General features: G+C 43.4%; 2 long non-coding RNA genes across 2 annotated transcripts; one reads left to right on the top strand and one right to left on the bottom strand.

The window, feature by feature from the left end:
• Positions 1-44,425: 44,425 nt before the first annotated feature.
• On the top strand, positions 44,426-47,101 carry LOC142658908 (uncharacterized). The gene is made up of 3 exons (XR_012850223.1): positions 44,426-44,525; positions 45,604-45,688; positions 46,911-47,101. It is a non-coding gene; the product is annotated as an uncharacterized LOC142658908 (long non-coding RNA).
• On the bottom strand, positions 46,818-70,969 carry LOC142658907 (uncharacterized). Its single transcript, XR_012850222.1, has 3 exons — positions 70,892-70,969; positions 70,013-70,150; positions 46,818-47,092 (listed from the first exon to the last, which is right to left on the bottom strand). It is a non-coding gene; the product is annotated as an uncharacterized LOC142658907 (long non-coding RNA).
• Positions 70,970-72,089: the final 1,120 nt, after the last annotated feature.

The raw sequence follows: 72,089 nt of genomic DNA, 5'->3' as shown, positions 1-72,089 counted from the left end.
GACAAGAGTTCCAGCGGAGCAGATCAGAGACAGGATAAACAGAGATACATTATTGGAAGCCGGTGGAAATTAAAGAAAATATTTTTTGGTGTAACATAATGAATAAATTGCATTTCATATGCATGTCCTTCTGTCTGTGCTAAATCCCAGTCCTATCCCCCAGTGATTTCCCCAGAGCTTTGCTGTTATTGCTCGGTTTGATTTAAATCATAAAAAGCCGGGTTTTTCCGAGCATCGTCCCACTCGCTTATTTGTTTGGATTTGTGCATACAGGCAATTAATTTGTTTGTATATGTAGTGTAATGACTAACTGGATGCAATTGCCAGTGATTCCCTGCGCGTTTTAATACTCCTTTTTGAAAAGTGATCCATATTTTATAAGAGGAGATGGCAGCTGAGAGGAAAAAAAAGAATTTTTATAGCAAAGCAAGTTTTCAGAAGTACATCTAATGATCCTAGTCAGTCAGCATAAAAGAAAATTTACTATTCAATAAAGATTTCTAATTCGTACTGTCAGCTACTTATGCTTTCAATATACGTTATTGAAATGTCATAAAAGGAATACGTTATTTTAAAAAGCGGCGCTATCTCTGCTCTCCTCCTGATTGTATTCATCACTGCCGGAGAATAACTCTTCCCAGGCTGTATATCTCTCCCTTCACTTTAGCGGACGAGCCGCCTGCGTGGCTGACGACTCGGTGACTTGGAAGGATAAAGTTTACTTGTAGTTTATTGGATACAGCCGTTCAGAGCCTTAAATGATGAAGCATGCCAGAAACTTCAAGGCGAAACACCTGGTGGGAACCTTTACGATAAGGCAGATCTGACAGATAAGCAGGGCCAGGCTAATAGGAGGGCAAAAGGGGCATTTACACCATTTAGGGGTCTCCATCATATATTTGAGGTTGGTCCGTTTCCTGCTTCTCATTCAGTCTTAAGGCAGTGGGGTCTAATAAACAGCTTAGGCTTCATTCAAATCTGCGTCGGGACTCCGGTCATGGGTTCCGTAGTCGTCTGCGCTATTGATTCCAAAAAAACAACTAAACTTTTACACAACGGTGACATATCATTTGTACCGGAACCGTCACCATTACAATCAATGGTGATGCAAACGGAAACCTATTCAGTTTGGATTCCGTTCATGGGTTCCCATGACGGAAAGGTCCGACGGCACCCATGAACGGAGTCCCGACGCAGGTGTGAACGAAGCCTTAGTCTGAACTACTTTCCTCTCTTGACCAGGAACTGCACATGTGGTTGGGGCTCCAGTGGCAAATGCAGAAGTAAATCCCGTTTTCCTTCACCGAGCCATAGTTACAGTATTAAAATTCTGGATGTCTGCCGTCACCACTAGGGGGAGCTCAGTACATAGAAAATGATACAGCTTCCATTCACCGCAATAATAAAACAGTATGCGGCATGCTTCTCCTAATGGCAGCAGAAAGATTTGTATTATTCAACTCTGCTCAATAATGGCTCATTGGTAGGGGGGTGTTAGGTACGAGTAAACCCCTGGGCTCCTGTTGCCAGTATCATGGAAGGGCTGTGGGTGCCACTGTTCCGCTTATATTTCATTATACAGTTATCTATATATGATACTGCATGCCTTAAATATAAGAGGGCCTGAGTGGGGGAGTAAAAGTAAGTGTGAGTGCGTTGGACGGGGGCAGTGAGTGAGCGTTTCTGAGCGATTAGATAAGTGGGGACGCCCAAGACTTGCACTAGAGAATTCAGATGATTGCTGCCCCGTTACATAATGTTCTTATCAGCAGCTGCCGACACACACTACACCCCTCAACATCAGACAGGGGCACGTGCGACTCTTTATCCCTTACATATGTGAACAGGGGCACACCAAACCTTGGTCAGTTGTATATGGGCATCACCTGTCCCAGGTATAGCAGTCACTAGGACATGATCCCTCTGAGTATTGGTCTCCTTTAGTTGCCTGTACAGAGATGAAGCAGCGTGTAGTAGAGGCGCTTGCTACATGGCCCATCAAACTTCTGATCGCAGTCGTATTGTTAGTAGTTGGCATGACTGTTTTAAAGTGTGGGTTAAAAGCGCATTTGCCCCAGGGCCTTCACCACCTGTGGACCTTCTTCACCTCCCGCAACTCAGCACCAAAAGGCATTACTTAGGATTTGGATGAAGGGGGCCCCCACATAATATTTTGCCCTGGACCCCCATAGATCTATCACCATATTGTACTTGCACGGGGTCCCTCTGCTGTCTGTATCTGCACACCTGTAAATGTTCTCACCTGTAAGTGTCCTCACCTGTAAGTGTCCTCACCTGTAAGTGTCCTCACCTGTAAGTGTCCTCATCTGTAAGTGTCCTCACCTGTAAGTGTTCTCACCTGTAAGTGTCCTCATCTGTAAGAGTCCTCATCTGTAAGTGTCCTCACCTGTAAGTGTCTTCACCTGTATGTGTTCTCACCTGTATGTGTTCTCACCTGTATGTGTCCTCACCTGTAAGTGTTCTCACCTGTATGTGTCCTCACCTGTATGTGTTCTCACCTGTATGTGTCCTCACCTGTATGTGTCCTCACCTGTAAGTGTCCTCACCTGTATGTGTCCTCACCTGTAAATGTGCTAACCTGTAAGTGTCCTAACCTGTAAGTGCCCTAACCTGTAAGTGTTCTCACCTGTAAGTGTCCTCACCTGTAAATGTGCTAACCTTTAAGTGTCCTAACCTGTAAGTGCCCTAACCTGTAAGTGTCCTCACCTGTATGTGTCCTCACCTGTAAGTGACCTCACCTGTATGGATCCGTTCCAGTCTAATTAAACAATGAACAAAAATCAGCAGATGTCAATAACCAAGGATCAATGTAAGCGTCTTCACCTGTAAGTGTCCTAATCTGTAAGTGTCCTCACCTGTAAGTGTCCTTACCTGTAAGTGTCCTCATCTGTAAGTGTCCTCACCTGTAAGTGTCCTAACCGGTAAGTTTCTTCACCTGTATGTGTCCTCACTTGTATGTGTCCTCACCTGTAAGTGTCCTCACCTGTAAGTATTCTCACCTGTAAGTGTCCTCACCTGTATGTGTCCTCACCTGTATGTGTCCTCACCTGTAAGTGTCCTCACCTGTATGTGTCCTAACCTGTAAGTGTCCTAACCTGTAAGTGTCCTAACCTGTATGTGTCCTCACCTGTATGTGTCCTCACCTGTAAATGTGCTAACCTGTAAGTGTCCTAACCTGTAAGTGCCCTAACCTGTAAGTGTTCTCACCTGTAAGTGTCCTCACCTGTAAATGTGCTACATGGCCCATCAAACTTCTGATCGCAGTCGTATTGTTAGTAGTTGGCATGACTGTTTTAAAGTGTGGGTTAAAAGCGCATTTGCCCCAGGGCCTTCACCACCTGTGGACCTTCTTCACCTCCCGCAACTCAGCACCAAAAGGCATTACTTAGGATTTGGATGAAGGGGGCCCCCACATAATATTTTGCCCTGGACCCCCATAGATCTATCACCATATTGTACTTGCACGGGGTCCCTCTGCTGTCTGTATCTGCACACCTGTAAATGTTCTCACCTGTAAGTGTCCTCACCTGTAAGTGTCCTCACCTGTAAGTGTCCTAACCTGTAAGTGTCCTCACCTGTAAGTGTCCTCATCTGTAAGTGTCCTCACCTGTAAGTGTTCTCACCTGTAAGTGTCCTCATCTGTAAGAGTCCTCATCTGTAAGTGTCCTCACCTGTAAGTGTCTTCACCTGTATGTGTTCTCACCTGTATGTGTTCTCACCTGTATGTGTCCTCACCTGTAAGTGTTCTCACCTGTATGTGTCCTCACCTGTATGTGTCCTCACCTGTATGTGTCCTCACCTGTAAGTGTCCTCACCTGTATGTGTTCTCACCTGTATGTGTCCTCACCTGTAAATGTGCTAACCTGTAAGTGTCCTAACCTGTAAGTGCCCTAACCTGTAAGTGTTCTCACCTGTAAGTGTCCTCACCTGTAAATGTGCTAACCTTTAAGTGTCCTAACCTGTAAGTGCCCTAACCTGTAAGTGTCCTCACCTGTATGTGTCCTCACCTGTAAGTGACCTCACCTGTATGGATCCGTTCCAGTCTAATTAAACAATGAACAAAAATCAGCAGATGTCAATAACCAAGGATCAATGTAAGCGTCTTCACCTGTAAGTGTCCTAATCTGTAAGTGTCCTCACCTGTAAGTGTCCTTACCTGTAAGTGTCCTCATCTGTAAGTGTCCTCACCTGTAAGTGTCCTAACCGGTAAGTTTCTTCACCTGTATGTGTCCTCACTTGTATGTGTCCTCACCTGTATGTGTCCTCACCTGTAAGTGTCCTCACCTGTAAGTATTCTCACCTGTAAGTGTCCTCACCTGTATGTGTCCTCACCTGTATGTGTCCTCACCTGTAAGTGTCCTCACCTGTAAGTGTCCTCACCTGTATGTGTCCTCACCTGTAAGTGTTCTCACCTGTAAGTGTCCTAACCTGTAAGTGTCCTAACCTGTAAGTGTCCTCACCTGTATGTGTCCTGACCTGTATGTGTTCTCACCTGTAAGTGTTCTAACCTGTAAGTGTCCTCACCTGTACGTGACCTCACCTGTACGTGACCTCACCTGTACGTATCCTCACCTGTACGTATCCTCTCCTGTATGTGACCTCACCTGTACATATCCTCTCCTGTATGTGACCTCACCTGTATGTGACCTCACCTGTATGGATCCTCTCCTGTATGTGACCTCACCTGTACATATCCTCTCCTGTATGAATCCTCTCCTGTATGTATCCTCTCCTGTATGTGACCTCACCTGTAAGTGACCTCACCTGTAAGTGACCTCACCTGTATGGATCAGTTCCAGTCTAATTAAACAATGAACAAAGATCAGCAGATGTCAATAACCAAGGATCAATGTGTGCCCCCCGCCCCTCCAAACATCATGTCAGGTGCAAACCACCCCCTGAATCTCCATCAGAACAAACAGTCCAGGACAAGACTGAGTCAGCATCAGGAGACTTGTCGTTCCGGCAGCAAAACAATGTAAGAAAAATGTTGTATTTTTTTGTTCCCCCCCCCCCCCCTTATCTAATGGAAACAATAACACATAGAGACTCAATTCTTGTAATGAAACCCCCACATTCATTTTATTTTTGATGTGTCATTGTAATTCAAGAGATGTTTTTAATCTCTGGATTGCTTAGGCACAATAAACCATTTAAAAAGAATTTGTCCGACGTCCCCGTGTCTCGCAGCAGCTTTTTTCATTTACAACTGTGGGTTTTGTTTTTTTTGAAGCTTTGCTGCTCACATTAAAATAAAGTATCTTACTTCAAAGAGAGAATTCAGAGAATATAATCAGGACAGAAGCAGAAAACACAATGCGGGCGGCAGATGAAAGGTAATAATACAGAAAACACAACATTTCTCCAGACCTTCTTACTGTTCATTAGGAGGGACATGAAGAGAGATGCTTCATTAAGTGGCCACTTTTATGTGCTTTTATTGGGTTATCCAATAGTTTTCATTCTTCTCGGGGTAATTTATTATTTACTATTTAATTAAGATTGTGATATCAGCCATTCACAACTGAAATTCAATTAAACAAAAAGAACATTTTATTTCCAGCAGCGACGGCCAGAAAATAATCATAACGCAGGTATTTACCTTCATTTCCCGCAGTGACTAATCTTTAGTATTAAAGGGAAACGGACGCCAATAAAACGATGAATATTTCCCTGTTCATGTTCATTCATTTTCATTTCAGTGACCTGGATACAGTGGGCGCCACCAGCCAACCACGGGCATCCAATCACAGGATGGGAAATGGCGACTATTCATGGTGGTGGCTGGAACGTCCAGCTATAGGACATCCCACAATTTGTATCTATAGGCACTGCTAAATGATCCCCCGATGTCAGCCATCGAGAGAAACCGGGATCCAACAAGCTGCATTTGTAACTGTCCATAGATTCTTTTTTTGTAGAGATAAGCGGCACCAGAGGAGCTGTATATAACATGCACACAAGTGCGTATATGACATAGATGCAGGCCATGTGGCTACTATAGGGCCCCAGGAGAAAGGGAGGTCCAGTCGCGGTTGGTCCCATCACCTTTGCTCCTGGGTGGCGAGATCTTCCGTAGGGCGCCATTCTAGATTAACTCCAGTAAGAGGTCGAAATGTCAGAAACAGAGTGCGGAGGGGAGGCAATCACCAGGCCCTTTTGTCCTGGGTAGAAAGATCCAGCACCATAATGGGGGACTGTTTTGATATTTGCAATCGGACCCCTTCCTCTTGTGTCTGCAACTGCATGCATGTCTATAAGAGCAAGAAGTGCATGCTCATGGGGGCACCAGGACGTTAGTGGTTGGCCCAATGATAGATATAGAACTTCTAGAGCCAAGTTTGCTCCTTATTGACCCAATAATCAACAACTTTTCTATGAGACTACTTCTGAGCATGCATATTGGGTGGAGTTAGGGCAAAGCCACACGTGGCGGAATTGCTCTTGAATTCCGCTGCGGACACTCCGCAGCGTTAATCCGCAGCGGAGCCGTTTCTCCATTGCCTTCCACTTCTATTTAGTAGGCTTCGTTTAGACGAGGCTGAAAATTCCGCTGCGGAGCATAGGCTGCGGTGCGGAATTTGGTGTCCGCAGCATGCTCTGTCTGTTGCGGACCAGTGGCGGACTGGTTGCGGACTCATTGCGGAATTTCTCCATTGACTTCAATGGAGATTCTAAATTCCGCAATGAAGTCCGCAGCTGTCATGCACATGTTATGTGTGCTGCGGATGCGTCTTGCTTTTTTGACATGACATTTCTTCATTCTGGCTGGACCTATGTATTTCTAGGTCTACAGCCAGACTGAGGAAGTCAATGGGGCTCCCGTAATTCCGGGAGCGTTGCTAGGAGACGTCAGTAAATAGTCACTGTCCAGGGTGCTGAAAGAGTTAAGCGATCGGCAGTAACTGTTTCTGCACCCTGGACAGTGACTACGATCTCAATATACAGCAACCTGTCAAAAAAATAGAAGTTCATACTTACCGAGAACTCCCTGCTTCTGTCTCCAGTCCGGCCTCCCAGGATGACGTTTCAGTCTAAGTGACGGCTGCAGCCAATCACAGGCTGCAGCGGTCACATGGACTGCCGCGTCATCCAGGGAGGTCGGGCTGGATGCCGAAAGAGGGACGCGTCACCAAGACAACGGCCGGTAAGTATGAAATTCTTTGACTTTCACTAGGGAAAGTGCTGTCCCTTCTCTCTATCCTGCACTGATAGAGAGAAGGGAAGTACTTTTCCCGCAGTCCGCAGCAGCTAGTCCGCATCAATTTACTGCACATTTTGGGCAGATCCGCCGCAGAATCTGCAACGCAGATTCTGTGCGGCATTGATGCGGACAGTTGCGGAGGAAATCCGCCACGTGTGGGCATGCCCTTATACCTTTCATTATGTACAGTATATTGTTAGAACTTTATTATACCTCTATTACCCTCCATGATGGGGCAGTGACAACCTCTCTGATATTTTCTGCTCCATTAAGATGAATTCACTGTCGCAGGAATTGCTGCTACTGAACATCAGTTCCGTTCATCTGAATGGGGTTGTTTTAGCAACTTCACATGGATTTCTGTAAGTTCCATTCAGATGAACAGGACAGTCGCAGAAATATCTGCAAAATGTGAATAGACATCACTGAGCTAAAGAAGCAGCTCTCAATGCCAGGCAGCAGCTGCAAAAGCAAATAGTATAAAACAAAAGACTGCTTGGAAAGGTAGATAATAAAACCATGTTATTGATATAAAGTATTGTCTTTGGATGAGTCACTTGTTAGGCAAGTGAGAGCTTCCGTTTTGGGCACTGCACTGGGTAAAAAAAGTGGGAGAGTTGGGGGACGGTTCAAAGGTGCAGAAAGACCTCCGACAAGCTATCATTAACCACATAATCATTACTGGTATTATTTTAGTTGTTGTTATAATTATTATTATCTTATAATAGATTTTTTTATTATAGTTGTAATTTTTTATTTTTGTTAAAAATTTAGTTTAGTAGCAATATTAGTATTCTATTATTTTTTAGTTGTAAGTATTTTATTTTTGTATCATTTTCCGTTGTTTTCATCATTAACATTATTTATAATTATTAGCATTTTATTATTATTTAGTTGTTAATATATTATTTTTATTCTTTTTTTAGTTGTTTTATTATTACTTGTTGTTTTTATGATTAATTTTGTGCTCTTGTTCTAGAAAGAGTTTCTAATAATTAATTGCGATAAGTGTAAATGAGTATTTGATGTGCGGCTCCTTAATTACTTACACATAAAGTAGGGCGGCGCGGCTCCTGAATACCTTTTGGAGGCAGATTAGAAAACAATAAAAAAAAAGCCAAATTCATTAATAGAAAGAATAATTGGAAATTCTGCCGCGTCCATCCAATACTTTCAATATGAACAGTTGCTTTTTAATACATTATTTTAATGGCTGCTTAATTACCTTCAGCGTCCTGTGGAGATACAGAAGACGTGCGCTCAGGTTGTGGGGTTTTTCTATTTTTACAGACTTGTTTGTGTATTAACGTGCGCTGAGCCCAACAAAGGACAATGATTGCGATGAATGCAGTAAAGTAGCACACGTGTGTTATCACACCGCACATGTCCACACACAGACAATGACCAGGGAGTATATATGGAGTCTTCAATCTTCTATGTAGCCATTTTCGAGTAACCTTGTTGGGTTAGGGTATGTTCACACGCAAACACAAAATACGTCTGAAAATAGGTTGTGTGAACATGCCCTTACAATCACTAATAGCCGCCATGACAGTTCCCATAGGGGTCTCCACCCAGCTTTACACAGACACTGAACTAATAGTAAGACCCATAGTAATTAGCCTTGTTACACAGAGCTACCTCCCCCTGTCCGCCTCATACTACTACTTTTCAGGTGTATCAGTCTTCACTGTAGTTCTGGCATTATATTCACAGACTATGAATCTCAGGTTCTCTACAGATGATCTGTCACGTCAGACAGCCTTTCCTATGTATATGCATCAGATTAGAACATTCCTGGTTTTCTCAGTGGGGATGTGAAGAATGGAATAGACTATCGAAACGATTTTCAGAATGGATCAGGTCTTTTCCGTAAACCTACATAAAGTACACTAGAGTCACTGTGTACATACATTACATTACTTATCCTGTACTGATCCTGAGTTACATCCTGTATTATACTCCAGAGCTGCACTCACTATTCTGCTGGTGGAGTCACTGTGTACATACATTACATTACTTATCCTGTACTGATCCTGAGTTACATCCTATATTATACTCCAGAGCTGCACTCACTATTCTGCTGGTGGAGTCACTGTGTACATACATTACATTGCTTACCCTGTACTGATCCTGAGTTACATCCTGCATTATACTCCAGAGCTGCACTCACTATTCTGCTGGTGGAGTCACTGTGTACATACATTACATTGCTTACCCTGTACTGATCCTGAGTTACATCCTGCATTATACTCCAGAGCTGCACTCACTATTCTGCTGGTGGAGTCACTGTGTACATACATTACATTACTTATCCTGCACTGATCCTGAGTTACATCCTGCATTATACTCCAGAGCTGCACTCACTATTCTGCTGGTGGAGTCACTGTGTACATACATTACATTACTTATCCTGTACTTATCCTGATGTACAGCCTGTATTATACTCCAGAGATGCACTCACTATTCTGCTGGTGGAGTCACTGTGTACATACATTACATTACTTATCCTGTACTGATCCTGAGTTACATCCTGCATTATACTCCAGAGCTGCACTCACTATTCTGCTGGTGGAGTCACTGTGTACATACATTACATTACTTACCCTGTACTGATCCTGAGTTACATCCTGCATTATACTCCAGAGCTGCACTCACTATTCTGCTGGTGGAGTCACTGTGTACATACATTACATTACTTATCCTGTACTTATCCTGATGTACAGCCTGTATTATACTCCAGAGCTGCACTCACTATTCTGCTGGTGGAGTCACTGTGTACATACATTACATTACCTATCCTGTACTGATCCTGAGTTATATCCTGTATTATACTCCAGAGCTGCACTCACTATTCTGCTGGTGGAGTCACTGTATACATACATTACATTACTTATCCTGTACTGATCCTGAGTTATATCCTGTATTATACTCCAGAGCTGCACTCACTATTCTGCTGGTGGAGTCACTGTGTACATACATTACATTACATATCCTGTACTCATCCTGAGTTACATCTTGTATTATACTCCAGAGCTGCACTCACTATTCTGCTCGTGGATTCACTGTGTACATACATTACATTACTTATCCTGTACTGATCCTGAGTTACATCCTGTATTATACTCCAGAGCTGCACTCACTATTCTGCTGGTGGAGTCACTGTGTACATACATTACATATCCTGTACTCATCCTGAGTTACATCTTGTATTATACTCCAGAGCTGCACTCACTATTCTGCTCGTGGATTCACTGTGTACATACATTACATTACTTATCCTGTACTGATCCTGAGTTACATCCTGTATTAGGGCATGACCACACGTGGCGGATTTCCTCCGCAACTGTCCGCATCAATGCCGCACCTAATCCGGGTTGCGGATTACGGCTGCGGATCTGCACAAAATGTGCAGAAAATTGATGCGGACTAGCTGCTGCGGACTGCGGGAAAAGTGCTTCCCTTCTCTCTATCAGTGCAGGATAGAGAGAAGGGACAGCACTTTCCCTAGTGAAAGTAAACGAATTTCATACTTACCGGCCGTTGTCTTGGTGACGCGTCCCTCTTTCGGCATCCAGCCCGACCTCCCTGGATGACGCGCCAGTCCATGTGACCGCTGCAGCCTGTGCTTGGCCTGTGATTGGCTGCAGCCGTCACTTAGACTGAAACGTCATCCTGGGAAGCTGGACTGGAGACAGAAGCAGGGAGTTCTCGGTAAGTATGAACTTATATTTTTTTACAGGTTGCTGTATATTGGGATCGGTAGTCACTGTCCCGGGTGCAGAAACAGTTACTGCCGATCGCTTAACTCTTTCAGCACCCTGGACAGTGACTATTTACAGACGTCTCCTAGCAACGCTCCCGTCATTACGGGAGCCCCATTGACTTCCTCAGTCTGGCTGTAGACCTAGAAATACATAGGTCCAGCCAGAATGAAGAAATGTCATGGCAAAAAAGCAAGACGCATCCGCAGCACACATAACATGTGCATGACAACTGCGGACTTCATTGCGGAACTTAGAATCTCCATTGAAGTCAATGGAGAAATTCCGCCATGAGTCCGCCACTGCTCCGCAACAGACAGAGCATGCTGCGGACACCAAATTCCGCTCCGCAGCCTATGCTCCGCAGCGGAATGTTACGCATCGTCTAAACGAACACTTCTAAATAGAAGTGGAAGTCAATGCAAAATTGGCTCCGCTGCGGATTAACGCTGCGGAGTGTCCGCAGCGGAATTTAAGTGAAATTCCGCCACGTGTGAACCCAGCCTTATACTCCAGAGCTGCACTCACTATTCTGCTGTTGGAGTCACTGTGTACATACATTACATTACTTATCCTGTACTGATCCTGAGTTACATCCTGTATTATACTCCAGAGCTGCACTCACTATTCTGCTGGTGGAGTCACTGTGTACATACATTACATTACTTATCCTGTACTGATCCTGAGTTATATCCTGTATTATACTCCAGAGCTGCACTCGCTATTCTGCTGGTGGAGTCACTGTGTACATACATTACATTATTTATCCTGTACTGATCCTGAGTTATATCCTGTATTATACTCCAGAGCTGCACTCACTATTCTGCTGGTGGAGTCACTGTGTACATACATTACATTACTTATCCTGTACTGATCCTGAGTTACATCCTGTATTATACTCCAGAGCTGCACTCACTATTCTGCTGGTGGAGTCACTGTGTACATACATTACATTACTTATCCTGTACTGGTCCTGAGTTACATCCTGTATTATACTCCAGAGCTGCACTCACTATTCTGCTGGTGAATTCATAGCGTAGATACATTATATTACTTATCCTGTACTGATCCTAAATTACAGTCTGTATAATACTTCAGAGCTGCACTCACTATTTGTATACGACAGTAGGTATTATAATTTTTCTTTTTGGCTCAGAACAAAACTAGTGAAGTGATTAATATTTTACTAGCTCTTTGGTTAGGAGTAAAACATGTCTCTTAAACCGTGATTAGCGGGCGGTCGCTTGGGCGCAGGTTACCTGGTCGCTTAATAAGACGCCTTGTGTGTTTGTTTCCGTTCGGTTTTATATGTCTGAATGCCATGTGTTAATGTTCTGTAATTATTTTCATAAAGGAACAAGTTCAATTGCAGAAAATGCTGAGCAGCTGGCGCGGTGTCTGTCCGCACATCCAGCTAATGTTCCCGTATAATCCCGGACAACGCGCAGCCACGGTTTACACTTAATTAAGTCACAGGAATAACAGTTTAGGGCCCTTTAAAGCTGATTTCATGTTACTTTGTCTGCGGAAAGTAAAATCTGGAGGTTCTTCTTTATAGAAACGGCGGCTACAAGACACAAATAACGATTGCGACCTAGAAATGGCGCAGCTTTATTAGGCAGACACTTAATGAGGTGATAATTGACTATTGCTACTGTATCCATTCCTGCCTGGAAATGAAACATTACAGAAAAAACCTCAACCTGTAAAAGAAGTAAATGGCCTGAGATGAAAGCGAACGACTTCATCTTAGAAGACGCCCCTCCCCCACAGCTTCTTATAATTATAGGATTTTCTGAGCAGATCTATGATATTAGTAAACGACAGATTTAAAGGGGTTGTCCGGGCATGGCGGGGGGAGGGTTCTCATCGTGGGGGTCCAACACCCGACCCTGCAGTGATCGGCTGTTACGACTGTTTTGCACTGGTCGGTGGCAGAAGCAGATGTCTCCAATCACTGTATAGCGGCCGTGCTGCGGTACTGAAGCTCCGCTCCTATTCCTGTGTATAGGTCATGAGTATAAAAAACCGCCCCATGTTCCGACAACCTCTTAAAGGATCTCCAAGGCCCCCCCCCCCCCCGATAGATCCCAGGAGGCTCTGTAGTTGATAATAATTGGTGCCGGAAAACTTTTAAGATGAACATCAGGGAGATTTTCCGGCTCTTATGCAAGCCTGTTCACGCGTTTCGGATCTCAAACATGTTTCTTTGCCCAAATTTTCATGAAATCCATCCCCCATTAACTTCAATGAAAAATCCACAGAGTTTTTGATGCGGAAAAAGCGCCGCAAAACTCGTCAAAAACGGCCCGAAAATGCCTCCCATTGATTTCAATCGGAGACGGAGGCGTCTTTTCCCGCGAGCGGTAAAACCGTCTCGTGGGAGAGAGAAGGGACATGCCCGATCTTCAAGCGTTTACGCCTCTGACCTCCCATTGACATCAATGGGAGGCAGAGAAAGCGTATTTTGTGGCGTTTTATGCCCGTGGTGCTCAATGGCCGCGGGCGAAAAACGCAGCGAAAATTGGCGTGCAGGGAGAGAAAAATCTGCCTCAAACTTCCAAACGGAATTTTGAGGCATCCTTAAGAAAGTGGATCCGCCACACATCAAACCTGAGATAAGCCGAGGATCCTGCACTAAATACGTGTAGCATTTGCTAGTGACTAACCCGTCCTGTGTGAACATGGCCTAAGCAGCAAACATCAATCATTTGTCCTGGAGGTTTGCTACAAGGTAAAGTAAAATGTATCAGTGCACACTGTTCAGCTCGCAGAGGATTGTCTGGACTGGATACATTTGTAGCGAACCCTCAGGACTAGGTCAGGATGAGGCTCAGTTCACATTAGCGTTAATATACGTTTACTCTCTTGCGTCAGAGGAAGAACAGATCGAAAGATTAAACGGAAAGCAACGGTTCCGTTAGAATTACCATTGATTTCTATGGTAATTTTTTTTTTTTCAACTGCTTTCAAATTGTCTTGCTTCCTCTTGGTTTCCGTTTTTCTTTGACAAAAGCAAAAGTGAAATTTTTGTTTCCGTGAAAAAGAACGAAAACCCAGCGAACGGAGAAAAACGGAAAGCAACTGAAACAAAAGAATAACCATAGAAATCGATGCCAATTCTAACGGAACCGTTGCTTTCCGTTTAATCTTTCGATCCGCTCTTCCTCTGACGCAAGAGAGTAAACGTATATTAACGCTAATGTGAACTGAGCCTCATCCTGACCTAGTCCTGAGGGTTCGCTACAAATGTATCCAGTCCAGACAATCCTCTGCGAGCTGAACAGTGTGGACTGATACATTTTACTTGCGCTGATACATTGTAGCAAACCTTCAGGACAAATGATTGATGTTTGCTGCTTAGGCTATGTTCACGCAGGACGGGTTAGTCACTAGCAAATGCTACACGTATTTAGTGCAAGATCTGCAGCTCTCTGGATTTAAACAAGAATATTCCTATTCACTGACAACAAACAGAGATCCTGAAAATGGTGAGGAATCAAAACACAAAGTCTATTAGAAAGTTGCAGAACTTTTCATGATATGATCATTAAGCTTTATATAGGACTGGACGACATCTTTAGATTTACCTGGAGAATGTCGTTACAGACGATCGTTACAACGCTGGGAGCGGATTTTATCGCGTTCATTACAGCGGGCTATAGTTTGGGGTTATTTACGTCCTTTTAACACATTTACCATTACATATTAATAAACTAAAGCGCTTTGTTTTCGGAACGTAGGAAACTTTTATTATCAAACAACCCAATGAATGTAACAACAATGAGGCTATAAACCGCGCCGCCGCCGCCGCTACAGACGCTAATATTTATTTGTGTTGCTTTTGATAAATTGGATGCTATGGTCTCATTAAAAGACAATAATAGGAAACGGCTTCCACTCCCACGTAGGAGAGAGAAATATATTGACACCTACATAAAGGAGACTGCAGAGTAACGTGACCCGCACGGCGCAGGAAGACCGCGTCCCTTCACGTCTAACAAACGGTAACATTTAGTGAAAGGAGCTTTTATTTGCGCGGAACATTGTGAGAGGCGCGGGATCTTTCTGCTACAATTAAACAAGTTAATTACGCTTCTATTATCTGCTCTGGATGTAAGCGGAGTCGCGGCATTTCTAAGGAGAGAGACGGAAACCTTGTGTTCAGGAATCTCGTGGAGGATTTTATTCTCCTCACAACTCTGAATAGAGACGAAACTTCTGCTGCGGAGACAAAGCCGACGGTGGGAAAATATTATTAACACATTGATGTATAATGTCACCGGAAGGAGAGACGCCGGTACATACGTCCTAGAGATAGGACGCGGAGTCGCACCTGCAGATATGGTTGACGGCCGCCTCCCGTGGCCAGGGGCGCAACCACAAAGTGGCAAAAAAAACCTATGAAACTACAACTCCCAGCATGACCTGAAAAACGATTCAAAGAATGCTGGGACAATGTTACCAAACACACATAAGGCCTTATTCACACGAACGTGTCCATTTCGCGCGCGTAAAAAACCGCAGCGTTTTTCCTGCGTTGCAGTTCCGTGTGACATCAGTGTACGGTGCGTGTCTGCGTTTTTTACGCGCGTCATGTAAACCTTATGTCACGCGTTATTTACGTCCGCAAAATAAACTGAAGGAGGTGCTTTTCTTTTCCTCATCATTTCTTTAGCAACTGTTGCGTGAATCACGGATGTGCGTCCGTCTGCTGTCCGTGATTTTCACGCACCCATTGACTTCAATGGGTGCGTGATGCGTAAAAAACGCACAAGTATAGGACATGCAGTAACTTTCACGCGGCGGACACACGGACACACGCGCTGCAGGAAAAACACGGAATGTCTGAATGGCCCATTGACGTGCGTTGTTTTCACGTGCATATCACAGACGTGAAATACGCTGTGTGAATAAGGCCTAAGGCTGAGTTCACACGTCGTGGATTTGGCGCAGATTTTGTTGCGGATTTGACGCAGATCTCACTCTTTTGCATTGCAAAAGGTAAAATCTGCAACAAATCCGCAAAGGCCATGTTCAGACGTGGCAGAGATTTCCCGCTGCAAATGTTGGTGCAGATTTGGGGCAATTACGCAATGAATCTGCAGCAACATTTGCATATTTGACAGGTAATTCAGACGTTGCGGATATCACAGCGGACGCCACAGATTTCAGTTTTTGCATTGCAAGGGCTGAAATACGCAGTGAAATTCCACTTCTTTCTCCGCAACAGACAGTGCATGCCGCGGAGGGAAAATTCTGCACTGCAGCCTGATTTCCGCACAGTTATTTTCTGCAACGTCTGAACGAACTTTCCTAAAAATGTATAGAAAGAAATGTAAAAAAACGGCTGCTGCAGAATTCCACTGCGGACTGTCCGCCACGTCTGAAATCACCCGAAGTGTGAACTCAGTCTAAGGCCTCGTTTACACGAGCGTGATATACATCCGTGCGACGTGCGTGCTTTTCACGCATGTCGTACGCACCTATATTAGTCTATGGGGCAGTGCAGACAGTCCGTGAGTTTTGCGCAGCGTGTGTCCGTGTGTCCGCTGAAAAAAACTCATGACATGTCCTATATTTGTGTGCTGTTCGCGCATCACGCACCCATTGAAGTTCCGTGCGTACAGCGTGATTCGCGCAACCGCTGTCAAACTCTGAATGTAAACAGAAAAGCACCACGTGCTTTTCTGTTTACAAACATCCAAACGGAGTGTCATAATGATGGCGGCTGCGCGAAAATCACGCAGCCGCGCATCATACGCTGAGGCCACACGGAGCTGTTATGTGCCTTTTGCGCGCGCAAAACGCTGCAGTTTTTGCGTGCGCAAAACGCACACGCTCGTGTAAATGAGGCCTAAGTCTCATAAGTAAGAAATGTAGGATGGGAGGCGTCAAACCCCAGACCCCTCGAAAAAATACAGACCACAGAGCGGATCCCAAATTCAAACAGATGTTTGACCCCTTTAAAGAGAACCTTTCATCTGCCCATACATCTGAGAGCAGCATATGAGGGGCCGGGCTGAACAAACCCTGGGGCACTGTAAATAAATCTCCTATCCTCCTCCGTTATTTTGATATCGGTGCCGTCATATTTGGCGCTGGATCTTTAAATAACCCTCTGAACTGTCAATGGGGCGTATAATTGGCAAGGGGCATGTAACATCGCTGTGACACTGTCCAATCAGCTACGGACAATGTCACAACAAGGGCTGGAGAGAGGAGAGCGTGTGCATCTTCGGCAGTGGCATCGGAGCTGTGCGGGCACGCGCGGGCGCTCTTACTCACTCTTTATCTCTCGGCAGGAAAGCTGAACACTGTGTGATCCCTCGCGGGAGATCACAGAGTCATGTCCTTGTCTGCCGAGAGCTAAAGAGCGACCAGTAAAATGACAGCTCGTCTGCACAGAACATCGTAAGACCCATTACAAGCAGTGGGCAGATGTTTGCCGACGTATTGGAGCCGTAAAAAGCCTGAATTACGTCTGAAAATAGGTCGTGTTCACATACCCTAACAGTTTTGCTGGACTGTTCCCTTAACAGAAGGACAGGGATCGCTTATGTTGCTTCACCTTGAACCCCTGAGATAATGCCCTATTACATGCCGGTATATATCACTACGCCATGCCAGTACTGTATACAGATATATGTAGATTAGAGGGACAATAATCATCAAAAGTCAAAGTCGTTTAAAGGGACTAAAAAAAGTACGGTCGTTTTTATAAAATACTCATAAAAATAATTAATAATAATAAAAAAAAATCCTACAACAGTAAATAAAATATTTAGGGACATATTTGATGTCCCCAAAACAATAAAAGCCCCTGCAATAAAGTTACACAAAGTCTTACATTATTTATGATGATTTGCAAATGTCTCGCGTGTCCACAGGATCTGTCAGCTGCCCCCACAGTATAATGTCCCCCATAGCTGCCCCCACAGTATAATGTCCCCCATAGCTGCCCCCACAGTATAATGGCCCCCACAGCTGTCCCCACAATATAATGCCCCCACAACTTCCCTCCACACAGTATAACACCCCCCATAGCTGCCCCCAGAGTATAATGCCCCCATAACTGCCCTCCACACAGTATAACACCCCCCACAGCTGTCCCCACAATATAATGCCCCCATAACTGCCCCCACAGTATAATGCCCCCCACAACTGCCCTCCACACAGTATAACACCCCCCATAGCTGCCCCCAGAGTATAATGCCCCCACAACTGCCCTCCACACAGTATAACACCCCCCATAGCTGCCCCCACAGTATAATGCCCCCATACAGTATAATGTCCCCCATAGCTGCCCCCACAGTATAATGTCCCCCATAGCTGCCCCCACAGTATAATGTCCCCCATAGCTGCCCCCACAGTATAATGTCCCCCATAGCTGACCCCACAGTATAATGGCCCCCATAGCTGACCCCACAGTATAATGGCCCCCACAGCTGTCCCCACAATATAATGCCCCCATAGCTGACCCCACAGTATAATGCCCCCATACAGTATAATGGCCCCCATAGCTGCCCCCACAGTATAATGCCCCCATACAGTATAATGCTCCTATAGCTGCCCCCCTCCAAAACCCAGTATAATGCCCCCATTTGTGCCTAATAGAAAAACAATAAAGTAATGACTTACCTTTCCCCGTTCCCACGACGGGTGGAGGATCCTTCTCCTCCTTTGGCCTGTGCTATGGGTGACTCGGCGCAGAGTGGCGCGATGATGTCACTACATTGCGCTTGCCTGTTCTGAGCCGCTTATGGCACAGGGAATGCTGGAGCAAGAAGTCCTGGGGACGCAGATACCGTTGGTACCGGGACCAATGCAGTCAGAGCTGTGTGTCAACGGGGGGGCCCCCAGGCTTAGGGGCCCGGTCCCAACTGCGACCTCTGTAGCTAAGCCACTGATCACATTCTAACCCATATTCAGCGTAAGAGCCGGGAAAACTCCATAACACCGATAAATGCTAATATGGTGTCATCAAGCAAACGCCAGGGAGGTAAATGTCGGCACAAAAGTTTTATTTGTTTTACTGTATGGAATAGCGTAGTAGAGTTCCATGCAGAGGCTTCCAATAACACAACAAACTGTGCAGAATTGGACAAGCAGGGTATATATCACTGCGATACTTTATGATATAAGTGGCATCAGATTGTCTGGCAGTGGCGTACCTACCATACAGGAAAGTGGGAGGGGGCCGACCATTGAGCTGCTTCTTCTGCTTGTTCTAACACGGTTATTGGATTTGCCTGCAGTCACCACTAGGTGGAGCTCACTACACACCGATATATACAGCTCCCATAGCATTACATGATAACATTCTGCTGCCTGCAGTCACCACTAGGGGGAGCTCACTACATACAGATATATACAGCTCCCATAGAGTTACATGATAACAATATGCTGCCTGCAGTCACCACTAGGGGGCGCTCACTACATACAGATATATACAGCTCTCATAGAGTTACATGATAACATTCTGCTGCCTGCAGTCACCACTAGGGGGAGCTCACTACATACAGATATATACAGCTCCCATAGCGTTACATGATAACATTCTGCTGCCTGCAGTCACCACTAGAGGGAGCTCACTACATACAGATATATACAGCTCCCATAGAGTTACATGATAACATTCTGCTGCCTGCAGTCACCATTAGGGGGAGCTCACTACATACAGATATATACAGCTCCCATAGAGTTACGTGATAAAATTCTGCTGCCTGCAGTTACCACTAGGTGGAGCTCACTACATACAGATATATACAGCTCCCAGAGAGTTACATAATAACATTCTGCTGCCTGCAGCCACCACTAGGGGGAGCTCACTACATACAGATATATACAGCTCCCATAGAGTTACATGCTAACACTCTGCTGCCTGCAGCCACCACTAGGGGGAGCTCACTACATACAGATATATACAGCTCCCATAGAGTTCCATGATAACATTCTGCTGACTGCAGTCACCACTAGGGGGCGCTCACTACATACAGATATATACAGCTTCCTTAGTTATATGATAACATTCTGCTGCCTGCAGCCACCACTAGGGGGCGATCACTACATACAGATAAATACATCTACCATTGAGTGTAAGCAGTTAGCTCCCCCTAGTGGTGGCTGCAGACAGACAGAATTATATCATTCATCACATCAGATCACATCAGAATAACAGAGTACCATTACACAGATGTTATAGAATTAGTCAGCACAGAATTAAACAAATAAAGAACATTAATTTTAATAGAGGTGTAGCAGAGCTGTCAGTGCGTACTATTCTGAGTGTGGGGCCCTATGATTTCAGTGTCTGGCAGCCTCTTATCCCCTCCTTCCATAAAAACAAACAGGTCCAGCTGCTAACGTGGGGATTCAGGGAAGATGTCTGCTGGATAAATCTTGTTCCTGTGGCCAGCTTTACACCGCCCTGGGCTACTACTGATGTCACTGCAGCGCTCACTGCGATACGCCCAACCAACAAAGGCCACGCAGATCACGGGCATCTTTAAGTCACCCGGAGGGTTTCGTTCTGTCCTCTGAATCATATTTGTCAGTAGGAATTGCCTTGAATCCTACACTAGGATCATTTAAATTATTTGGATGCAGATCAGATCACACACGATATTCATGATCCCTCCCAGGGTTCACAAACTTTTTACCCCTTTTAATGGTCATTTTCTTTGACCTAAAGCTACAGGTTGAAAGATCCCAGATCTGCGTCCGCTGATTAAATCCCGCTCAGGTTTCCTTTAGTTTTCTGGGTATTTGATCATCTCATGTTATTGTCCGACCAGAACGTCTTATAGATACAGATCTCATAAAAGTATCAAATCAAATCCCTGGAATGAGAATTATTGCCTGAGCTGTTCATTTCTGGCTTCAAATGACTCCCGTCCCCCCGAACCTCATGACTAGGTCCCTCAATCTGTCCTCGAGCAGATGTCATCCATTAGGATGTGCGCTGGGCTGGAGGACGCCGGACAAACAGCAGGTAAAAGAGAAAACGACAAAACAAAACCTTCCCTCCTCTTAACCCCTGGAGGTCAAGAAGAATTTTTTCTTTGGCGCAGCTGTACGAGGCTTTGTAGGGCGGGTTGTACTTTACGTAGGTGCCGTTGTTTGGTACATCTTAATTAGCATTTCATTTATATACATTTTTATTTGGGCAAAAATGCTGAAAAAAGAAATTGAGCGGCAGTATTTATAATTGTTCTTATGGCAGACACCGATCATTATGAATGATGGTATAAATATATTGTGCAGGTTGTAATGGTGGTGAGGAGAGGATAGCAAATATGTCAAAATTATTTTATATCTTGAGACATATTTTTTTTAAAAATATTTATTGTAAAAAAAAAAATGTGTTTGTTTCATTCTTGTACTGATTTTTTTTTACATTGCATTCTAACATGTACTTTACTATTTTTTTTTAACCCGCATGGTGATTTTTAATTTACATTTTTTAACTATAATGTACTGGTATATATCTATATACTGATAGTACACAGACAGTTGTTAGGGAGTACCTAAGCGTTCCCTAACAGCAGGAAATATGGTCAGACAGCCCTGGGGTCCTTCAATATATCCTGAGCTGTCTGTCCATATAAGGTATGGACCCAAGGCAATTCCCTGTGATGCGTTCAAAGGGGTTCCCCCCTCAGTTTTTTTATTTGTATGTCAAAATCAGTGTTGACCGTGGCATTTAAAGGGTTAAATGTCAGAGATCAGAGGTATTTTCCGATCTTTGCATTGAGAGCAGGGCTGCGGCTGTGCGTTTCAGTCCTTGCCCCGCTCCTGATCTCACGGGGCACAGTAACTTTCTGCGTGACCGGCATGAACAGACTGCTCTTCATGATGCGGTTGCTGCCTGTATACTCACCTGTATACTCATTAGGGGGCGGCAAGCGATTAAAAGAGCGCAAGGATTAATCTAGAAAACAAAGTGCAACATTTTATACATCAATGCTTCTCCAATGCCAAGAAAGTGCAACATTTTATCTACTGCCAATTTCTAACAAACAGCAGGTATAAGACTCGTTCAGACTGGAGTAATTAAAAATTCTAAAACAAACCAAACTCCTCTCCCCTCCTGAAATCCGTTCAATGTTTTATCCACTGACAATTCCTCACCGCTGCATAAGAGTAAACCGAGGAAGGAGCCGTGCAAGCAAAATGCCGCCCTTGATGTATTTTTTATTTAACAAATAAAGCGGCAAAGTGTCCTCGTATACGCGGAGCGTCCCACAGGAGACATTTCTAGATTTTAGATGTAACTTTTTATGAAGATGGGTGGAAGAGCAGGAACGACTCCGGCAATTAGCCTGACGGTTGAGCTGAGTTTGCCAAACCTTGGTTTATAGAGAGTGATGTACAACCAATGGCATCTATGATTAGAGATCTTGTTGGCGGAGGACATTTGTCTGTCGCGCTGACACCGCTCCGCGTTCATCTCACTTCTTGGTTCTTTTTTTTTTTACATTTGAGACAATGTAGATTGGGCAGAGTGATAAGGATGTAGAGTGATGTGGTCGCCTCCGCTCTTCCCGGACGCATCTCGGGGATCGGTAAATACATTTGATCATTTCGTATGGAGAGCGGCCGATCAGCGTCTGTCAATTTACATGACAAGTCAAATTGACACAGAAGTCGGTAAATGGAGGTAATGACTTCCGGGCTCGACTGATGCTACATCGTTGTTTTGATTTTGATCTAAGTCGTCGGACTTTGCTCTCGATACATTTATACACAGATACGTTGCAGTAGTTGGAAGGCTCCGGGGTGCGAAGGATTCACAGTAATTGATATTTGTTGTGGGACTTCATTCTGGGGAAGGGTTTAAGAAAGAGGAGGTTGATCATGAATAAATGGGGTCACTGAGATACAGACTTACTACCACATCCATAATAAAATCTACTTAAAGGGCACCTGTCATGTTATACGTGCTCCAATCTGCGGGCAGTATGTTATAGAGCAGGAGGAGCTGAGAAGATTGATATATAGGTTTACAGGAAAAGATTCAGTAGAACTCGTAATTTCTTGAAATCCCTGTGGAGGCATGAGTCCGGTGGGCGGTCCTAATCAGTGATTGACAGCTTTCTCTCTACTCCGCCCACTGGACTCCTAATCCCACAGTGAGCAGGGTTTACAACCAAGAAAATACAAGTGATCCTAAATCTTTTCCCACAAAACTATATATCAATCTGCTCGGCTCGTCCTGCTCTAGAACCTGCTGCCACCTGATCGGAGCATGAACAACATGACAGGTTCCCATTAAACCACGCATTTCGGGCCAATGTAGATACGATTTTTGGCGCGATAGTAATGCAGAAAATGAAGACTGTTTCCTCTTATCTGCACAAGACCGAACGCCGGCTGTAACATCTTAAATATAGGAAGTGGTGAGAACAGATCTGCGCCAGCAGGAGTGACAGCGGGTGAATCCTATTGGGAAAGTAGTCCGTCTACTCTTATCGTTTGTAGTCAACGCTGTGACGGGCGATTTGAATGTATTGACGGGTACGGGAGTCTACAAGCAGCAGGTCCAATGTGCGCTACATACTAATAAAATGACGGCTTATCGCTCGCATGCATAATGATGGCGACGTCTGAGGACGGAGCCGCAGTCAGGGGAATTGATTACTCAGCAATACGTCAAGTGCAGTGAACGGGCCTGATTCTGTCAAAGGTTAAAGATTAGAGCGGCTTCGTTACAGTGCTCACCGGGAAATTACAAGAAGTTTGTGGGTAAATAATGGTGAGCGGAGGGCGAACTAAAGTCATAGAACTTCCCCGACTGTCTATGAAGGTCATTGTTCTACGTACAGAAAGCGTCATTACCGCAGGAAAACATTTTCTGCAACTTTCTAATAGACTTTGTCCTTCAATTCCTCATCATTTTCAAGATCTCTGCTTGCTGTCAGTGAATGGAGTCATCCTTGTTTACTCTCAGAACCTAAAAACCCGTACTAAGCTAATATTTCTTACAGCTGAGGGTTTGTTACAGGTAAAGCCAGTGTAGACGATTTTCTGTGGGCTAAACAGGCCGGACTGCAGACGGATATATTTTACCTGCACTGATACATTGTAACAAACGATCAGAACAGGAGAGCGATGTGTGTCCAGCTGACAGAGGATTGTGTATTTTGGTTTCCTGCCATAGTATAGTAGGCAGTGGCATCTCATTAACTAATGGGAAGAACTCCTTGCCAGTCGAAGGGTTAAATAGTCTTGTTTTGGTGACAGACAGGGTCCTTTAAATCTCTGTAGAGTTCTGGCCGTGACTTTGGGGTCATTTTGAAGTTTTTTTGGCCCTGATGTATTAGGTTTTCCTAGCACTCCTAGTATGTTACTGGCAGTGAGAGGGTTAAAGGGCCCTTTACATCTGACGGAGAGCTCTGGTTTTGGGGTATTTTGAGGGTATGTTCACACGCACTAATTACGGACGTAATTCGGGCGTTTTTGCCCCAAATTACGTCTGAAAATAGCGCCTCAATAGCGCTGACAAACATCTGTCCATTGAAAGCAATGGGCAGACGTTTGTCTGTTCACACGAGGCGTAATTTACGCGCCGCTGTCAAATGACGGCGCGTAAATAGACGCCCGCGTCAAAGAAGTGACCTGTCACTTCTTTGGCCATAATTGGAGCCGTTACTCATTGACTCCAATGAATAGCAGCGCTAATTACGGCCGTAATTGACGCGGCGTTCAAGCGCCTGCACATGCTGGTACGGCTGAAATAACGGGGATGTTTTCAGGCTGAAACATCCCCGTAATTTCAGCCGTTACGGACGCCCTCGTGTGAACATACCCTTAGGTTTATTATGGCAGTGAGAGGGTTAATGGGGGGGGTCTCTCTTGCCTCTTTAAACCTGACTGAGAGCTCACAAGACGTGGACTCAGGAACTTGTAACTAGACGAAATATAAACGTTACTTTCTTGCATCGCGGACTTGACAAACCTAAACTTTATGGTCAAAGCCGCGGTGTAAGGGTTAATTGACATGCAGCGGATTCGTTGCGGAAATTCCTGTCGCCGTCCCATTCCTCTTGCAGAAATCCTGCACCCGCTGCAGAAACCGCCCCATTCACACGTACAATATGGAACAGGTTTTTAAATGGGCCAAAATTTTTGCCACAAATTTGCTTTGTGTTCGGACGCCCTAAAGGGTTAAACCTGCGAGCGCTTCTTTTTTTTTTTTTTCCTCTAATTTCCTTTTAAATGTTAAACAGGACAAAATGCAAATGGCTGTTTTTTTCCCTCCTACATCGGGCGCATTACGCATCTTCAGAGCACGGTTCAGACAAAATGGGTTATGAATTAATTATATTTTGCGGTGAAGTGGTTAATGAACAGAAATTGACCGAGAAAGCACTTACTGCGGAGAACTCCTCCGACAAACAGAATCAGATAAAAAGCAGGAAAACAAGGAGAAGTGCGGAGCTTTCATCTGCACAAAACCAATAAAGATAAAAAGAAGCCCAGGAGTTTATGTTTATTCACAAAAACAAAAACAGAAAAAAAAAAATTTGAAGTAAATTCTATTTTTTGTTTGGCATCTCGATAGGACGGAACGTAAGACCCATCGAGCCTAATGAGCATTATGATTAAATCACTTACTTACAGATCAAAGAAGATTTTAATTATGTAAACGAGTTGTTCCGAGACATAAAATGTTCCATTAAGCCGCGCAATTAATATATGAAATATTTATGAGCTTCGGAGGTTTGTTTTTTTTTTGTTTTTTTTTAGGTCTCGTTAAAAAATTGATTGTTCCCATTTCCACGAGTCTCTTATATGCCGAGGTCAGCGGGAAAAAATAGCGCAAAATCCGGTCGTAAAACGGAAGACTCCGCAATGCAGTTTATGACTTTATTACACCTTGTCACCAGATGTTCATTATAGACCCAGCGAAAAACGGAATCCACATCCCCCGTCACAGCGTGGAAAACGATCTTACCGGAGTCTTCAGACGCCGCCTCCTCCTGAAGTGACGCTTCACGACTGAGCAGCACTTCACACTTTACATCTACGTATAAAATAGGTTCCGAAAACGTAAAAATCCGCAGCTGGAATTCTTCTACCGGTGTGAACGCGGCGGCTGCTTTACTTTACTCTAAAGTCCAATCACTAAATACTAAAAAGTTCCGAAACTTTCTAATAGACTTTGGGATTCAATTTCTCACCATTTTCAAGATGTCTGCTTGCCATCAATGAATGGAACCATTCTCATTTACATTTATAGGGTGAAAACCTGTGCAGACCTTTATACAGGTGAGGATTTGTTACGATTGTACCCAGTTCAGCAATACTCTGTGAGCCTGAGGCTAGGTTCACACGAACGTGTCCGTTTTTCTTGCGTTGAAGTCCCGTGTGGCATCCGTACCAAAATAGGACGTACAGCGAGTTTAACGCAACGGACACACGCTGCATGAAAAACAGTGCATCTCTGAATAGTCCCATTGAATTTCATAGGTTCGTGTGGTGCCTGTGAAAAAAACCGGACAGCACACGGACCTGAAATACGCTCGTCTGAATCATGCCTAAGGCTACAGACGCTCGCGGCAGATTTTGGATATGTTCACATAGGGCGGATACGCTGCGTAAAAAGTACACACCGTATCTGCCCTGGGCACCGCAGCGAATTCTGACCGAAAAACCGCACCAGATTGTCGTGCAGAATGCGCTCTGCAGAAAACAGCACATAAAAAAAATACTTACGTAGCCATGGTGACGCGTTCCTCCGTCGACCTGCAGCCCGTCCTCCTGGGATAGCGTTTCATCCCATGTGACTGCTACAGCCTGTGATTGGCTGCAGCGATCACATGGGATGAAACGCCACCCCCGGAGGCCGCCCTGGACGAAAAAATGCACCGTAGGTCAATTTCTGATCGTTTTTTTCACGCTTATCATTTACGCAGCGGGGGGGGGGGGTGACATTTGTTCAAATCTCATCCACTTTGCTGCTACCGTGAAGCGCTGCGGATTTTCCACAACTAAATCCATTGCGGAACTTTCGCGGTATTTTCGCTACGTGTGAACTGACCCTTTGTAGCAGACATTTCCGCATCTGAATGTGGTAATTTCTGCAGCAGGTGCCGGGATTTCTGTAAGTTCCATTTAAATTAATGGAACTTATTGCCAGTCACAGACAATTTCTGCAGCAAAATCTGCCGCGTGTGACTGCAGCCTTAACAGCGTGGACTCCCAGACTGATACAATGTATTACTGCAGGTAAAATGTAACAAACTATCAGGACAGGAGAGAGATTTGTGCTGACCATGTGTTTAGCTCACAGAGGATTGTCTAGATTGGATGCAATGGTAACAAACGCTCAGCTGTGAGTAGTATTGGGCTCTGTTCACATCTGCATCGTTATTTCCATCATAAGAACAGAAGAAGGAAAATAACAGCAGTGCCGGATCCGTCTCATGATGGACACCAACGCCACCTGACGGAACTTATTAACTTTGATGGGTTCTGTGGGATCTCTGTCATTTTCCCAAACAAATTAGGGATGCACACTGCTGGAATTTGTCCAGTATTTTTGGCAGACTCAATGATGAAGGTTTCTGACGAAGCCCCCAACTCTGGTGTAAACACAGCCTTAGGTCTGTACAGGTTTTTAGCTATTGGATGTAAACACGATTACAATTCACTGACAGCAAGCAAAAGTGTTAGGGCATGACCACACATGGCGGAATTCCTCCGCAACTGTCCGCATCAATGCCGCACCTAATCCGGGTTGCGGATTACGGCTGCGGATCTGCACAAAATGTGCAGAAAATTGATGCGGACTGGCCGCTGCGGACTGCAGGAAAAGTGCTTCCCTTCTCCCTATTCAGTGCAGGATAGAGAGAAGGGACAGCACTTTCCCTAGTGAAAGTAAAAGAAATTCATACTTACCGCCCGTTGTCTTGATGACGCGTCCCTCCTTCGGCATCCAGCCCGACCTCCCTGGATGACGCGCCAGTCCATGTGACCGCTGCAGCCTGTGCTTGGCCTGTGATTGGCTGCAGCCGTCACTTCCACTGAAACGTCATCCTGGGAGGCCGGACTGGAGACAGAAACAGGGAGTTCTCGGTAAGTATGAACTTATATGTTTTTTTACAGATACATGTATATTGGGATCGGTAGTCACTGTCCCGGGTGCAGAAACAGTTACTGCCGATCGCTTAACTCTTTCAGCACCCTGGACAGTGACTATTTACTGACGTCTCCTAGCAACGCTCCCGTCATTACGGGAGCCCCATTGACTTCCTCAGTCTGGCTGTAGACCTAGAAATACATAGGTCCAGCCAGAATGAAGAAATGTCATGTTAAAAAACCAATACGCTCCGCACCACACATAACATGTGCATGACAGCTGCGGACTTCATTGCGGAACTTAGAATCTCCATTGAAGTCAATGGAGAAATTCCGCCATGAGTCCGCAACCAGTCCGCCACTGCTCCGCAACAGACAGAGCATGCTGCGGACACCACATTCCGCTCCGCAGCCTATGCTCCGCAGCGGAATTGTACGCATCGTGTAAACGAACACTGCGAAATTAAAGTGAAAGTCAATGGAGAAACGGCTCCGCTGCGGATTAACGCTGCGGAGTGTCCGCAGCGGAATTTAAGTGAAAATCCGCCATGTGTGAACCCGCCCTTAAAAATGATGAGGAAGTGAAACACAATACATATCAGAATGCAGCAGAACGTTTCATTGCACAATGACAATAACTTTATTCATACAAATCTTAAAATCTTTAATCATGTCTTTTACTCTATTCACATACAGAGCTGCAGTCACAATTCTTATCCGTATCTCTCACCTCACTACAGATTTAGCGTCAGCACAGAGCATGCTGTAATGTGCACATTGTCGAACAGGTAGTAAAAAACAGTCTGATTTTAAAAAAACACATCTCCCGCAATACCATGCAGCAGAGAGCAGTGCATTATGGGATCTCAGATAGTCAAACAGGAGGGCATCTGTGCGTGCAAACCTGATGGATTCTAAGTGGCAGTAAGCAGAATAACTTATCCTGTATAGATCTTGAAGTATATCAGCGTATATCCCCTTCTCCGTTCACACCTCAAGCTGCATTGAATATATTGTATGAACACTGCACCTCAATCCAACACAGCATGCTCTTATGCAGACACTGAACTGGCAGGGGGTGAGTCCCTGCAGCCTGTGAAGGGAAACTAGCATAATTGTGACTGCAGCTCTGGATGTGACTGGAGTATAAGAAATGAAGCAAATCAAGACGACTACAGAATAAGTAAAGAGAGTTACAAAGTTACATGTAGATGATATCAGAGAACTGTAAATGATGTGCACGCGACGCTTTGAGACAACCCGCGACCTTTCACGTCCTTCAAGCGCATTCCATTCCGGCTGCCAATCAATCAATTAAAGAAGGAGCCCAGATGACATAGGTGCGCATTACAGCCGACGTGCCGCTCTCCCGCTGCCAACCACCTAAGTGTAAAACATTATCCTCTAATCGGAGACATAAAACACGACGTGCGGCGGCTGCTCGCTAACGTTACAGCGAGAAATTATAATTCACCTCTAAAATATTTAGGACGGACGGAATGAAAGAGCGCGGCCGCGATTAACGACTAAAACCGTAAACCAACGATGAAATATGACATATGCAGAATAATACAGCGATGCCACTAAAGAGCATGTCCCCTTTAAATAATAATAATGAAAAAAAAAACATTCAGAACTGTAGGAAAGCTGGGTGATTATTTGTCATAATTGCTACTCCTTTAACTGTTAACACCCAACTTTCCTACACTCCCGAATGGCAAATCTGTCTAGTCATACATTGTTCGATCCCCTAATACTAAATATTGCATATCTGTGTGGGAAAGCTGGGTGATGGTCTATAGGTCGCTATTACCGTGCTGTTGTCAATCTACTTTCTGAGACTCCTGAATAGTAAATCTGCCCAGTCACGAGCTCTAGGGATGTATGGTGACAATTTTTGTGTGAGCTGCACCGGCAGACATCCAGCTTTACCGGAGACAGATCTAACTAAGAAACATTATATCGCTCTGTAATCACCTGTAATATTATATTATTATATCACTCTATCACCTGTACTATTATATTATTATATCACTCTATTACCTGTACTATTATATTATTATATCACTCTATTACCTGTACTATTATATTATTATATCACTCTATTACCTGTACTATTATATTATTATATCACTCTATTACCTGTACTATTATATTATTATATCACTCTATCACCTGTACTATTATATTATTATATCACTCTATCACCTGTATTATTATATTATTATATCACTCTATCACCTGTACTATTATATTATTATATCACTCTATCACCTGTACTATTATATTATTATATCACTCTATCACCTGTAATATTACATTATTATATCACTCTATTACCTGTACTATTATATTATTATATCACTCTATCACCTGTATTATTATATTATTATATCACTCTATCACCTGTACTATTATATTATTATATCACTCTATCACCTGTACTATTATATTATTATATCACTCTATTACCTGTACTATTATATTATTATATCGCTCTATCACCTGTACTATTATATTATTATATCGCTCTATCACCTGTACTATTACATTATTATATCACTCTATTACCTGTACTATTATATTATTATATCACTCTATCACCTGTACTATTATATTATTATATCACTCTATCACCTGTAATATTACATTATTATATCACTCTATTACCTGTACTATTATATTATTATATCACTCTGTCACCTGTATTATTATATTATTATATCACTCTATCACCTGTACTATTATATTATTATATCACTCTATTACCTGTACTATTATATTATTATATCACTCTATCACCTGTAATATTACATTATTATATCACTCTATCACCTGTACTATTACATTATTATATCACTCTGTCACCTGTACTATTACATTATTATATCACTCTATTACCTGTACTATTATATTATTATATCACTCTATCACCTGTAATATTACATTATTATATCACTCTATTACCTGTACTATTATATTATTATATCACTCTGTCACCTGTATTATTATATTATTATATCACTCTATCACCTGTACTATTATATTATTATATCGCTCTATTACCTGTACTATTATATTATTATATCACTCTATCACCTGTACTATTACATTATTATATCACTCTGTCACCTGTACTATTACATTATTATATCACTCTATTACCTGTACTATTATATTATTATATCACTCTATCACCTGTAATATTACATTATTATATCACTCTGTCACCTGTACTATTACATTATTATATCACTCTATCACCTGTACTATTATATTATTATATCACTCTATCACCTGTACTATTACATTATTATATCACTCTGTCACCTGTACTATTACATTATTATATCACTCTATCACCTGTACTATTATATTATTATATCACTCTATTACCTGTACTATTATATTATTATATCACTCTATTACCTGTACTATTATATTATTATATCACTCTATCACCTGTACTATTATATTATTATATCACTCTATCACCTGTATTATTATATTATTATATCACTATTACCTGTACTATTATATCGGTCTATCACCTGTACTATTACATTATTATATCACTCTATCACCTGTACTATTATATTATTATATCACTCTATCACCTGTAATATTACATTATTATATCACTCTATTACCTGTACTATTATATTATTATATCACTCTATCACCTGTATTATTATATTATTATATCACTATTACCTGTACTATTATATCGGTCTATCACCTGTACTATTACATTATTATATCACTCTATCACCTGTACTATTATATTATTATATCACTCTATCACCTGTAATATTACATTATTATATCACTCTATCACCTGTACTATTATATTATTATATCACTCTATCACCTGTACTATTATATTATTATATCACTCTATCACCTGTACTATTATATTATTATATCACTCTATCACCTGTAATATTACATTATTATATCACTCTATCACCTGTACTATTACATTATTATATCACTCTATCACCTGTACTATTATATTATTATATCGCTCTATCACCTGTAATATTATATTATTATATCACTCTATCACCTGTACTATTATATTATTATATCACTCTATTACCTATACTATTATATTATTATATCACTCTATCACCTGTAATATTACATTATTATATCACTCTATTACCTGTAATATTACATTATTATATCACTCTATTACCTGTAATATTATATTATTATATCACTCTTATCACCTGTATTATTATATTATTATATCGCTCTATCACCTGTACTATTATATTATTATATCACTCTATCACCTGTACTATTATATTATTATATCACTCTATCACCTGTAATATTACATTATTATATCACTCTATCACCTGTACTATTATATTATTATATCACTCTATCACCTGTACTATTATATTATTATATCACTCTATCACCTGTACTATTATATTATTATATCACTCTTATCACCTGTACTATTATATTATTATATCACTCTATCACCTGTACTATTATATTATTATATCACTCTATTACCTGTACTATTATATCGCTCTATCACCTGTACTATTATATTATTATATCACTCTATTACCTGTACTATTATATTATTATATCACTCTATCACCTGTACTATTATATTATTATATCACTCTTATCACCTGTACTATTATATTATTATATCACTCTATCACCTGTATTATTATATTATTATATCACTCTATCACCTGTACTATTATATTATTATATCACTCTATCACCTGTACTATTATATTATTATATCACTCTATCACCTGTAATATTATATTATTATATCACTCTATCTCCTGTGCTATTATATTATTATATCACTCTATCTATCACCTGTACTATTACATTATTATATCACTCTATTACCTGTAATGTTATATTATTATATCACTCTATTACCTGTACTATTATATTATTATATCACTATCACCTGTACTATTACATTATTATATCACTCTATCACCTGTAATATTATATTATTATATCACTCTATCACCTGTACTATTATATTATTATATCACTCTATCACCTGTACTATTATATTATTATATCACTCTATCACCTGTAATATTATATTATTATATCACTCTATCTCCTGTGCTATTATATTATTATATCACTCTATCTATCACCTGTACTATTATATTATTATATCACTCTATCACCTGCACTATTATATTATTATATCACTCTTATCACCTGTATTATTATATTATTATATCACTCTATCACCTGTACTATTATATTATTATATCACTCTATCACCTGTAATATTACATTATTATATCACTCTATCACCTGTACTATTATATTATTATATCGCTCTATCACCTGTACTATTATATTATTATATCACTCTATCACCTGTACTATTACATTATTATATCACTCTATTACCTGTACTATTATATTATTATATCACTCTATTACCTGTACTATTATATTATTATATCGCTCCATCACCTGTACTATTATATTATTATATCACTCTATTACCTGTACTATTATATTATTATATCACTCTATTACCTGTACTATTATATTATTATATCACTCTATCACCTGTAATATTATATTATTATATCACTCTATCACCTGTAATATTATATTATTATATCACTCTATCTCCTGTGCTATTATATTATTATATCACTCTATCTATCACCTGTACTATTATATTATTATATCACTCTATCACCTGCACTATTATATTATTATATCACTCTTATCACCTGTATTATTATATTATTATATCACTCTATCACCTGTACTATTATATTATTATATCACTCTATCACCTGTACTATTATATTATTATATCACTCTATCACCTGTAATATTACATTATTATATCACTCTATCACCTGTACTATTATATTATTATATCGCTCTATCACCTGTACTATTATATTATTATATCACTCTATCACCTGTACTATTACATTATTATATCACTCTATCACCTGTACTATTATATTATTATATCACTCTATTACCTGTACTATTATATTATTATATCGCTCCATCACCTGTACTATTATATTATTATATCACTCTATTACCTGTACTATTATATTATTATATCACTCTATTACCTGTACTATTATATTATTATATCACTCTATCACCTGTAATATTATATTATTATATCACTCTATCACCTGTACTATTATATTATTATATCACTCTATTACCTGTACTATTATATTATTATATCACTATTACCTGTACTATTATATTATTATATCACTCTATCACCTGTACTATTATATTATTATATCACTCTATCACCTGTACTATTATATTATTATATCACTGTATTACCTGTACTATTATATCACTATTACCTGTACTATTATATTATTATATCACTCTATCACCTGTACTATTATATTATTATATCACTCTATCACCTGTACTATTATATTATTATATCACTCTATTACCTGTACTATTATATTATTATATTGCTCTATCACCTGTAATATTATGTTATTATATCACTCTATCACCTGTATTATTATATTATTATATCACTATTACCTGTACTATTATATTATTATATCGCTCTATCACCTGTACTATTATATTATTATATCGCTCTTATCACCTGTACTATTATATTATTATATCACTCTATTATCTGTACTATTATATTATTATATTGCTCTATCACCTGTAATATTACGTTATTATATCACTCTATCACCTGTAATATTACATTATTATATCACTCTATCATCTGTAATATTATATTATTATATCGCTCTATCACCTGTATTATTATATTATTATATCACTATTACCTGTACTATTATATCGCTCTATCACCTGTACTATTATATTATTATATCACTCTATCACCTGTACTATTATATTATTATATCACTCTATCACCTGTAATATTATATTATTATATCGCTCTATCACCTGTACTATTATATTATTATATCACTCTATTGTACTATTATATTATTATATCACTCTATCACCTGTAATATTATATTATTATATCACTCTATCACCTGTACTATTATATTATTATATCACTCTATCACCTGTACTATTATATTATTATATCGCTCTGTAATCACCTGTACTATTACATTATTATATCGCTCTATCACCTGTATTATTATATTATTATATTGCTCTATCACCTGTATTATTACATTATTATATCGGTCTATCACCTGTAATATTACATTATTATATCACTCTATCACCTGTACTATTATATTATTATATCGCTCTGTAATCACCTGTACTATTACATTATTATATCGCTCTATCACCTGTATTATTACATTATTATATCGCTCTATCACCTGTACTATTACATTATTATATCATTTGGTCCGTTTTGATACATTTTGACTCTTTTTCCTCGCTGATATAATCAGGTGATGACGACCTTTCCTTCAATTTATTGAGCCGCGATGTAACAAATCTACAAATTCCATCTGCACCGCCGCGTGACATTTCCTGCTCATTTCCGTCCTGATACAAAGTTTAATCAGGGGAGCAGTTTCTTCATTAGAAAGGACTAATAAAACATTTCTCCCCTAATGGAGGACGATTTCTTATCGAGGAGAATGAAAAGTTACAAGGGCGACACAAAAGTTTAAAAACGTAAAAAACATTTAGGCCTGAATGTGGCGACAAATTCATCCATCCAATCACAGGGCAGACGAGTTACCTGACTGTTGTGGTCACATGACATTTAAAATCTACTTCTATTGTTATTCATTTCTTACCATCCCCCTTCAGAATCTGCACCGCAGGTCACTTTCCGCACGTGTTTCCTGCGGCTTTTCTCCGCAGCGTGTGGAGTAGATTTCTGACATCTCATCCACTGTAAGGGCGGGTTCACACATAGCGGAATTTCACTTAAATTCCGCTGCGGACACTCCGCAGCGTTAATCCGCAGCGGAGCCGTTTCTCCATTGACTTTCACTTTAATTTAGCAGTGTTCGTTTACACGATGCGTACAATTCCGCTGCGGAGCATAGGCTGCGGAGCGGAATTTGGTGTCCGCAGCATGCTCTGTCTGTTGCGGAGCAGTGGCGGACTCATGGCGGAATTTCTCCATTGACTTCAATGGAGAGTCAAAATTCCGCAATGAAGTCCGCAGATCTTATGTGTGCTGCGGAGCGTATTGTTTTTACTACCATGACATTTCTTCATTCTGGCTGGACCTATGTATTTCTAGGTCTACAGCCAGACTGAGGAAGTCAATGGCTCCCGTAATGACGGGAGCGTTGCTAGGAGACGTCTGTAAATAGTCACTGTCCAGGGTGCTGAAAGAGTTAAGCGATCGGCAGTAACTGTTTCTGCACCCGGGACAGTGACTACCGATCTCAATATACATGTATCTGTAAAAAAACATATAAGTTCATACTTACCGAGAACTCCCTGCGTCTGTCTCCAGTCCGGCCTCCCAGGATGACGTTTCAATCTAAGTGACGGCTGCAGCCAATCACAGGCCAAGCACAGGCTGCAGCGGTCACATGGACTGGAGCGTCATCCAGGGAGGTCGGGCCGGATGCCGAAAGAGGGACGCGTCACCAAGACAACGGGCGGTAAGTATGAATTTCTTTGACTTTCACTAGGGAAAGTGCTGTCCCTTCTCTCTATCCTGCACTGAATAGGGAGAAGAGAAGCACTTTTCCTGCAGTCCGCAGCGGCCAGTCCGCATCAATTTTCTGCACATTTTGTGCAGATCCGCTGCAGAATCTGCAACGCAGATTCTGTGCGGCATTGATGCGGACAGTTGCGGAGGAATTCCGCCATGTGTGGTCATGCCCTAATACCGTAGAATCTCAGCATGGAAAATCCCGACGGTATCTCTGCAGTGATCACGCTGTGTGTGAACGGACCCTAAATCTGTCTATTTGTGCTGCAGTTTCGTAGCAGGGGATCAATCAGTACATGCAGTGCCAATCTTAGTGGTGTGTGACCTATAAAGCCGCAGAGGGGGCACCAATCGCCTCTGCTGGAGAAGACACCGGAGGGCCTTGTAACCTATTAATAAATGACACATGGAGCTGCTGTTTGAGCAATGTATGGTGATATTGAGCACTGTATGGTGGTAGTTGAGCACTGTTTGGTGGTATTTGAGCACAGTATGGAGATATTTGAGTAATGTATGGTGGTATTGAGCACTGTATGGTGATATTTGAGCACTGTATGGTGGTATTGAGCACTGTATGGTATAGTTGAGCACTGTATGGTGGTATTGAGCACTGTATGGTGCTATTTGAGCACTGTATGGCGGTAGTTGAGCAGTGTACGGTGGTATTTGAGCACTGTATGGTGGTAATGTGCAGTGTATGGTGATATTGAGCACTGTATGGTGATATTGAGCACTGTATGGTGGTATTGAGCACTGTATGGTGGTATTCGAGCACTGTATGGCGGTAGTTGAGCACTGTATGATGGTATTTGAGCACTGTATGGTGATATTGAGCACTGTATGGTGGTATTTGGGCACTGTATGGTGGTATTTGAGCACTGTATGGTGGTATTTGAGCACTGTATGGTGGTATTTGAGCGCTGTATGGTGGTATTGAGAACTGTATGGTGGTATTTGAGCACTGTATGGTGGCATTGAGCACTGTATGGTGGTATTTGAGCATTGTATGGTGGTATTGAGCACTGTATGGTGGTATTTAAGAACTGTATGGTGGTATTTGAGAACTGTATGGTGGTATTTGAGCACTGTATGGTGGTATTGAGCACTGTATGGTGGCATTGACCACTGTATGGTGGTATTTGAGCATTGTATGGTGGTATTGAGCACTGTATGGTGGTATTTGAGAACTGTATGGTGGTATTTGAGCACTGTATGGTATAGTTGAGCACTGTATGGTGGTATTTGAGCACTGTATGGTGATATTTGAGCACTGTATGGTGGTATTTGAGCATTGTATGGTGGTATTTGAGCACTGTATGGCGGTATTTGAGCACTGTATGGTGGTATTTGAGCATTGTATGGTGGTATTGAGCACTGTATGGCGGTATTTGAGCACTGTATGGTGGTATTTGAGCATTGTATGGTGCTATTGAGCACTGTATGGTGGTATTTGAGCATTGTATGGTGGTATTTGAGCGCTGTATGGTGGTATTTGAGCACTGTATGGTGGTATTTTAGCGCTGTATGATGGTATTTGAGCACTGTATGGTGGTATTATTTGAGCACTGTATGGTGGTATTTGAGCACTGTATATTATTATTTGAGCATTGTATGGTGGTAGTTGAGCACTGTATGGTGGTAGTTGAGCACTGTATCGCGGTATTATTTGAGCACTGTATGGTGGTATTTTAGCGCTGTATGATGCTATTTGAGCACTGTATGGTGGTATTATTTGAGCACTGTATGGTGGTATTTGAGCACTGTATATTATTATTTGAGCATTGTATGGTGGTAGTTGAGCACTGTATGGTGGTAGTTGAGCACTGTATGGTGGTATTTGAGCACTGTATGCTGGTATTTGAGCAGTGTATGGTGGTATTTGAGCAGTGTATGGTGGTATTTGAGCACTGTATGGTGGTAGTTGAGCACTGTATGGTGGTATTTGAGCACTGTATGCTGGTATTTGAGCACTGTATGGTGGTATTTGAGCTGTGTTTGGTGGTATTTGAGCGCTGTATGGTGATATTTGAGCACTGTATGATGGTATTTGAGCATTGTATGCTGGTATTTGAGCACTGTATGGTGGTATTAGACATTATGTGCCACTGCTACTTAGACGCTGTGCAGTATATTATATTTGCATTGTATGGTGGTTATACTGTATAGCATTGTTATTTAGGCAACTGTGTGGAATTGTTATTTGGTCAACATATGACATTGTATAATAGTTTGCTATTGTTTTCTATGGTTATTTCTACACTGTGACAAAATGTGGCAAGAGGCACCAACAGAAGGTACCGCACAGGGCGTCATCCGACATAAGGTCAGCCGTGACTACATAACTAGCCTGATTCAACGTTCTGGAGTCTGGGAAGGCTGGGTGACCAGTCCCTGTGGGAGCTGTAATGATGGCCGCACAGTAAAGTCTGGTCCTGTATGTAGAGTCTCCCAGGTTATAGGATGTGTTATAATCAGATCAGTTCACCTGCTATTTATAAAATGGAATATTTATCAGTAATTTTTGGGTTATTGTTACTTCATATCATTTAAAGGGGTTGTTAAAGTTTGTCCATGTCCCCAGATCATAGATCAGGGGGGAAGGGGCACTCCATAAAGAAATCATGAACCTGAATGAATAAACTTTTCCTCCATCAACACATTGATAATTCCTACAGATTGTGCACCAGGGCCCAGGAGCTACAATTACACCTGTCACCCAACCCACAGACGCAGTCGGACAGAGAGGGTCCTTGCCCCCACTAGAGGACATATTTGTGCCCCCTCCATCTATACAGAACCTGTGCACGTCCCCTATAATTACATTGTAAACTTTGTCGATGTTGCGCACCCGAAGAAATTCCGGATCTACCAACCTGAAAGAGATTTTTCCGAGGCTTTTACTGCCCTCTAGTGGCTCGCTCGCGAGTTGTCTACATTCAGATACTGGAAACCTGTGCAGACCATGTTCTCACGGCATAATCTCAGGGTATGTTCACACGACAGCGTCCGTAACGGCTGAAATTACGGGGATGTTTTCAGGAGAAAACATCCCCATAATTTCAGCCGTAACGGCATGTGCAGGCGCTTGAACGCCGCGTACATTACGGACGTAGTTGGCGCTGCTTTTCATTGGAGTCAATGAATAATGGTTACAATTACGCCCCAAGAAGTGACAGGTCACTTCTTTGACGCGGGCGTCTATTTATGCGCCGTCATTTGACAGCGGCGCGTAAATATACGCCTCGTGTGAACAGACAAACTTCAGCCCATTACTTTCAATGGCCAGATGTTTGTCAACGCTATTGAGGCGAATTTTTCGGACGTAATTCGGGGAAAAAACGCCCGAATTACGTCCGTAATTAGTGTGTGTGAACATACCCTCAGGCGTATTGCGAGCGTAAAGTGCTAATACGTGCCAAAATATTAATTTGAAACACACCTGTAAACAGTGAGGGTATGTTCACACGCCCTATTTACGGACGTAATTCAGGCGTTTTACGCCTCGAATTACACCCGAAAAAACGGCTCCAAACCTTTTTTTACGCGCCGCTGTCAAAAGACGGCGCGTAAAAAGACGCCCGCCTCAAAGAAGTGCATGTCACTTCTTGGGATGTAATTGGAGCCGTTTTTCATTGACTCCAATAAAAACCAGCTCCAATTACGTCCGTAAAAGACGCCGCCAAAAACGCCTGCACTTGTCAAAACGTCTGAAATTCAACAGTGCTAAAAATTAGGCAGATATTGCGACTGACATGAGAACAAAGATCAGACAAGCCCAAACTATAGAGACGCTTCACATGGTCCTAGACTGGAGCCCCTCAATTCCCAACGGCAGCAGTTCAGTAGATGGAGGTCCAGGTTGTTAGGCCCTGTTCACACGGAGTATTTTGACAAGTTTTTTTTGCGCGGAAACCGCTCCGCAAAACTCGTCAAAAACCGTCCGAAAATGCCTCCCATTGATTTCAATGGGAGGGGGAGGCGGTTTTCTCCCGCGCGGTAAAACTGCCTCGCAGGAGAGAGAAGGGACATGCCCCATCATTGCGCGGTTACGCCTCTGACCTCCCATTGACATCAATGGGAGGCAGAGAAAGCATATTTCGGGGAGTTTTTTGCCCGTAGCACTCAATGGGCGTTAGCAAAAAACGCAGCGAGAATTGCGGCAAACGGCGTACAGGAAGGTCAAAATCTGCATCAAAATCCCAAATGTAATTTTGAGGCAGAATTTTCCTGCCGGATCTGTGACGGAGCCTCCGATGCAGTTGTGAACAGTCCCTTATTAAGGACTTGTAGTATTGAGCATTTAACACTTTCTTTACTGAACTGTTTAGGAGGAGCCCTGCCTGGGGCTCAAGGTCAGATCATGGATCTACCACCACTCCAACTTTTCCTATTTGCCCATTTTGGCTAGTACTAGAGCGCTAGTAATGTCCCAGCAGGGGATGTAGCATGAAATGACCCAAGAAAGACACCAAGATGAGTGCAACTAAAATGCTTCAGGAAATTCGCAGCCACGGGGGCGGGGGAGGGGCGGTTGGTTTGGGGGGGGGGGGCAGGGTCGCAGCCGCTTTACGACTTTCACAACTGCAAACCATGAAATTCAAAAAACCTTCACCTTGTCATCGCCAGCCTTGTGCTGGAAGAACCTTGTCCATGGGTGACGTGACGTCAGAGGAACATCCCCACGACAGCAGTAGGGGAAGATGACATTTTTTTTGGACACAAGGGCGCTCAGACTTGTTGGTTAGCCACGGGGGGCACATACTTTCCAGCTATGAGCGTGCTCTGAGGCAGGTCACTTGGCGAGTGGATGGGGATATTCTACAACCTAAGGGGTTAATTTATTTAGAGACAATAAAGATGAGCACCTCAGCGCCCTGCATTTATATTCCAGCATTATAGTGAAGAATGTAAAAATAACCGTTCAATTACCCGTCATTATAGACACAATAATTGCCCCCTAATTACAATTATCAGATCGTCGTCTGCTCTTCGTATATTAGTCAATTAGCCGTTTATTTCTCACCTTAAAAATCCCTGTTTCTTTTTCCTGTTGTAAAACAAAAAGCCGATAGGACGCGGCGCTGCTTTGTGTCTTTGAGACTCGCGGCATTAATATTTAAATCAGCAGCGCCCGCGGGTTCACAGCACATTATTATAATTAATGGCAAAACCTTTTAATGTTTTCAAATGGTTAAGCAGCAAAAAACCACAAAACGGTTTCATTGCTCAGAATGTAAATGACATAAAAAGGAAACAGAACGCGATTCACGACTCATGTAACAATATAATGTAAACAAATTACAGCCGTGTTATGTGGCGCTCCACGGCAGGAAACGGCGCGAGTCTCTGCCAAAGTCTGCTCCGCATCAACACAAGTCTCAGGGAAGTTACAACTCGAGATGCTAAAGTGGAAATAATGAAAACGATAAAAACATCAGGTCAAAGCATAATTGTTACAAAGTATCCAAACCTCTCATTATTTGTTACAATTGTTACAGCGCCCCATAAATTGTTGCAATATGAACATTTTCGTATTGTAATTTACAAAAATAGTTCCGTCAGTGAGATAATAGTGAGTACAACTCTGGAGTATAATACAGGATATAACTCAGGATCAGTACAGGATAAGTAATGTAATGTATGTACACAGTGACTCCACCAGCAGAATAGTGAGTGCAGCTCTGGAGTATAATACAGGATGTAACTCAGGATCAGTACAGGATAAGTAATGTATGTACACAGTGACTCCACCAGCAGAATAGTGAGTACAACTCTGGAGTATAATACAGGATATAACTCAGGATCAGTACAGGATAAGTAATGTAATGTATGTACACAGTGACTCCACCAGCAGAATAGTGAGTGCAGCTCTGGAGTATAATACAGGATATAACTCAGGATCAGTACAGGATAAGTAATGTAATGTATGTACACAGAGACTCCACCAGCAGAATAGTGAGTGCAGCTCTGGAGTATAATACAGGATGTAACTCAGGATCAGTACAGGATAAGTAATGGAATGTATGTACACAGTGACTCCACCAGCAGAATAGTGAGTGCAGCTCTGGAGTATAATACAGGATGCAACTCAGGATCAGTACAGGATAAGTAATGTAATGTATGTACACAGTGACTCCACCAGCAGAATAGTGAGTGCAGCTCTGGAGTATAATACAGGATATAACTCAGGATCAGTACAGGATAAGTAATGTAATGTATGTACACAGTGACTCCACCAGCAGAATAGTGAGTGCAGCTCTGGAGTATAATACAGGATGTAACTCAGGATCAGTACAGGATAAGTAATGTATGTACACAGTGACTCCACCAGCAGAATAGTGAGTGCAGCTCTGTAGTATAATACAGGATGTAACTCAGGATCAGTACAGGATAAGTAATGTAATGTATGTACACAGTGACTCCACTAGCAGAATAGAGAGTGCAGCTCTGGAGTATAATACAGGATGTAACTCAGGATCAGTACAGGATAAGTAATGTAATGTATGTAAACAGTGACTCCACCAGCAGAATAGTGAGTACAACTCTGGAGTATAATACAGGATATAACTCAGGATCAGTACAGGATAAGTAATGTAATGTATGTACACAGTGACTCCACCAGCAGAATAGAGAGTGCAGCTCTGGAGTATAATACAGGATGTAACTCAGGATCAGTACAGGATAAGTAATGTATGTACACAGTGACTCCACCAGCAGAATAGTGAGTGCAGCTCTGGAGTATAATACAGGATGTAACTCAGGATCAGTACAGGATAAGTAATGTATGTACACAGTGACTCCACCAGCAGAATAGTGAGTGCAGCCCTGGAGTATAATACAGGATGTAACTCAGGATCAGTACAGGATAAGTAATGTAATGTATGTACACAGTGACTCCACCAGCAGAATAGTGAGTGCAGCTCTGGAGTATAATACAGGATGTAACTCAGGATCAGTACAGGATAAGTAATGTAATGTATGTACACAGTGACTCCACCAGCAGAATAGTGAGTGCAGCTCCGGAGTATAATACAGGATGTAACTCAGGATCAGTGGAGGATAAGTAATGTAATGTATGTACACAGTGACTCCACCAGCAGAATAGTGAGTGCAGCTCTGGAGTATAATACAGGATGTAACTCAGGATCAGTACAGGATAAGTAATGTAATGTATGTACACAGTGACTCCACCAGCAGAATAGTGAGTGCAGCTCCGGAGTATAATACAGGATGTAACTCAGGATCAGTGGAGGATAAGTAATGTAATGTATGTACACAGTGACTCCACCAGCAGAATAGTGAGTGCAGCTCTGGAGTATAATACAGGATGTAACTCAGGGTCAGTACAGGATATGTATGTACACAGTGACTCTGTAGTGTAATATATTTTGTAGCTCCGCAGTAGTATAAGTAATGTAGTTACATATTCCATTTGCTTTTCAATAAGGGAACCAATGATGATATATGAAGGCGACAGACACTAAACACTGCAGGGGGTCAGATGTTGGACATGGAGATTGCTTGAATTAGGTAGAAGTATTTTCAGTGTACACTCCCATATTTCAAGACTGGCATCCCAAATCTTAACAGATTAAACTTCGTTCCATTTTAAGGAAAACTTCCTCAAAATGACAAATAATGCCTCTTTTTATGCAATTTTTCATAACCGTAGCCCCTTTTTGCAGGTCTGCTGACACAAGGAGAGTGAGACTGGCCATGGACTGACCGGCCATGGACTGACCGTGGATGACAAGTGTCACCTCTATCGGCCACCACAAATAACAACAAGGTAACACGGCGGATGGGGTTTGGGTCACACTGGCAAACAACAGCAAACTAAGGGCCTGTTCACATCAGCATCAGGGTCCGTTGTTGTGTTCCGTCAGACCTTTAAATCAGAGGAACCCGTAAACGGAAAGTCAAACGGAAACCATGTCTTCCGTTTCCATTACCGCTGATTTTTAATGCCTCCGTTGTTAATGGTTCCCATTTGTCTCCGTTCCGTAAGGTTTCAGTTCTTTTTATAGACTCAGTTCTTTTTGTTTCCGGTGAAAAAAACGAAAACCTTACGGAAAGGAGACAAACGGAAACCATTAACAACGGAAACATTACAAATCAGCGCTAATGGAAACGGAAGACATGGTTTCCGTTTGACTTTCCGTTTACGGGTTCCTCTGATTTAAAGGTCTGACAGGACCCAACAACGGAGCCTTAGGGTCTGTTCACACGTACACGTCCGATACGCCGGAAATTACGGAGCTGTTTTCAGGAGAAAACAGCTCCTGTTTTTCAGACGTAATGGCATGTGCAGGCGTTTTTCGCAGCGTCCATTACGACCGTAATTGGAGCTGTTTTTCTATGGAGTCAATGGAAAATGGCTCCAATTACGTCCCAAGAAGTGACAGGCACTTCTTTGACGCGGGTGTCTTTTTTACGCGCCGTCTTTTGAAAAAAAATTGACCAGCGGCACAGAATATCGTAAAACCCATTCAAATGAATGGGCAGATGTTTGCCGACGCATTGGAGCCGTATTTTCGGACATAATTCGAGGTTAAAACGCCCGAATTACGTCCGTAAATAGGGTGTGTGAACCCAGCCGAATGCTGATGTGAACAGGCCCTAAGAATGACAGTAGATGAAAGATATTATTTTGGGGGTGTATATTAAACATCATTGCTGTCCCTGGATTACAAGAACAGAACCAAAGAACAAGCGGCTTCAGAAAGCGCCATTCATGTCAGTGTGTACGGGGTAATAACACGGGATTCCTCCTCTCCACATGGCCAGTTTTCTGTGTGATTCGGATGCATGTGGCAGCGGCTTCTGGGCTTCGTCTGACAGGATATTAATCACTTGTTAAATTATAGAACAGAAGCTCGGAGGATGGCGGCCGCCGCACCTGCACCGTTCCAGGCGATTTGTGAAGCGACCGACCCACCTGCACTTCTCAATGTAACCGTGTCTTTAATACATATATATTACACTAGTTACTTATATTATCCCTATAGAAGCGCTACATGGAAGGGATAAGTGTAACATTCTCACTATATCTCTGACATGTCGGTATCAACAGAACATACGGAAATAACCAATCCTGGAGATCAGCGTCAGCGTCCAGAGCGCAAATCCCTGGTCTTACCTTTGATTTCCTGCAGTCATGTCCCCGGCTGCAGTTACATTGATAAAGATGAAACAAAGTAGGAGGAGAAGTTAGCTACTTCCTCCCTCACTGTCACAATTGAACTAAACTTCCCAGCGTTCCTTGTTTCTTAACTTCTTTAGAGAACAATATTTGGTAACTTTTTAGGCTATAAAGGAGGGGGAAGTCGTTGGTCTCTGACACGTCCCTGATGGACGCATAAATATTTGGTCACTGACACCAGATCATGTCTTGGACTCACACAGGCAGTGATTCAGCTCAGGATTTCTCTGCACAGTGAGATGTGGGGGTGGCTTCTTTCACTGTGAATGACTGACAGGAATAACTGAGAGAGGGAGGGGAGGAGCCCCTGGGTGACTCCTTGCGAGCTAATATGGCTGACAATGTTAAGTATCAGGCAGCTACTTCCTGTTTCACAAACTAAAGGCAGGAAAATCACAAGGTGGAGCACAAAGCCCAGTTTATAAGAGAAAGAGACTGCAAACACTGAGGGGGGGGGGGGGATTTATTAAACTGGTGCAAAGTGGACGAGTTACCCATGGCAACAAATCAGGTCGCACGCTTCATTTTTGGGAACAGGTAAAAAAAACTACTATTTGACAAGCGGCCCAGGAAATTCCTCCACCATAATAAGAAAAAGGGAATCAACAAACCTAAGAACGGCCGGACAGCAGAAATGTCAACTATTTATGGAGCGGCGGGTGTTTGGATTTTCTGTTCATTTATAGTAACGGGAGCGCCAGGTGAGAGGCTGTAGCTTTAAATATAAGAGATTATAGAAAAATCGGATTAATATTCGGAGATTGGGGCTGATTGCTGCCAGGAAGCCTCCCCTTCTCTGCTGGCGGCACGGTCTGACAATCATGTCTGGTTGCTATGGATACATTGTAACAACTAGAGTCAATGCGGTTGTCAGGCAGCGAGTCCCTAGTAACCGGTCTGTGTCAGCGGGACCAAGACTTCAACTTTCTGTTTTTGCAGTTTTAATCAGATTTTTGTAAAACTTACATTTAGGTGGAGAAAAATATAAACATCTACAAGAGAGAAAACGCAAACCTGACGCCGACCAGTAATTCATATCCCGGCGCCCTCATGTTCTATCCGGCGTATTAGACGATACTCGTGGTTTCTCCTCCTGGTTTCGAGGATTTAATGAAGAAAATCACTTGCTGAACCGTTTCCCCACAACTTGTAACCTGTGAAAATAAATATAGATATGAAATACTTCCCTCCAAATGATTATTATCTGTCAGAAAAGTATAATAACCATCAATCATTATCACACGTTACTATAAATCGGTGGTGACGAGCTTCCCATATAGTGTACAAGGACCACGCAAGCAACAAACCAGGTGAGTCATGCCACAAGTGTAGGGGTTGTGATGAACTAGTGTAAACAACAATATTTCTATACACTGACAGCAAGCAGAGATCTTGAACATGGGAAGGAACTGAGTCACCAAAGCCTATTCAAAAGCTGGAGAACATTACTTTTATGCATACCGCCCAACTTTCAAGTATCGCAAAGAGGGACAACCGCTGCGGCGGGGCACATTTTTTCCCTTTTAAGCCACGCCTCTAATCTCGCCCAATCCCCGCCCATACACACCCGCTTTAGTCCACACAGTATCATGCTCCCATAGTGCCTCCCACACAGTATAAAGCCCCCATAGCTGCCCCTACACAGTATAATACCCCCATACAGTATAATACCCCAATAGCTTCCCCCATACAGTATAATGCCCCAATAGCTGCCCCATACAGTATAATGCCCCCATAGCTGCCCCCATTCATTATAATGCCCCTGAAGCTGCCACCATAGAGTATAATGCCCCCTTAGCTGCCCCTAGTGCCAGGGCCCACATAGTGCCACAGTGCCCATGTAGATAGCACCACTGTGTCCCCTTGTAGATAGTGTCACACCACTTTAAAGTTAGTGCTTTCCCCCTCTGTAGATAGTGATACCCCCCCTTCCCCTGTAGACATTGGGACTCCCTCTAGGGGCAGAATCCCCAGCCAGAGCGTTGGCCAGGGAGTCACTGTCTATATATGGACAGTGACATCAAGGGCTTTCCCGGTCTCAGCGCTTAAAGTAGCGCTGCGCCCGGGGAGTCCTCTGTACTAATGCTGATGTAGGGAGCTGACTGTTCCCTGCTTCAGCCTTGGGTTCAACTGTATCTGCGTCCTGAGGTCGCAGATAAAGTTGACACCAGGTGTCCGGGACATACCACCGGCCGCCCAGGACAGCGGGACACCACCCGAATTCCGTGACTGTCCCGCTGAATCCAGAACGGTTGGGAGGTATGTATATGATGTATTTACAGTTCAGGCCACAGTGATCCATGACTTCCATGGAGTTTACTCCAGGTTTTGGCGTAGACTGAAACAAAAAAATTGCAAATCGCAACATATGCCAATTTTTCTCATAACTCGCCAAATTTGGAAAGTGACAAGAAGCGTGGGTGCGGTTCCCAAGGAGAAGTCATTTTAATCAGACTTATTATGCAAAACGCATTAAAATGGCGCAAATTTTAGGGCAATTCTAAACCTCTCTATAGCAGGACTACGTTTATTTTTATACTTCTCAGACATTGCAGGACACGTGAATTTATTAGGAGGCGCGCAACTTTTAATAAATTTGGCACAAATCACGCCAACTATCTCCTTTACTAAGAGTGGCGTAATATACGCCAATGTTAGTGAACGTGGGCCAATGGGTTTACAGGTATGAGCTCCCCTCCCCCTCTTCCTGTTCATACACCACGTTGAAGCACAGACATATCTTGCTGCGGAGAATTGCTGGCGATCTATTGGCCGTTGGGAGAATATTGTCACCTCCAATATATAACGTCACACAATGGCGCCGAGCACATAGGAGTTTCCGTTATTTATTTAGTGCGTTCACAGTGCAGAAGTGCGATGTAGAGCAGAGTGACGGGTGAATCCATCATCCTCCACCCGGGGCAGTTACATGAACCGGCTCCGATCAACAAGTTTTCTCCGTAGAATAACGGAGCTGTCAGCCGCCCTTGACCGGCAGAACCTTCGTTTTAATCTCCCGCAGACAAAGCGTCGGCCGCGAAAGAAGAAGAATGGAAGCAACGAGAGGATTTTATCTGCAGGACTCGTCCAATAAAACAGTCGGAGACTTTGTGGTTCATCAGATTAGTGAGGCGGATGGCGAAAAAAAGACAATAAACGGAATGAAATATGGAGGCGAAGTTTATGCCCTAATTGAAAGCTGGCACGGAAAAATCCGGAGCACGATCCAATCTACGGAGAGAATAATGGCCCCTGAGTAATTACCTGCAGCAGATTTATCAATCAGCGCGGCCCCTTCATCTAAGTGGCTATTAACGACCACAGAGAATTATACCTGCACCCCGCTATTTTACAGGGAGCGCCTGCGATTATCGTCTGTACTCCATGATGACTGTGCCGACATTTCTAGGTTAATATTGTAAAAAAAAACAAAAATATTCTTTTGAACCCCAGATTTATGTAACAATGTAACTGTGACCCCCAAAACGATCAGTACGCTGAAATACTCTGTGCTGCGGGAGGAGATCCTGCTCCTTATGCTTTGTAAGGGCTCATGCACACGGCCGTGTTACGACTCTGTTTTCAAACAGAAAAAAGAATTGTGGCTGCTCCATCAGACTTCGTGTACACAGGGGTGAGGCGGGATCGCTCCTAGGGGAGAACGCCGCCTGCGTGAGCCCTGACTCTATGGATGGCCAAACATTTCAGATACCCGAATGCTATACCTCCCGACCCCTCCGTACAAAGGTACGCTCAGCTCGGCTGAACGTGCATGCATTCGCAATAGGCGTAAAGCCGCTTATCTCCGACCCTTCTCTCCCCTGACATCTGCTGTCCAGGAGGGTCCGGACACCACTATACACATTAAATGGTTGGCCGGTTCCGCTGAAATTGTCAGATTCGGCTGACATACATCTAATGTGTACGGCCACCTTTAGGGTATGTTCACACGTAGTCAACAAAAACGTCTGAAAATCCAGAGCTGTTTTCAAGGGAAAACAGACCCTGCTTTTCAGACGTTTTTTTTACCAACTCGCATTTTTCGCTGCGTTTTCACGCCGTTTTCGCGGCGTTTTTTACGTCCGTTTTTGGAGCTGTTTTCATTGGAGTCTATGAGAAAACAGCTCCAAAAACGTCCAAAGAAGTGTCCTGCATATAATGTATATAAGTGTCCTGCATATAATGTATATAAGTGCCCTGCACTTCTTTTGACGAGGCTGTATTTTTATGCGTCGTCGTTTGACAGCTGTCAAACGACGACGCGTAAATAACAGGTCGTCTGCACAATACGTCGGCAAACCCATTCAAATGAATGGGCAGATGTTTGCCGACGTATTGTAGCCCTATTTTCAGACGTAAAACGAGGCAAAATACGCCTCGTATACGTCTGAAATTTGGCCGTGTGAACATACCCTTAGTCTCCGACCTCCCACAAGGTTAACAAACTCTGAAATACTCTGCGCTAGACCATGTTCACACCTTAAGAATCTGCAAGAATTCTATACCCCATTCACACACTCAGGAAAATATCCGCACAGAATAATGAACGCGCTCTGGATTTTACGATCTGCATCATGTTCATTATAAGGGCTTGTTCACATTGAGTATTTTGGTGCTGTTTTTGATGCGGAAACAGAGTTGGAAACGGTGCAAATACACGCCCGAAATCACCTCCCATTGATTTCAATTGGAGGCGGAAGCGACATGCCCTATCTTCGGGCGTTTCCGTCTCTGACCTCCCGTTGACATCAATGGGAGGCAGAGAAAGTTTTTTTTGCCAGCAGCGCTTAAAAAAATGTGGCAAACTGCGTGCAGGCACGTCAAAATATGCCTCAAAGTTCTTGAAGGAATTTTGGGGCACATTTTTCCTCCTGCAAAAAAACTCAGTGTGAACAGGGCCTTATTGCGGATTCCGCACTGAAAAGCCACAGAACAGATTCTTTATATTACATTGGGGCTAATCCGCTGGCGGCCAATGCGGGGCAGATATCTGAGTTTCCGCGACGGACTGGCCGGTTGCAGTAATATTGCGATTCTGGCCGCGATTTTCGCAGAATCACCTAAGGGTTCGTTTATATGAGACTTTCTGGCCGTGCGGTAAAATCTGCATCAAAAATCGCTGCAAAGGACGCGAATTTTTTACAGGCAAAACACATTTTAACGTTTCATCTATAAAACCTGCACGGATGAGAACCACATGGCAGAACCGTGGCAAAATGGGGCAAAACTGTGGTCGATGCGGTTGCACCATAAGGGGGAACAGTTCCAGGTAGCGGCATCCGCATGCGGCCAAACCCTGCATTCGCCACCGCATACTCCTACTGGGAGGACACGAATACCCACATAATCATTGTATTCCCTCGCTTGCACCCACCTCCATGTTGACAAGTTGATCTGTTCAACTCTCGCGTCTTGGCGGCGTATTTTTGCAAACCGCGCACCTTTGAAAAGCAGTTTTGCAATAAGATTTTTGTCACGCGTTTTTTACAGGTGAAACTTTTAAAACGCGTGTTATGCCTGTAAAACATGAGCGCCCCAAAACTTCATGGTAAAACGTAGACACTATAAAACGTGTTCACTGGCGGCCGTTGTATATCCACGTTCACCTCTTATGAGGGGGATTTCAAAGTGGGCGCACGTCCCTAAATCTGACTGATTCTTCCTTCCATGACAGACTGTTAAAAATTCATCTATCCCTTAGAATTTGCCGGCACATTTATTACGGCAGCCTCAGATCTGAGCCGTCAGCGCGCATTAGTCAGTTCTGCCGCTGATACAAACTGATGTTACTGGTGATAACGCAACGTCAGCGGGAAGATGTAACGAAAAGACGTTTTGTTTCTAGATTTCTATAGACTTTAAATTCATTAGATACAAAATTCAATTTGTTTAGGAAAGTTCCTTTAATGGCTGGTAACGCGATGGCGGGGGACGTGCGCGCAGCGTTCACATCCGAGCGCAGGTCAATCGCCTTTTACTTATTCAAATCTATATTGACTCGGCCTGAGAAGAGAAGTTGACAAAATGATGAATTAATCTGCTGCCATTTGCTTTCTCCCCAGTCTAATAGAATTAGCAGAGCTGAAGTTCAACGTTAAACACCATTATGATCTTCATATTAAAAGTGTCAAATTAGATTTTTCAATGGCAGCCAAATCCGAGATGACGACTTCAAATTTATGATAAAGGAAAAAACCGGGACGGACGATTTGGTGAATCATATTCTCAGCGCTTAAAGTGTCTGAGATTAATTAGAAGAGAAAAGAAATGGAGGCGGCCAAAGAGTTATTGTAAGTGCAGGTCATTAAAGGAAAATTCCAGACAGCATTTAAAGAACCGCGGTGGGCGCTGGCGGCCATCTTGGGAGATAAACGACTGTATAAAACAACTATTTTATCTACAGTAAAGCACAAAGATATCAACAGGATCTACTAAGTAAAGATCTTCTTCTTCTTAAAAGTCTCACTTAGCTGTTGGCACCACCCATGTAGCGGGCATTTGATCCTTTTAAATGAGATCACAAACTGTATGACTGTGTAGTCTGGACCTCCCCCTATAATAGCAGTCCGGCTCTGTATTCTGCAGCGCCCCCTTTACACCAGTCTGGCTCTGTATTCTGCAGCGCCCCCTATATCAGCAGTCTGGCTGCGTAGCCTGGACTTCCCGCTATATATCAGCAACCTGACTGTGTGATCTAGACCTCCCCCCATATATCACCAGTCTGGATGTGCAGTCTGGACCTCCCCCCATATATCAGCAGTCTGGCTGCATGATCTGGATCTCCCCCTATAACAGCAGTAGGGTTGTATAGTCTGGAGTCCCCTACAACAGCAGTCTGGACCTCCCTCTATATATCAGAAGTCTGGGCCTCCCTCTAGATGTGTAGTCTGGACCTCCCCTAAATCAGCAGTCTAGGTGTGTAGTCTGGACCTCCCCTAAATCAGCATTCTTGATTTGTAGTCTGGACCTCCCCCTATATAAGCAGTCTTGATGTGTAGTCTGGACCCCTCCCCTATATCAGCAGTCTAGGTGTGTAGTCTGGACCTCCCCTATATCAGCAGTCTTGATTTGTAGTCTGGACCTCCCCCTATGACAGCAGTCAGGTTGTGTAGTCTGGACCCCTCCCCTATATCAGCAGTCAGGTTGTGTAGTCTGGACCCCTCCCCTATATCAGCAGTCAGGTTGTGTAGTCTGGACCCCTCCCCTATATCAGCAGTCAGGTTATGTAGTCTGGACCCCTCCCCTATATCAGCAGTCAGGTTGTGTAGTCTGGACCCCTCCCCTATATCAGCAGTCAGGTTGTGTAGTCTGGACCCCTCCCCTATATCAGCAGTCAGGTTGTGTAGTCTGGACCCCTCCCCTATATCAGCAGTCAGGTTGTGTAGTCTGGAGTCCCCTTTAACAGGAGTCTGGATCTCAGCAGTCTGGCTGTCGATAGATAGAAAGACAGTAATGACCTCGGCTATATAAGATCAATATACATAGAGTATTTCTTTGGGCAGGTTGAGGGGCCGATGACTACAACTTCTAACCCCTCCCGATACCCCCCAGGACTAAAGTACAGAGATGAGGACATGATTGATCACCACTGTGCTCCGTGTCAGCAGATTTTCCACTTTGTATCAGTTTTGGCCCTTTGTTTTACAAAGTATTCATCGTTATCAAATTCTCGTTAAATTCCATAATTTTATGGGCTCATCCTAAAAATTCAATCTCCGCTCCCATAAAAGGCAGATAATTTGCGCGCTCTATTACCGTCATGTGACGCCAGGTGTCAAAGTTTAAAGACAAAACACTTTTTTGATTTCACGGAAGTGAAGGGTAACTTACGGGTCAGGATCATTGAAGACAACGAGCAATTTAAATTATCCATGATTCCGTGCAGGACACAGATAATTCATCAGCAGCGAGCAGAACGTACAGTGACATTTACAGCAGAACTTAAATATTTAGCAGCGCGGCCTGAATGATGACGGCAGCTCGTCCTCCGGTAATTGAACAATACACAATGAATTAGGAATTGCAGATATATTGGACATTCGTTCAGAATCAGATAATGGTAAATGTATTATAAATGTCAACGATTTGCCCGGTCTCATTGGTCATAGATTGGTGGTCCTTAAAATAAGTGTCCAATATTTAACACCAGGTCATTTCTGGGTCCAAAACTTTGTGCAGATTAATTTGGTAATATATCCTCATTGGAGTCACAGCTCTTTTTTTCCTGTTTTTCTGATACCGAACTCCAAATCCCCTGCATAGACATAGAGTTACTTGATAATATTCTGCTGCCTGCAGCCACCACTAGGGGGCAATCACTACATACAGATATATACAGCTCCCATAGAGTTACATGATAACATTCAGCTATCTGCAGCCACCACTAGGGGAGCTCACTACATACAGATATATACAGCTCCCATAGAGTTACATGATAACATTCTGCTGCCTGCAGCCACCACTAGGGGGCAATCACTACATACAGATATATACAGCTCCCATAGAGTTACATGATAACATTCAGCTATCTGCAGCCACCACTAGGGGAGCTCACTACATACAGATATATACAGCCCCCATAGAGTTACATTATAACATTCTCTATACCATAAGCCACCACTAGGGAGTGCTCACTGCATATAGATGTATACAGCTCCCATAGAGTTACATGATAACATTCTCTATACCTGCAGCCACCACTAGGGAGCGCTTACAGCATACAGATATATACAGCCCCCATAGAGTTACATGATAACATTCTCTATACCATAAGCCACCACTAGGGAGCGCTCACTGCATATAGATGTATACAGCTCCCATAGAGTTACATGATAACATTCTCTATACCTGCAGCCACCACTAGGGAGGGATCACTACATACAGATATATACAGCTCCCATAGAGGTACATGATAGCTTTCTGCTGCCCGCAGCCACGACTCGGGGGAGCTCACTACATACAGATATATACAGCTCCCATAGAGTTACATAATAACATTCTGCTGTCTACAGCCACCACTAGGGGGAGCTCACTACATACAGATATATACAGCTCCCATAGAGTTACATGATAACATTCCAGTTACCTACAGCCACCGCTAGGGGGCGCTCACTGCATACTGTGTTATTATTTTGTTTAATGTATAAACCTGTAGGCAGAGCTTTGGCTCCTCATAAAGATATATCAGAAAATTAAACAGGGAGCTATTAAGGGGCGATTCCATTAACGACTGTACTCGCTGCCATAATTTTACTCAAATCATGACAATCATAAATGCTATTTCAATGAAAGTGTTTTTCATGATTTTTTCTGTCCTTTATAATTCTATGCAGTGTAACGCTCCTCTATTTGGGTAGGACCTATAGCACTGTTTAACCCAGGTTTTCTTCTTAAGGAATATAATGCCGGCACTGTAGTAAAGACTGACACTGACAGAGCAATAGAAGAAAGGGAACAAAGCAGATGTAATTGACATAACAGGCATATTCAGTGCTATTCAGGGTCTGTGGAAACTGGTTGACCACGGCGATGGCTGCCATTACTGGCTAAAAAGAATCTGAAAAGACTTGAGAAAAGGTGAATTCAGAAATTGATATTCTTCGGTTGTATTCACCGGACCTATAGTCAGCATCTCTCTAACCTGAAATGGCTGATAACTGAGGACAATAGATTGTATTCACCTGTTTTACAGTCTGTCACTCCCCATCTAAAAAAGGATAATAACAAGGAGGGACAGATTGTTTTCTTCTGCTCAGCACAGAGAATACAGACGGTACTGTCACTTTAATAAACTCGGATAATCACAGGGAAGCCGAAATTGTATTCACCTGTTTTACAGTCAGTCTCTCCAGTGGCCGATAACAGGGAGCAACAGATTATATTCAGATGCACAGATAACGGAGAGAAGATGGACTGCCGAGGTACTGTACTGTCCCTTTAAAACAAGATCACATGACTTCCTTCAGAGCTGCTGCTGATAGGGGAGGGGCTGTGACTACCTGTGAGAGTCGTCAGTACACGGAGAAGTATAACTGGCGCTGGATCTTGTGAACGATTAATCCAAATGTAAAACGGCTGCACATGTAAAACAAGCCGATCGTAATCGTGTATCAGGGGAACACTGGATGCCGGGTGGAGTTCCACTTTAAGGGTATGTTCACACGGCAGCGTCTGTAACGGCCGAAATTACGGGGCTGTTTTCAGGAGAAAACATCCCCGTCATTTCAGCCGTAATGGCATGTGCAGGCGCTTGAACGCCGCGTCCATTACGGACGTAATTGGCGCTGCTTTTCATTGGAGTCCATGAATAACGGCTCCAATTACGCCCCAAGAAGTGACAGGACACTTCTTTGACGCGGGTGTCTATTTACGCGCCGTCTTTTGACAGCGGCGCGTAAATATACGCCTCGTATGAACAGACAAACGTCAGCCCATTGCTTTCAATGGGCAGATGTTTGTCAACGCATTCAAGCCGTAATTTCGGACGTAATTCGGGGGTTAATACGCCCGATTTACGTCCGTAATTAGTGTGTGTGAACATACCCTAAGGATTATCATTTGTCTCCTTCACGCCTCCACTTCATTCTTAGGCCTCATTTACACGAGCGTAATATACGCGCGTGCAACGCGCGTGCTTTTCACGTGTGTCGTACGCGCCTATATTACTCTATGGGGCAGTGCAGACGATGCGTGAATTTTGCGCAGCGCGAGTGCGTTGCGTAAAACTCACGACATGTTCTATAATCGTGCGTTTTTCGCGCATCACGCACCCATTGAAGTCAATGGGTGCATGAAAACCACGCATGCCGCACGGAAGCACTTCCGTGCGAACTGCGTGATTCGCGCAAGAGATGTCAAACTGAATGTAAACAGAAAAGCACCACGTGCTTTTCTGTTTACAAACATCCGAACGGAGTGTCTTAGACATGAGCGAAACGAACTTTACCGGGTTCGGCCGAACTCGTTTTGACCGAACCCGGCAGGAGACAGTCACTGTGCAGGGTGCTGAAAGAGTTAAACTGTTTCAGCACCATGGACAGTGACTTCAGATCACAATATACGTGAACGTGTAAATAAAAAAAAAGTTCTGTCTTACTGATAACTCCCGGCTTCTTCCTCCAGTCTGACCTCCCGGGATGACAATTCAGTCCAAGTGACAGCTGCAGCCAATCACAGGCCAAGCACAGGCTGCAGCCAATCACAGGCCAAGCACAGGCTGCAGCGGTCACATGGACTGCCGCGTCATCCAGGGAGGTGGGGCCAGATGTCAAGAGAGGCGCGTCACCAAGGACGCGTCACCAAGGACGCGTCACCAAGGCAACGGCCGGAAAGTTCTCGGTAAGTACGAACCTCTTCTTTTTTAAACAGGTTACTCGATATGGTGATCGGAATTCACTGTCGAGGGTGCTGAAAGAGTTACTGCCGATCAGTTAACTCTTTCAGCACCATGGACAGTGACTGACGTCGACTAGCCTCATCTCTATGATGGCGGCTGCGCGAAAATCACGCAGCCGCGCATCATACACGGCTGTCAAGTGCCTTTTGCGCGCGCAAAACGCACACGCTCGTGTAAATCAGGCCTTACACCCCGGATAACATATGTGGCGCTCAGGTACAGAATTTGCATATTTTCGCCGTGCGCGGTTACAGTCGTCAGGTTATGGCGCCGAGTTATCTGAAGTCCTGATGACATGGAATTAGTTTGCGGATGTCCAACCTTTCCAGTCTGACCATCTTTAGATCCTCAGTGTGCCAGGGATATCATCTCGGAGATTTCAATCATGGAAATTATTGATGTACGGAACGCGGCTCTACATCAGGGCGACGGAGACGTTTCCGCGTGAATCTCGGCTCGTGCAGGAAATGAAATGGTAGATAAAACAGACAGCGACGCATTGTGCAATAATCTGCAGACACAAATATCCCGGATTTCAGGGGAGGCAAATCTATCACGAATGAGGAAACGTATGTATCGCGCGAGCGGCGAGAACGAAACAAATGTAAAAAACAGAATTTATAGAAAATATTGGACAAGAAAATTCTGCGCAAAATTAGTTCAGGGCAGTTCAGTTTGCACCATAAATGTCTTATGGGAAGTGTTTGGACAAAATGGCCGTCGTTGTGCGCGCAAATCAGGTGGGAGCGCCGTTATGTAGACCTAAAAAGAAGAAAGACGGGGGAGGGGTAAGTCCGGAGGAAGCGGCGGATTCCTTAATTCAGAATTCATTTGTAATGGAATATGGAATGAGTTGTCAGCAAATGTAAAATTGAAGGTGTTATTAACGTCGCGGATGAGCTGCGGCCGCACGTCTGGCGGAGGGAGTGATGAATTTTGCAATAGCTCGGCCTCATTCTTGTCTCCTGTAAAATCAGGAAATTGACCTCAGAGCAGCAAATTTCGAGACTCAAGGTCATCGTGAAAACATGTGGATCCGAAAAAACGGACGCTCGTCCCTGACTGAAGACGTGCGCAGGTTCACGACACCGGAGGCGAAGAGAAATGTCTGCTCTGATAAGAAGCTGCGGATTTTCCTCTCGCTTGATGCGTGAAACGGTCACCCTGATCAGATAGATGTGAAGGTATTAAAGGGCCGGTGTAGACGCCTGTACAGATGTAGCCAAGTTGATCTTGACTCTGATAACTTGCTGCGGGTGATATCACACAACAAAAGTCATTGAAAAAGTCAAGTTAAAATTTCTTGCCACTGTGTATTTAATGCGTTAAGGGTCAAGATAAAGATGGCTACATCTGTAAATAAACCTTAAAGGGGAATTCCACAGGAAAAGCCATATATGTTTGATTGGTGCCGGTCCAGTCAGTCCTGTTCAACAACTCCTGGCCTCCACAGTCCGCATGACGACTTCTTGCTCAGCGCTTTCCATAACGCCCATTGATTTTATGGAGACTATGGGGGCCGGGAGCTGATGAACAGGGGTCACCGGACCCCGTTCTCCTGATAGGTGAGGGTCTTGTGGATATGACAAATGCTTAACATGGGAATACTGTACCTCTTTAATCATTGTAAAAAGAAAAGTTCTGACACTTTCTAATAAACGTGTTTTCATTACTCAAGATCCCTGCTTGTTGTCAGTGAATATTAATATTAGCAGCAGAGCTCTATTGCTTGTCACAATGTAAATCTCAATAAACAATTGCGACCACCCTATAAGGCCAATGTAATACCCACAACATAAAGAAAAAATGTTTCAAGGTGCAAAGTGCGGCTCCTGGACACAAAACAGTCACCGAATGTGACAAAAAACACACAAAAATAAAAGATGAAAAACATGAACAAATATTTGTCTCCAGAATATCAGAATAAATAAGAAGTAAACCATAAAGAGAAGGGTCCAATGTGCGGGAAGGATCCCCTCGCCTGTCGCCGCTCCCCTCGCCTGTCGCCCCTTGCCTGTCGCCGCTCCCCTCGCCTGTCACCCCTCGCCTGTCGCCGCTCCCCTCGCCTGTCGCCCCTCGCCTGTCGCCGCTCCCCTCGCCTGTCGCCCCTCGCCTGTCGCCGCTCCCCTCGCCTGTCGCCGCCCCCCTCGCCTGTCGCCACTCGCCTGTCGCCGTTCCCCTCGCCTGTCGCCGCTCCCCTCGCCTGTCGCCCCTCGCCTGTCGCCGCTCCCCTCGCCTGTCGCCCCTCGACTGTCGCCGCTCCCCTCGCCTGTCGCCTCTCGCCTGTCGCCGCTCCCCTCGCCTGTCGCCCCTCGCCTGTCGCCGCTCCTCTCCGCAGGTTTTTCAGTATGTTTTAACTTCTTGGGTCTTTTTGCTTTTTATGATACAATAAAAGATTTGTGATTTATGATCTTTGGTTCAGTGTCTGGTGGATTCCTTCTTTTTCTACTTACATCTGGATTGTTTGCAGTCAGTACTTGGGGTTTGATATTTTTGGCTGCTAATAATGGTCTATAGGTACCGAAAATAATCTTCTAAATATTGCTTCTAAAAGAGTTGCCAGATTAGAGACCTGCATTTATGACCGGCTGATACCGCTTATACTGACACATATTATATTTCTTGTAGGTGTTGTTAAAAAGGGCGATTGTGTTGATTGAATTTAGAATACATACGAGGCTCCCCTATTCTTATATGGCCCGCAGCTTCCAGCAACATCTGATCCCTAATAAACATATACAAGAAATCTACATAAACAGCAGAGTCACTGTGTACATACATTACATTACTTATCCTGTACTGATCCTGAGTTATATCCTGTATTATACTCCAGAGCTGTACTCACTATTCTGCTGGTGGAGTCAGTGTGTACATACATTACATTACTTATCCTGTACTGATCCGGAGTTACATCTTGTATTATACTCCAGAGCTGCACTCACTATTCTGCTGGTGGAGTCACTGTGTACATACATTACATTACTTATCCTGTACTGATCCTGAGTTACATCCTGTATTATACTCCAGAGCTGCGCTCACTATTCTGCTGGTGGAGTCACTGTGTACATACATTACATTATTTATCCTGTACTGATCCTGAGTTATATCCTGTATTATACTCCAGAGCTGCACTCACTATTCTGCTGGTGGAATCACTGTGTACATACATTACATTATTTATCCTGTACTGATCCTGAGTTATATCCTGTATTATACTCCAGAGCTGCACTCACTATTCTGCTGGTGGAGTCACTGTGTACATACATTACATTACTTATCCTGTACTGATCCTGAGTTATATCCTGTATTATACTCCAGAGCTGTACTCACTATTCTGCTGGTGGAGTCACCGTGTATATACATTACATTACTTATCCGGTACTGAACCTGAGTTACATCCTGTATTATACTCCAGAGCTGCACTCACTATTCTGCTGGTGGAGTCACTGTGTACATACATTACATTACTTATCCTGTACTGATCCTGAGTTATATCCTGTATTATACTCCAGAGCTGCACTCACTATTCTGCTGGTGGAGTCACCGTGTACATACATTACATTACTTATCCTGTACTGATCCTGAGTTATATCCTGTATTATACTCCAGAGCTGCACTCACTATTCTGCTGGTGGAGTCACCGTGTACATACATTACATTACTTATCTTGTACTGATCCTGAGTTATATCCTGTATTATACTCCAGAGCTGCACTCACTATTCTGCTGGTGGAGTCACCGTGTACATACATTACATTACTTATCTTGTACTGATCCTGAGTTATATCCTGTATTATACTCCAGAGCTGCACTCACTATTCTGCTGGTGGAGTCACTGTGCACATACATTACATTACTTATCCTGTACTGATCCTGAGTTATATCCTGTATTATACTCCAGAGCTGCACTCACTATTTTGCTGGTGGAGTCACTGTGCACATACATTACATTACTTATCCTGTACTGATCCTGAGTTACATCCTGTATTATACTCCAGAGCTGCACTTACTATTCTGCTGGTGGAGTCACTGTGTATATATACATTACATTACTTATCCTGTACTGATCCTGAGTTACATCCAGTATTATACTCCAGAGCTGCACTCACTATTTTGCTGGTGGAGTCACTGTGCACATACATTACATTACTTATCCTGTACTGATCCTGAGTTATATCCTGTATTATACTCCAGAGCTGCACTCACTATTCTGCTGGTGGAGTCACCGTGTACATACATTACATTACTTATCCTGTACTGATCCTGAGTTACATCCTGTATTATACTCCAGAGCTGCACTCACTATTCTGCTGGTGGAGTCATTGTGTACATACATTACATTACTTATCCTGTACTGATCCTGAGTTACATCCTGTATTATAGTCCAGAGCTGCACTCACTATTCTGCTGGTGGAGTCACTGTATACATACATTACATTACTTATCCTGTACTGATCCTGAGTTATATCCTGTATTATACTCCAGAACTGCACTCAGTATTCTGCTGGTGGAGTCACTGTGTACATACATTACATTACTTATCCTGTACTGATCCTGAGTTACATCCTGTATTATACTCCAGAGCTGCACTCACAATTCTGTTGGTGGAGTCACTGTGTACATACATTACATTACTTATCCTGTACTGATCCTGAGTTACATCCTGTATTATACTCCAGAGCTGCACTCACTATTCTGCTGGTGGAGTCACTGTGTACATACATTACATCACTTATCCTGTACTGATCCTGAGTTATATCCTGCATTATACTCCAGAGCTGCACTCACTATTCTGCTGGTGGAGTCACTGTGTACATACATTACATTACTTATCCTGTACTGATCCTGAGTTATATCCTGTATTATACTCCAGAGCTGCACTCACTATTCTGCTGGTGGAGTCACTGTGTACATACATTACATTACTTATCCTGTACTGATCCTTAGTTACATCCTGTATTATACTCCAGAGCTGCACTCACTATTCTGCTGGTGGAGTCACTGTGTACATACATTACATTACTTATCCTGTACTGATCCTGAGTTATATCCTGTATTATACTCCAGAGCTGCACTCACTATTCTGCTGGTGGAGTCACCGTGTACATACATTACATTACTTATCCTGTACTGATCCTGAGTTATATCCTGTATTATACTCCAGAGCTGCACTCACCATTCTGCTGGTGGGGTCACTGTGTACATACATTACATTACTTATCCTATACTGATCCTGAGTTACATCCTGTATTATACTCCAGAGCTGCACTCACTATTCTGCTGGTGGAGTCACTGTGTACATACATTACATTACTTATCCTGTACTGATCCTGAGTTACATCCTGTATTATACTCCAGAGCTGCACTCACTATTCTGCTGGTGGAGTCACTGTGTACATACATTACATTACTTATCCTGTACTGATCCTGAGTTACATCCTGTATTATACTCCAGAGCTGCACTCACTATTCTGCTGGTGGAGTCACTGTGTACATACATTACATTACTTATCCTGTACTGATCCTGAGTTATATCCTGTATTATACTCCGGAGCTGCACTCACTATTCTGCTGGTGGAGTCACTGTGTACATACATAACATTACTTATCCTGCACTGATCCTGAGTTACATCCTGTATTATACTCCAGAGCTGCACTCACTATTCTGCTGGTGGAGTCACTGTGTACATACATTACATTACTTATCCTGTACTGATCCTGAGTTATATCCTGTATTATACTCCAGAGCTGCACTCACTATTCTGCTGGTGGAGTCACTGTGTACATACATTACATTACTTATCCTGTACTGATCCTGAGTCACTGCCTGTGGTGTCTGTCTATGAGTTTGGTTTTTTCATTGCTCCAACAACAAGATTGATCGTTACATAAATAAAAGTTTAATACAAAAATTAAGACAAGTCTTTCCTCCGAAAAGTGTTGATAATTTACAGTAGAAAGGTTGTATCGCCATCTAGTGGAGTTTTTATGAAATGGCAGAGATCCAGGCAGAGAACTGCTCATTAGTGGCACATCCGCCGCACTGCGCACACATCACTATATTAGTACATGGCAGAAGTAGGAAAAGAATGTAAAAATACAAAAAGCCATGAATGAAAATAATCAGGAGCTGTACTGCAATGTGCGTATTATCAGTTAGGCCGTGTTCACATCTGCGTCGGAGGCTCCGTTTGCAGATTCCGTTACATGCAGTTTTCTGTCAAAACATTATACACCTTGGCAGAACCCCATACACCCCATTAAAGTTAATGGAGTCCATCGGGCAGCGCTGGTTTCCATCACGTGATGGACCAATCACGGCGTTGCGACTTCCATATAAACAGAAGCCACAACGCAGATGTGAACCAAGTCTTACAATATAAATGGTATTTATGGGGGTTTTCTCATGAGAGACAAACCCCTTTCTCATAGGCGCCAGCACGCCAATCAGCTGGATCCGCGAGGGAAACCGCGGCCGGTCAGACATTTTCCCTGCAGCGCCCCCGCAGGATATATGTAGCATTATATGGTGGACATTCAGATAGCAGAAGCGGCTGTTCTGCTTCAAAAAGGATTATGTTTCCTCAACATTTTTATCCCTGCTTGCTGTCAGTTAACTCCAAGAGCTGAATTTTAGCTATACTAAAACACTGTAACAAAGCAACAGGAAAGAAGAGAGATTTATGCTGCTGCAGTGTTTACCTCACAGAGGATCGTTGAGACGGGATGCAATTGTAACAAACCCTCAGCTAATGTATTAGGTCTGTACCGGATGTTCCCATTCAATGTCATCTTGAAACTGGGAAAGAAACACTAATGGGGGAATCTATTAAGCAATCTATGACAGTTTCCCGGCATAGAAAAGTTACAATTTGCGATTTTTTGGTTTTCACATAGCCTCTGCCACTTTAAAAAGTGGGAGGGTCTTAACCGAAGGGGCGGAGCCAACCATAGCCCGACACATTTACTATAATTGACGCCAGATTTCGCTTTATGGTACACGGATGGCCGAAAATGCCACAAATTAATTAAGAGACGTGCAGCAGCGTGTTATTTGGCGTTCATTGTTGGACCCGTCTATGAACGGCGGTCAGAGATTAATCTCCCCTTCGTATATTACAGTCGCAGATTTTGTCTTTATTAGTCTTTATATACACGACACTGTAACTCCTATAACAGCAGCAGCACAAAGTCCTAATAGTTCGTTACAATGTTTCAGTGTAGGTAAAACGTATCAGTCTAGAGTCCACAGAGGAGTTCTTATACTGATACATTGTAACAAACTCATCAGCTGTGAGAAGTGTTAGGTCAGGATGGGTTTCAGCCTCTGAATGTAAACCATGAATGTTTTCATTTATTGACAGCAAGCAGAGATCTTCAACAGTTCTGTCACCTTAAGATGCATGCTTTACACATAGAGTATGAGATATGAATATTAATGGGGTTCCGCTGCATTTCTGAGCGCCAGGTTCTGTGCTGCGAGAATTATTGGGGTCTCCCCCCAGCCCTCAGTGACCCCACTAATATCATTTTCAGACATGCCCCAATCGTTTATCAGAGGGCACCCAATACTGGCGCCCCCCTTTAATTTGACACGAGCCGTGAATCGCGACTGCTCATACTGAATCATGATCTAGATTTACGCTGCGGCCGTCAGACTCTCACGTTTAGCGGTCGTCCATTAATACAAATAATTAGGCGCAGGGGTAACGAGTCAAGTCTATTAATAACCGGCTTTATCTCGCTGCGTCTTGTACAATGTTAATCAATAGTAATCGGAAAATAATAATATAAAAATAACAAATCTAATTAAAATGATCAATTAGTGCGGCGATAATTGACTAATCCGTAATTAACATGCCAGATATAATGAACGAGCGCCAGGATCGGTCGATGGTCGCGCCGCGTCTTATCACTCACAGACTTGTTTGGACGGATGTTAATAACGTGAATGCAATCAGGAGATGTAAAGCTCTGGGGTCACCTGTGTGCACAGTATGCAGTCCTATGTAAAGTATACAGTCCTATGTAATGTATGCAGTCCTAGGTGCACAGGCTGCAGTCCTATGTAAAGTATGCAGTCCTATGTAATGTATGCAGTCCTATGTGCACAGTATGAAGTCCTATGTAAAATATGCAGCTCTGTGTGCACAGCATGCAGTCCTATGTAAAGTATGCAGCCCTGTGTACACTGTATGCAGTCCTATGTAAAGTATGCAGCCCTGTGTGCACAGTATGCAGTCCTATGTAAAGTATGCAGTCCTATGTAATGTATGCAGTCCTATGTAATGTATGCAGTCCTATGTGCACAGTATGCAGTTCTATGTAGAGAGTATTCAGTCCTGTGTGCACAGTATGCAGTTCTATGTGCACAGTATACAGTCCTATGTGCACAGTATGAAGTCCTATGTAAAATATGCAGCCCTGTGTGCACAGTATGCAGTCCTATGTAAAGTATGCAGCCCTGTGTGCACTGTATGCAGTCCTATGTAAAGTATGCAGCCCTGTGTGCACTGTATGCAGTCCTATGTAAAGTATGCAGCCCTGTGTGCACTGTATGCAGTCCTATGTAAAGAATGTAGCCCTGTGTGCACTGTATGCAGTCCTATGTAAAGTATGCAGCCCTGTGTGCACTGTATGCAGTCCTATGTAAAGTATGCAGCCCTGTGTGCACTGTATGCAGTCCTATGTAAAGTATGCAGCCCTGTGTGCACTGTATGCAGTCCTATGTAAAGTATGCAGCCCTGTGTGCACTGTATGCAGTCCTATGTAAAGTATGCAGCCCTGTGTGCACAGTATGCAGTCCTATGTAAAGTATGCAGTCCTATGTAATGTATGCAGTCCTATGTAATGTATGCAGTCCTATGTGCACAGTATGCGTTCCTATGTAGACAGTATTCAGTCCTGTGTGCACAGTATGCAGTTCTATGTAAAGTATGCAGTCCTATGTAATGTATGCAGTCCTATGTGCACAGTATTCAGTTCTATGTAAAGTATGCAGCCCTGTGTGCACAGTATGCAGTCCTATGTAAACTGGCATGACCAGAAGAAAAAAAAGCCAGATTATTGGACTATCACTAGATTGGTTTGTATTCAGCAAATCTGAGGCACATCAAAGTCAAAGTTTATCTGTCCAATTCCATCATCTTCTCCCTTGTGACAGTCCTATGTAATGTATGCAGTCCTATGTGCACAGTATGCAGTCATGTGTGCACAGTATGCAGTCCTATGTAAAGTATGCAGTCCTATGTAATGTATGCAGTGCTATGTGCACAGTATGCAGTCCTATGTAAAGTATGCAGTCCTATGTAAACTGGCAGATTACTGGACTGGTTTGTATTCAGCAAATCTGAGGCACATCAAAGTCAGAGTTTATCCGTCCAATTCCATCATCTTCTCCCTTGTGACAGTCCTATGTAATGTATGCAGTCCTATGTGCACTGTATGCAGTCATGTGTGCACAGTATGCAGTCCTATGTAAAGTATGCAGTCCTATGTAATGTATGCAGTCCTATGAGCACAGTATGCAGTCCTATGTAAAGTATGCAGTCCTATGTAAACTGGCAGATTACTGGACTGGTTTGTATTCAGCAAATCTGAGGCACATCAAAGTCAAAGTTTATCTGTCCAATTCCATCATCTTCTCCCTTGTGACAGTCCTATGTAATGTATGCAGTCCTATGTGCACAGTATGCAGTCCTATGTAAAGTATGCAGTCCTATGTGCACAGTATGCAGTCCTATGTAAAGTATGCAGTCCTATGTAAACTGGCAGATTACTGGACTGGTTTGTATTCAGCAAATCTGAGGCACATCAAAGTCAAAGTTTATCTGTCCAATTCCATCATCTTCTCCCTTGTGACAGTCCTATGTAATGTATGCAGTCCTATGTGCACAGTATGCAGTCATGTGTGCACAGTATGCAGTCCTATGTAAAGTATGCAGTCCTATGTAATGCATGCAGTCCTATGTGCACAGTATGCAGTCCTATGTAAAGTATGCAGTCCTATGTAAACTGGCAGATTACTGGACTGGTTTGTATTCAGCAAATCTGAGGCACATCAAAGTCAAAGTTTATCTGTCCAATTCCATCATCTTCTCCCTTGTGACAGTCCTATGTAATGTATGCAGTCCTATGTGCACAGTATGCAGTCATGTGTGCACAGTATGCAGTCCTATGTAAAGTATGCAGTCCTATGTAATGCATGCAGTCCTATTTGCACAGTATGCAGTCCTATGTAAAGTATGCAGTCCTATGTAAACTGGCAGATTACTGGACTGGTTTGTATTCAGCAAATCTGAGGCACATCAAAGTCAGAGTTTATCCGTCCAATTCCATCATCTTCTCCCTTGTGACAGTCCTATGTAATGTATGCAGTCCTATGTGCACTGTATGCAGTCATGTGTGCACAGTATGCAGTCCTATGTAAAGTATGCAGTCCTATGTAATGTATGCAGTCCTATGAGCACAGTATGCAGTCCTATGTAAAGTATGCAGTCCTATGTAAACTGGCAGATTACTGGACTGGTTTGTATTCAGCAAATCTGAGGCACATCAAAGTCAAAGTTTATCTGTCCAATTCCATCATCTTCTCCCTTGTGACAGTCCTATGTAATGTATGCAGTCCTATGTGCACAGTATGCAGTCCTATGTAAAGTATGCAGTCCTATGTGCACAGTATGCAGTCCTATGTAAAGTATGCAGTCCTATGTAAACTGGCAGATTACTGGACTGGTTTGTATTCAGCAAATCTGAGGCACATCAAAGTCAAAGTTTATCTGTCCAATTCCATCATCTTCTCCCTTGTGACAGTCCTATGTAATGTATGCAGTCCTATGTGCACAGTATGCAGTCATGTGTGCACAGTATGCAGTCCTATGTAAAGTATGCAGTCCTATGTAATGCATGCAGTCCTATGTGCACAGTATGCAGTCCTATGTAAAGTATGCAGTCCTATGTAAACTGGCAGATTACTGGACTGGTTTGTATTCAGCAAATCTGAGGCACATCAAAGTCAAAGTTTATCTGTCCAATTCCATCATCTTCTCCCTTGTGACAGTCCTATGTAATGTATGCAGTCCTATGTGCACAGTATGCAGTCATGTGTGCACAGTATGCAGTCCTATGTAAAGTATGCAGTCCTATGTAATGCATGCAGTCCTATGTGCACAGTATGCAGTCCTATGTAAAGTATGCAGTCCTATGTAAACTGGCAGATTACTGGACTGGTTTGTATTCAGCAAATCTGAGGCACATCAAAGTCAAAGTTTATCTGTCCAATTCCATCATCTTCTCCCTTGTGACAGTCCTATGTAATGTATGCAGTCCTATGTGCACAGTATGCAGTCATGTGTGCACAGTATGCAGTCCTATGTAAAGTATGCAGTCCTATGTAATGCATGCAGTCCTATGTGCACAGTATGCAGTCCTATGTAAAGTATGCAGTCCTATGTAAACTGGCAGATTACTGGACTGGTTTGTATTCAGCAAATCTGAGGCACATCAAAGTCAGAGTTTATCCGTCCAATTCCATCATCTCCTCCCTTGTGAAATCTCCTTCCTGCCTCGTCCCAAACAATTACAGTAATGTAGAAAATGAACGCTGCAGCGGCTGCAGGACAAGACATCAGGGTTGTCCATAAATAATCACCCCCTCCAAGAATCTGGGGGGGGACACAATGTATACACCTCAGTGGCGTGACCAGGGGCGTAACTAGGAAAGACTGGGCCCCATAGCAAACTTTTGACTGGGCCCCCCCCCCCTCTGCTGGGTATCACACAACCCCCCCCCCCCTTGTAGATAGTGCCTCCCTATAGATTCCACCACACAAAGCCCCCCTATAGATAGCACCATACACAGCCCCCTGTAGATAACGCCATACAGCCCCCTCTGTAGATAACGCCATACAGACCCCCTCTGTAGATAACGCCATACAGCCCCCTCTGTAGATTACGCCATACAGCCCCCCCCCAAAAAAAAAAGCGGCCTATAGTTTGTCCTACAAAAGACATGCATCCCCTATCCACAGGATAGGGGATACATGTGTGATCGCTGGCAGCGATAAGGAGACCGAAAGTTCCCCGAAGTTCTCCATGACTAACCTCGGACTTCTGGCGTCTGCGCAGTTCAATAAAAATGAAAGGAGCGCTGGTCACGCATGCGCACAAGCACGACCGGTGCGCAAGTCATTTCCATGGAGCTGCAGACAGACTACGGAAGTCCGAGGTTTGCCATGGAGAACTTAGGGGGGACTTTCGGTCCCCCGTTCTCCTCATCGCTGGGCGTCCCAGCGATCCCACATGTATCCCTATCCTGTGGTTAGGGGATGCATGTCTTTTGTAGGAACAACCCCTTCAGTGGCGTCTCGCTGTAGCAGCCATAGCGGCTGCTAGCGGAGCCTGCGGCCATGGGAGGGGCCGTGCCGGCGGGTGGCACGGGCCCCCTCATGCTGCAGGCCCCGTAGAAGTCGCTACGGCTGCTATAGCGGTAGTTACGCCACTGCGCATAGGTTTGTACGGCGTAAAACGACAGCTCCCAGCATGGCCGAAACAATGATAAGGATATGCTGGGAGATGCGGTTTCACAAAAAAAAATCATACCACCATCATCTCGCTGCAGATCATACAGTGACTACAATACTGATTAGAGGCAGAATAAACATTTACATTAAGTGACTCACCGGTGACGTCTCAGATTCTAGTTCTTTTCTTCTCACTCCGGTTCAGACATCTATGATGGATTTCTCCCGGCCATGACCCATTTCTGCAGTTTTCCGTTTAGATGTCTTCAGCTTCTCACTTTTAAAACATTTATGCACCTGTAAACAAAGTTAAAATTCTCAACACCTCTAAATATAACTGTCACACACACACACACCGTGCCCCCTGTAGATAGTGCCCCCTGTAGATAGTGACCTACATAGAAGCCCCTGTAGATAGTGCCCACATATGGACTCCAGAGCTGCAAGGCAATAGTGCTAACCACTGAGCCACCGTGCTGCCCTACATATAGCTTCCCCTATAGTTAGTGCTCCACGTATAGCCCACCTCTGTAGATATTGTCCCACATATAGCCCACCCCTGTAGACTGCGCACTACATATAGCCACCCTGTTGCTAGTGCCCCACAGGTAACCCACCCCTGTATATAGTGTCCCACACATAGCCCACCCCTATAGAAAGTACCCTAAAAAATAGCTCCCCTATAGATAGTGCTCTACATATAGCCCACCCCTGTATAGTGTCTCACATATACTGCCCCACATATAGACCCCCCTGTAGATAGTGGCCCACATCCCCACATACAGACCTCCCCTGTAGCTAGTGCCCCACATATAGACCCCCCCCTGTATATAGTGGCCCACATATAGACCCCCCTGTATATAGTGGCCCCCACCCCCACATATAGACCCCCCTGTAGCTACTGCCCCACATATAGACCCCCCTATATATAATAGCCCACATAAAGACGACCCCCCCTGTAGATAGACCCCCCCCCACTATAGATAATGCCATTCACATTTTTATGAGGAAAAAAATATATAAAGTTGACATACTCACATTCTCCGGTTCCCACGCTGTTCACTGGCGATGCAGACATGCTCTCTTCTGAGCATGTCTGCAGGAGCTGAACGAGCGTCCTCCAATGACGCTGATTGGCGGGGCAGAATGACTTGCCCCGCCAATCAGCACCTTCCAAGCATGGAAGCGGCGCGATGATGTCATCGCGCCGCTAGCCAATCAGTGTCATTGTAAGGCACTGGATGGTCAGGCACGGAACATGCCCGGCCATTCAGTGCTAATACATGTATTTGGCTGCCGCTAGCACCGGGGCCCCCTCCGGTGCTAGCGACACCTACAGGCATGAGAGTGCCTGTGTAAGGCTCGTCGGCGCGGGCCCCACAGTAGCGGTGCTACCCCTGTAGCAGCCATAACGGCTGCTAGCGGCGCCACCGGGCATTTGGGAGGGCGTGTCGGCTGGCGGCACGGGCCCCCTCAAGCCCCGGGCCCCGTAGCAGCCGCTACTGCTGCTACCGCGGTAGTTACGCCACTGGGCGTGACTATAGGGGTCGCAGCGCTCGCCGATGACCGGTCACATCAGGCCCCCGAGACCAGAGATGCCGGGAGCGAGGAGCGCGAATACCAGTTTATTCTTTTTTTGTCTGGTCAGGGGTCTCATTAATTGAAGGGTCGGGCCTGGGGTGTTGGGTGTGAATTCATTTTGGGATGTGATTAATTCTGGGGTCCGGTCTGGGGTTTGATGCCTCTCTGGCCCCCCATCCATTGTCTACTTATGTGGCTGATGGGGTTTGTGGTATTATTTATGAGGTCAAGCTGGGAGTTTTCGCAGGGATGTTTTTTTTTAAAACCGTGACTCGGCCGGCTCGTCACCCTCACCCTGACCTTCCCATGGAGCTGGTAAATACTCGGGGGAGGGTGGGGGGGCGGGGGACGACGACGACTGAGTTACTTTGCGATGTATCAATTCTGCGGAAGGTGATTCTATAATTACTGAAGACATGAACCGTCTCCGGGGTTCACCGCAATGTCCACTGCAGATCTGGGGGCACATACATGAAATGGCCAAGAGTATGTGCACCCCTTCTAATCGGTGGTCTCCGCCATTTCAGGAGCAATCCAGTCTCCAGCCCTGTATTCTCCATAGACAAGTAAAAAAAAACAAAAAAAAAACACTTTTTCCCCTTACAAAATGCTTTATTATGAAAAAACTAAAAAATGAAAAAATGTCCGTACTGAC

This window comes from Rhinoderma darwinii, chromosome 8 (assembly GCF_050947455.1).
Source record: "Rhinoderma darwinii isolate aRhiDar2 chromosome 8, aRhiDar2.hap1, whole genome shotgun sequence".
NCBI classification, from domain to species: domain Eukaryota; kingdom Metazoa; phylum Chordata; class Amphibia; order Anura; family Rhinodermatidae; genus Rhinoderma; species Rhinoderma darwinii.
The sequence above is the reverse complement of the archived record's forward strand: the minus strand, read 5'-3'. Positions and strand labels throughout refer to the sequence as shown.